At 50.1% G+C, this 50,965-nt stretch overlaps 2 protein-coding genes across 9 annotated transcripts; one reads left to right on the forward strand and one right to left on the reverse strand.

The window, feature by feature from the left end:
* Positions 1–975: 975 nt before the first annotated feature.
* PI4KB (phosphatidylinositol 4-kinase beta) lies at positions 976–28,149 on the forward strand. 4 transcript variants are annotated; one of them, XM_041755152.1, is made up of 12 exons: positions 976–1,378; positions 9,259–10,192; positions 14,637–14,681; positions 17,310–17,537; positions 19,028–19,255; positions 20,895–21,004; positions 21,564–21,668; positions 21,878–22,001; positions 22,922–23,187; positions 25,623–25,755; positions 26,004–26,124; positions 27,276–28,149. In XM_041755152.1, exons 2-12 carry the CDS (start codon positions 9,287–9,289, stop codon positions 27,455–27,457), a joined length of 2,448 nt encoding a protein of 815 aa, XP_041611086.1. In that variant the 5' UTR covers positions 976–1,378; positions 9,259–9,286; the 3' UTR covers positions 27,458–28,149. The 4 variants fall into 4 exon arrangements, with proteins under 4 accessions (XP_041611086.1, XP_041611087.1, XP_041611090.1 ...); XM_041755153.1 differs by lacking the exon at positions 14,637–14,681 and having other exon boundaries at positions 977–1,378; XM_041755156.1 differs by lacking the exon at positions 9,259–10,192 and having other exon boundaries at positions 981–1,378.
* A 242-nt stretch (positions 28,150–28,391) lies between these two features.
* Positions 28,392–37,718, reverse strand: ZNF687 (zinc finger protein 687). Of its 5 annotated transcripts, none has more exons than XM_041755149.1 (9): positions 37,446–37,718; positions 31,735–33,857; positions 31,410–31,588; positions 30,936–31,112; positions 30,685–30,847; positions 30,202–30,534; positions 29,998–30,110; positions 29,666–29,807; positions 28,392–29,534 (listed from the first exon to the last, which is right to left on the reverse strand). In XM_041755149.1, exons 2-9 carry the CDS (start codon positions 33,838–33,840, stop codon positions 29,037–29,039), a joined length of 3,711 nt encoding a protein of 1,236 aa, XP_041611083.1. In that variant the 5' UTR covers positions 33,841–33,857; positions 37,446–37,718; the 3' UTR covers positions 28,392–29,036. The 5 variants fall into 5 exon arrangements, with proteins under 5 accessions (XP_041611083.1, XP_041611082.1, XP_041611085.1 ...); XM_041755148.1 differs by lacking the exon at positions 37,446–37,718 and adding an exon at positions 36,797–36,948; XM_041755151.1 differs by lacking the exon at positions 37,446–37,718 and adding an exon at positions 36,782–36,870.
* Positions 37,719–50,965: the final 13,247 nt, after the last annotated feature.

Raw genomic sequence — 50,965 nt, forward strand, 5'->3', positions numbered from 1 at the left:
GGTGGTAATCTGTACTCTAATCTTCACAACCCTATAAGGTGTTAATATTCTTGGGTCCACTTTGCAGACATAGAAACTAAGGTTCAAAGAGGTTACTTCCGTCCTCCCAAATGAATCGGCCTCTAAACGGCAGGAAGGCAGCATCCACGATCTGGGCTAGCCTCAAAAGTCTAAGTAAGGCCGCTGAGGGTGGGGACTGAGGCTCTGAGGAAGAGCTCCCCATCAGTACCACAGACAAATACACACAGCCAAAGCCAGAGGTCCATTTGCAAGGCGTGTTTTTGTTTATTTGCACGTGGTCTGGTTTTGCTGGGAAGCAGGGGTTACCATCACTCACCTCTCCCAACCTGGCCCGTCCGCCCCTCCCTGGAGGGGTCAACGTCCGGAGGCTGGAGGCCAAGGACTACCCGGCCGGCTGTGACCTCGGAGGCAGAACCACGGCCTCCAGTCGGCCACTAACAGCGGCAGATTGACGCGGTTGGACTACGCCATTCGTGCAGCGAGAAGGGGCGTTATCGTGACAGCGTCCTTCAAGATGAATAGGAAAAGGGTGGCTAGGGTGACTGTCTTCCCCACCCGCCTCTTCTCTCTCCAGTCCCCGCTGGGCCCCCTGCGTCCATCCCACGGCCTAATTTACTGAGTCTGGTGGAGTAGGGGAGAGCCACTGATAGCAGTTCCGGTAACTCAGTTGCTCACACAAACGGACTTATTCGCATATAATTTGCATGTTCAGGTACTTCTGGAAGTACCCAATGTGTCTATACTTCTTTCCCAACAGGGCACCCGGACCCGCCAACTGGCCGGCCGCTCTCCGCTTGAGGCCAGGAACCCCGACCCTCATCCGGTAGATCCTACTACTATCCCGGTTTCCTAGCCTCCGGAAGATTGGCCCCTCCTCCCACCCGTAGGCTCCTCCCTTCATCCTCTCCTCCCTCCCCTCTTCCCAATGCGTCTTCCCCGCCCCCTTTTCTATTTCTGAACAGGCATGTTCCGGGCAGCTCACCCGATTCCTTAGATTGCTATGGGATTGGTAGGATCCTGAGCGTCGGAGAAGCAGGAAGGCATACCCTAAGAAGGACTACTGGGACTCACAAGAAGAACTGAGGCCTACTGGCACTTTTTTTTTTTTTTTTGGTCTTGCTTTTGCAAGAGGGAGGAGAGGAGGCTGTGCGGCCGGGTGGAACCTGTCCAGGCAGCGCGAAGGCCCCCTCAGGCGGCGCCGAGGGCAGCCCCTAAGCCGGGGCCTGGCTCAGCCGCCGCGGCCGCTGTCAGGGAAGCGCAGGCGGCCAATGGAACCCGGGAGCGGCCGCAGCTGCTGAGGCGGCGGTGTCGGCAGCCCGACCCCGACCGCCCGCACCCCTCCGCTGGGGTCTCGGAGGTAAGCGACTCCCGTGCCTGAGCTCCCTGCCCCTGTGAGTGGGGGGTCCCGCTCCCACCCCGTCCCGCACAGCCTCCCCCCGCCCCCACACCTGGGTTGGACTACAAAACTGCCCTCCCGGTGGCAACTGGACCCTGGGTGCCTTTTCCACCCTTTCCCCTCGAGTCTGGGGTCCTTCGCTGCTTTTTTGGCTTCCTCCTCTGTTTAGCTCCTCCCTCTGCCCCGGGGATCCCCCTTCCTCCACACACACACCCTTATCCCTGTTGCCTCCGTCCCGAATTATTTTCTCCGAAGTCATGAGCCCTTTTCCCATCAGGGTACCTCTTGTAATGGCCATCCTCGTTTGTCCTTCCTCTTCATGTGTTCCTGCCCCAAATCTTCCCCACAGCCTCCGCCTTCATCCCTTTTCCTCTTTTGCCCCTTTCGTCCGCTGTCTCCCTGCCACCGCAGCATTGGGTTCCCATTTCCCTGAGCTCTCTCTTCTCTGTGGCCCTCTATTCATCTGTTTCTGATTCCATTACCTCACCGCCACCCACCCAGCTCCTGGCTTCCAAGAATTGCCTGTTCCCCTCCCCTTAAGGAATCTCGGGCCCTCGTCGTCATTCCCAAAGTACCGTTTGCATTGTACTTTGACCTTAATCCTTACCCTTCTTTAGAATGAAGATTTATGATCCCTGCAACTTTCTTTAACGTCCCTTTACCAAGCCCTCCTCAAATACCCCAGCCGCTAGAGATTTGTTCCTATAGAAGAGATCTGACAGCGTCCCTTCCCATTCAGGAATTCCATCTCTGACACTTTCTCCCTCCAGTTTCAAGGATTTTGCTGATCCTTGTGACCCTTGGTTCTGTTTCTCCTGTGGTCTCTATGTGTTCTCTGTTACATTTTTTTTTTATCTCTACATACCATATTATTTCAGGATCAGCTAAACCTTGACCTAAGAAGAAAATGTGTTGGGAGGAGTTGGGGGGAGCCTTAGCTGTCTCACTCAGGCTTTTCTGGACAGAAGCGTGTTTTGAAGGATGCAGCAAGTTTTGAAAAAGTTCCTATTAGCTTACACTTTGTTGACTACCCAGGATCAGCCACTAGAAGGGATGAACAGGCCTGCATGGAAACTGTATGAGATTGTGAGAAATTGTTTTGGATTACTTAATATTACACTTGTCTTTAAGGAATCACAGAGTAGAGTGTCTTCCCGCTCCTGTCCAAATCCAGAAGGAGTCCATTTATTGTCTGTGGCTTACTGGAATAGTTTCGGTTAATTCCATAAGGGCTTAGGCCTAGGGTGGAGTTGGAGGTAACTGGGAAAAGGAACATGAGACATTAGAAAGAGTTTGTACATGCAGAATCAGGACTCCTGGGTTCAACATGTGAACAAGTGACTTCCTCACTTGACCTCTATAGTGAACTTTTTGGGAGAACGGCCTCCTCTGTGGGCATCAGTGCAGTAATAGGCTACTTGTAGGATGTGGGTTGGAGGCAAAATTAGACTTGGTTTATTTGTTTATGAAACATTCTGGGTTTCTCAGCAAAAGGCATTTCTTAGTGGTATAGCTGACCTGAGAGTTTATCTTCATTATGATCTCTCTATTGGGACTTTCTAGTTGACAGCTATCGCTGTACCATTTGGTACAGCTTTCCATTTCTTTTGAAAGACAAGCTCCAGGCCTGCTTCCTTTGCCTTGCTTGTTTCCCCCACTACATGTAGTTGCTGACCACTTGTGCTGTTCCTCTTGGACTTGATCCGTAACTCCAGATTCTATAGGTAGAAAGTGTGTTTGTGGGAAAGCTCTCTGAGGAAGATGGCTGGAAAAGAGTACTTGGAGTGAGGTGGGACTCAGGAAACTAGTTGCTCCCTTGTATGGTATGTCTCTCTTGGTCAATGCTAGTGAAGAGGGCATGTGAAGTTCCGTTTATCTTCCAACTCTCGGTCTTTTTGGAAGTAATCACACTTCCTCTTCCCACTTCTCCCTTGTCTCCCTCTTCGTTTGTTAGCTGGTGTGCAGTCTCCTCATCCTCCTTTTTAGGGATAGTTTTACTCCTTGGAAACACTCCCAAAGAGAAATCATATTTCCCCCAGTTTCCCTGCTTCATTCTCAGAGCTGGGTCCACGTTGCATGAGAACATGTTTGCTGATCGCCATCCAAAGCAGCAAATCGAGATTCTTTGATTTGGGGAAGAAGTTTGGGAGGATCCTTTCATTAATTGGCATGAGACAAGAGAGGGCCTAGTCCGAGCACATTTGGGGCTTGCAGCAGGGAGAAACAGTTCAGAGAGAGGTGAGTGCACAGGTTACTTTCTTTGCCATCTGTCTGTTTCAGCAGGGGCTCCCAGAGCTGGCTTGGGCTGTCTGACTGGAATCTGCTTATACCAGCTCCCATGGCCCTGCATAGAGACTTCTCAGCATGATTCAATATTGACTTAACTACCCCGAGATCACTGCCTTCCCTACCTTTCTGCTGCTGGCTTGAGAATGCCCTCCTCCCTGATGCCAGTCCCCCCACTGGGGCTTTGGAGAAACATTTACATGAATGAGCCTACTTCACTTTTGACCCTGAGTTTTTACAAGGAAAAAATAGTAATCTCTACCTTGTCCATTGAGGTCAAGGGGGGAATATGAGCTGAGCCCTACTGAAAGAAAGGTTTGAGATAGACTTTTAAGATACGCAGAACAGGCAGCTAGGGTGGATGCGGAGTTTCTCTGAAAGAGCAGTTTCTTTTTAAAAATTATTATCAAAGGTGGGGTGCCTGGCTGCCTCAGTTGGTGGAGTACACAACTCTTGATCTCTGGTTTGTAAGTTCAAGCCCCCACATTGAGTGTAGAGATTACTTAAAAAAAATCTTAAAAAAAAATTATTGGGGCACCTAGGTGGCTCAGTGGGTTAAGCGTCTACCTTCAGCTCAGGTCATGATCCTAGGGTCCTGGGATCGAGCCCCACAGAGCCCCACATCGGGCTCCCTGCTCTGCGGGGAGTCTGTTCCTACCTCTCCCCCCTCCCCCACCCCCGCTTGTGCTCTCTCGCTCACTCTCTCTCAAATAAATAAAAATTTTATTTTATCTTATTTTATTTTTAAAGATTTTATTTATTCATTCATGAGAAAGAGAGAAGCAAAGACACAGGCAGAGGGAGAAGCAGGCTCCATGCAGGGAGCCCGACGAGGATCTTGATCCCGGGTCTCCAGGATCAGGCCCTGGGCTGAAGGCAGCGCCAAACCTTTGAGCCACCGGGGCTGCCCATAAATAAAAATTTTAAAAAAATATTATCAAAGGCAAACATGCATTTGGTAATAAATCTGATGGTACTTAAGAGTTTATGATGAAATCTATAGTCCCTTTCCATTCATCCCACTCCTGCTCCTTTAGAGTTGGCATCTTAATTATCTGTGTTTATTTCTGAAGGTTATCATCATAGCACTAGATAAAATGCTTGTGCCTCTTTCTTGATTTATTAATTGTTACAAAAGAGGATTGAACTTTAGAGGGTTTACACTTTTTGTTTATATAATTGTCATTTTTATTAATTAGAAGCCTGTGTAATTGTAAATAGCATATGTGAACTTTCCTGTCTTTTTCCATGAATTTATAACAGTCTCTCTTAACGACCCACCTTGTAGGATGAAGATAGTGGCTTCACTACCCTTTTTTCCAACTCACATGATCCATCTCTGAGGGGGAAAATTGAACTTGCCTACCTGCTTGGAAATCAGATGATCTCTTAAGACAATTCTGTGAAAATACAGGAACATGTAAAAACATGAGAATTGGTCTAAATCAATCCATATTTTTCTAGTCCCCCTAAGAAGGGAATGGTCATTAACTGGGTGAGGGGATTGATTTGGGGCTTTTTCCTGTCCTGTCCTGGCTGAGACCAATCCAGGAAGTCATTTAATGGAGACCAGTACTGGATTGGAGGGTTGTTTGCATGGAATCTTTTGAGGTGATCAGAAGTGGGAAACCAGGTTAAACATCCCCTCCCCCTCGAGTTTTTACAGACATTTACTTAAATGCTAGGTCATACAGAAAACATGTATGTACACCCTCTCTGTCCTCTATAGCCCTGAACAGCCTCTTGACACTCAGAGGAGGATTCCCTACATTGTGCAGTTAGCTGTGGAGCCCAATCAGTTGTTAATGTTCCTCTACTTCCACCCCAGTGCCTAGTAGCCAGCTGGTTGGCTGTTGGCCGGGGCGGGGGGGGGGGGGGGGGGGGGGGGGGGGGGGGGGGGGGGGGCTCTTCGGTTCCCTTTGTCATCTAGTTTGAAGGCCAGTTTAGGTTCCCAGTGTGAAATACGGAGCCTCTGTTGTTTAAACGTTCTTGAGAGCGTACAAGCCATTTGATATTAAAGATTTAGATTTTCTTCCAAAGGGGAAGGATGATGAATACACCCTGTTCCTTTTTTCTCTCTTTCTTTAGAATGGTTACTTAACAAAGCTTACTTACCAATCCCATTTCCATTTCTTATTGTCTAAATTGGCAACTCAACCTGCTTCAGATGCAGGCAGTCCTTGAGGCTCAGAGAGGCAAGGGAGGTCCAGCTCCAGTTTAGTAGTTTCTAGTGGCAGAGCTACTGGAGAGGAGTCCAGTTTTCCTGCATCTCTTGACATCATCTGGTTCCCTGGGGGAATAAAGACTGTCAGATGGAAGATCTGGTCAGTGGAGAACTCCCCTGAGTACTGTGATTCGGGATTACTGGCTGAGCCCTGGGATTAAATACATACATACATACATACATACATACATCCTTTCCTCCCCTCCTGGTGCTAGTAATAATCCCAATTGTGATCACTTGGTGCATCTGCTGCATATCCTAGTGAGGACTGAGGTGCTATATGTAGGAAGGATGTCTTTATGTCTTTATATCCCTTGGAAGTTTTGAAAAGTAGATTTCAGGAGCTTTTGATAACTTAGAAGTCTCTGGAGTAGAGGAAAGGGGAAAGGTTTGTCAAGCATAGAGAGATGCAGAAATAAAAGTTGGTTGTATAAATTGATCGAGACTATCATGTGAGTTTTTCAGCAGACCTAAAAGGTGGTGGTCTTAGTTGAATTAGAATGACCCTCTGCTGCGCGGAGTGCCCTGCAAAGGTGTGGCAAGGAGTGATTAAAGCTTTCTTATTATTTCTGTGTAACATGAAGTTGCGAGTAGAGACAGATCCACATAGGCAGCTATGCTGGTTCTACTGCTCAGAGGGCGCTGCCTAATTTTAGGAGAGAGCATGATGAACGAGTTCCCAAATTTTTATTGATACCAAGTTCAAGCTGCATCAGAGAAATTCAGTGATAGGAACTTCTCGTTTGACAGAGTTGGGAGAAAGATAAACTGAAGTAGCCCTTTTTTGGTGATCTCTGAGAACCGAAGAGTTTTCCATCTGTCTTCCTGTGAGACTTTAGTGGTGACTGCTGGGAGGCAGGGAGCTAGGCTATATAGTATTGGGCAAAGCAGAGTAACTTTGATTCTTAACATTTCAGAGGTGCAAGAAGAGGCACTGAAAGGGTGGTGGTGGAAAATGAGGCTTTCCAGAGTGATTAGAGAATTTGTATCTCAAGCCTCCTACCAAAGTTACATGCACCCAGATTCACTAGCATCAAAGGCGATGTCACTAATAGTTGGAAATTACCTGCACATCAGTACTACAGTAGATTCTGCTTTCCTCAGGGATCCCTGGGTGGCACAGCAGTTTGGCGCCTGCCTTTGGCCCAGGGCGCAATCCTGGCGACCCGGGATCGAATCCCACATCGGGCTCCCGGTGCATGGAGCCTGCTTCTCCCTCTGCCTGTGTCTCTGCCTCTCTCTCTCTCTCTGTGACTATCATAAATAAATAAATTAAAAAAAAAAAAAAGATTCTGCTTTCCTCTTGCTCATGCTCTTTGAGTTTATCTTAGACTCACTTTAAAAAAAAAAAGATTTTATTTATTTATTCATGAGAGACACACACAGAGAGAGGCAGAGACATAGGCAGAGAAAGAAGCAGGCTCCATGCAGGGAGCCCGAGGTGGGACTCGATACTGGGACCCCAGGATCATGCCCTGAGCCAAAGGCAGGTGCTCAACCGCTGAGCCACCCAGGCATCCCTTAGACTCACTCTAATTTGTGTTTTTGTAGAGTGGCCTCTGAGGCCATTGTTGGCTACAGTCAGACTCTGGAGCTGGGTTGATCTGACATTAACAATGTGCCTCTCCCAGTCTTTGCTTTGAAATTTCCTTCTGCTACATACTATTCTAATCTATTCTGATTTGGTGAGGCTCTGAAGAATTGTTCTAGGAGGGCAGTGGCTTTTGTCAGCAAATATTCTCTCACTCCAGAGAGGGATTCTTGATGTGACTCCTGTTCCTCCTTGTTCTTTGGATGTTACAGTCCCATGAGTTCTAGCTGAATTCTTTTTGCCTTCTCCCAGGCTTTCCAGTTCCTGGGCTCTCTGTATGATAATGGAGAAAGTCGTGTTAGGGTAAGAGATAGCTGTCAAAAATGTTTTAGGAGATTCTCAGACAATGAATATAGCTCTAATCCACTTTACTTATAAACAATATATGTGTGTGCACACACACACTCATGCACACACACCGTTTACTAAATTGTTAGGTGATTAGGATTCAGCTAATAGTTATTGAGTACTACTGTATGCCAGGGACTGTGCTAGATTTTTTTACACTCATGAAGTTTTTCCACAGCAACAATGAGAAGTAAATATGTTTTTCCCATTTTGTGGTTGAGGAATCTGAAACTCAGAAGATATATGGTTTGTGTAAGTTCATATACCTCATAATGGCAGATCCAGGGTCTTGAATCCCAGCCTGTTTGACTCCTAAGTTCAGGAGTTTCTCCACAATACTTCAGCTGCTGTGGCACTAGAGAAAAAGGGAATGATGTCATGAAGGCACACAAGCAGAGAAATGGCACACTTCAGCAGGATTGATGATTATTTTAGAGCTGTTTTTTTCTAAGTGAAGCCTTGATGGTATTTGCTGGCCCTTATTCCTTCGGACCTCTGAGTCTGAAAGGAAGGTAAGAGAGTATCTGTGACTAGAAAAACACATCAGGACTTTGATACTAGGGGCGTTTGACCGGCTCAGTCAGAAGAGTGTGCGACTCTTGATCTCAGAGTCTTCAGTTGGAGCCCCACATTGGGTGTAGAGATTACTTAAATAAAAATAAAACTTAGGGACACCTGGATGGCTCAGAGGTTTAGTGCCTGCCTTCTGCCCAGGGTGTGATCCTGGGGTTCTGGGATCTAGTCTCACATCAGGCTCCCTGCATGGAGCCTACGTCTCCCTTTGCCTATCTCTCTCTCTCTCTCTCTCTCTCTCTCTCTCTCTCTGTGTGTCTCTCATGAATGATAAATAAAATCTTAAAAAAAAAAAACTTAAAAAAAAAAGGCTTTGATACTAAATTGAGGTGAAATGCTTAGGACCTGTGTACAGAGTGTTATATGAGTAAGGCAATACAATTTAATGAAGAAAAGAGGTTATTGGCAGGCATGTCAAGGGAGACACAAGAAGAGCACAAAGATAGAAAAGCATTTGAAGAGTTAGGGACAAGGGAATAAGACCAAAATTGCTTCCCAGTCTACCTGAAGAATTTGTAAACCTGTATAATGATAACATATAAAGCAGCATTTCGCAGATACAAGATAGGAACAGAGGCTTAGCTGAGTAGCTAAGTGCAGAAGGAAGGAAGAGTAATGGGATCAGCAGTGGAGGTAGTCAGGGAAGGCTTCCTGGGAGATGACTTTTCATCTGATTTTGAAGGAGTCCAGGAAGACAAAAGAAAGGAGAGGCTTGGGAAGATTTCATGGTGGATGAAAGAAAGACCTGAGGATGGCACCACTAACCAGTGTGTGTGTGTGTTTCCCTTTCTGTTCCTTTCTCCCTCCTTCCTCCTGTAGCTTGGAAGCTCGAAGTCTGGCTGTGGCCATGGGAGACATGGTGGTGGAACCTGCCCCCCTGAAGCCAACTTCTGAGCCCACTACTGGCCTGCCAGGGAATAATGGGGGTTCCTTGCTAGGCGTCATCACAGAGGGGGTTGGGGAACTGTCAGTGATTGACCGTGAGGTGGCCCAGAAGGCCTGCCAGGAGGTGCTGGAGCAAGTCAAGCTTTTGCATGGAGGCGTGGCCATATCTAGCACAGACACCTCCCTGGAGCTGGTCAATGGGGATGTTCCGGACAGTGCGATCCGTTGCCTGGATGATCCACCTACCCAGATAAGGGAGGAGGAAGATGAAATGGGGGCCACTGTGGCCTCGGGCACAGCCAAGGGAGCAAGGAGGCGGCGGCAGAACAACTCCGCCAAACAGTCCTGGCTGCTGAGGCTATTTGAGTCAAAACTATTTGACATCTCCATGGCTATTTCATACCTGTACAACTCCAAGGAGCCTGGAGTACAAGCCTACATCGGCAACCGGCTCTTCTGCTTTCGCAACGAGGATGTGGATTTCTATCTGCCCCAGTTGCTTAACATGTACATCCACATGGATGAGGACGTGGGTGACGCCATCAAGCCCTACATAGTCCATCGTTGCCGCCAGAGCATTAACTTTTCCCTCCAGTGCGCCCTGTTACTGGGGGCCTACTCTTCAGACATGCACATTTCCACTCAGCGACACTCCCGTGGGACCAAGCTCCGGAAGCTGATCCTCTCAGATGAGCTGAAGCCAGCTCACCGGAAGAGGGAGCTGCCCTCGAGTCCAGCCCCTGACATGGGGCTGTCTCCCTCTAAGAGGACTCACCAGCGCTCTAAGTCCGATGCCACCGCCAGCATAAGTCTCAGCAGCAACCTGAAACGAACAGCCAGCAACCCTAAAGTGGAAAATGAGGATGAGGTAAAATGCCTGGGAGGGGCAGCAGGGCAAGACAGCATGGAGACAGGATGTCTGACATACAGCTCCTCTGTCCTTTTCTCTCCTTCCCTCTGTTTCATTTCACTGATTAAAGCATGGGATGTCAGAGTGGAAAAAGACCTTAGAACTCCTGTATTCCAACTGCTTCATTTTACAAAGGAAGAACTCTAAGACCTAGAGAGATAGCAGTGCCTTGCCTTAGGTCACATAGTTAATAGCAAAGCTGACACTCCTGACTCTGTCCACTTGTTTTTAGTCAACTTCACTGCCATTCCATTAACTATTTACTTAGTAGGAACTGTGGCAGAGCCCTCCCTACCCTGACTTGAGACCTGGGGTATCTACCAGAACCTCTCAGAGTGGCAGCCGTCAGGGAGTAAAAGGAATGGTGTATGTGCTGGGAGCAGGAGTATTAAACAGAGCCTCGGCTTCATTCTCCTGATCTCTCTTCTTCATAACCCATCTGCCTCACCCCCCAAAGAGCCTGCTTTTTGTTGACTTAAGAGTCAGGTTCATTCCCCATCACTGAGGCACCTGCAGAATGCCCTTGTGCCTGTCTTTCTTCAGGGGAAGGGATGTCTTAGCATTTGGGAGAAGCACAAAGGGAAGAGGGAAGCAGTCTTGGTATAGAGTAAATCTTGAGCATGCCTAGAGTCTAGTCAGAGACCTGGAGGCTAGAAAGAAGAGAAGCCTGCAGGGGCAGTTAGGGGTTTCCAGAGCAGGGAAGAGAGAAGCACATCAGTAGGTTATGCTCACCTTCAATTCCATGTCTGGATAGATAGCTTGGGGAGTTTCCATGGACAACCAAGTGTCAGTGACCTAGCGTCCCAGCCAGACAGTTATGCCCTAGTACCCCCCCCCCCCCCCCCCACACACACACCGCTGGCCTGGCTTTCATCCTGGCCGCCAGCCCAGCCTAGAAAAGAAGGGAGAAAAGAACAAGGAATTTGCACTTGTTGGAAAATGCATATAGCCATGGTGCTGGCATCGCCCCACCCACGATTTTGATACAAATGGGACTTCTTTTTAGCTGCTTTCAATCAGAGTGCCTAGGGAAGGGAAAAGGCAGGAGGGTGGGAGACGACAGAGCCTGCTTTCTGGAAATTTGAGATTTTGTTATAATAGCGAAGCCAAAAGAGGTAACATTGGGCACTTTTCATGTGCCAAGCAGCATGCCAAGTACTTTGCGTCTCATCCTCAATAATCCTAAGAGACAGGGATTATTTTACCATTGAGGAGACAGGCTTAGAGAGAGGTGCGGTAATTTGCCCAGGGTCTCTCAGCTAGGCCTCAGATCACAGCCAGTGCTCCTAATCATCCAGCTGAGCCTTCTTGCTTAGTTCTTAGCATCTGCTTTCCCAGACCCTCAGCTGTTAGAGTCCACTTGGGGAAGAATGGCCTAGGCTCTCGCCATCTAGGTTTCTACAGTTCCATGCACAGGCAGAAGACCCCAACTGTTCTCAGAACCAGAATGGACCATTTTCTTTTCTGGTTGAGCTTGGCAGGGAAGTTAAGTTCAAAGTCATGAAGGGAGCTTGTTGCAGAATAAGAAGAATCATCCAGAGCTGGTGGGACTAAGGTCCTGGAGTGTTTGGGAGTTCTTCTCTTGGGGTCAAGCCCATAGCAGTATGTGCATGAGCAACTTGTAAGTGAGCCCCTTGGTACCTCCTGCCAGGCATGGTTTTTCTCTATTTGTATTGGGTAGTCCTGTCTTAGGACCAGAAAAGCTGAGGCCTTCAAGCTACCTTGTGCTGGTTCTTGGTCCCTCTTCTTTGGATCTAACTACTTCCCAGGATGGGACTGTGGGTGACTCTGAGACACAGGTATTCTCTGAGCGCTTAAATCCTCTGGGGTGGCTTCTCTGGCTGCCATTCTTCCCATCCTGGCTCCTTATCATGGATTTTTAGATCCAGGAAAAGAAGGAGGTATCAGATCCCTAGGTATTCCTAGGTTATCTGATGCTGGCAGAATGAGACACCTGAATCCATAGTGCATTCTTAGGAAACATGAGAACAGAAGTGAGAGAATAAATATGAATATATCTAGGGGTCTGAGCATTGGAGTCTTCGGCACAAAGGTCTCCCAGCCCCTTTGGCAGTTTGAGGATACGTCTGTCAAGGTTTTTGTTCCCCAAATACCAAGATTTTCCTCCTCTTGCTCCTCCTTTTCCCCTCATTCATTCACTCAACAAATGAGCTTATACAGTGTGCACAGCCCATGCCAGAGGCAGTGAAGGATGAAGGATAAAGTACGGCTCTTCCCTCTAGGAACTTGTAATGTGGAGACCACATTATCTAAGAGCTTATTTAGTGTGTGACTCTCAATTTTGTATACTGAAACTTAACAGAATTTATCAGTTCTAACACTTTTTGGTGGAGTTTGTGACTCTCTTAAAAAGCTGTTTCCTGCATTATAAGGAGGAAGTCTACAGCTTCCTAAACAAAGCACGTAATTATCTAAAGAGAAGCTCTGGAGGGTAAAGTGAGGGCACAGAAGAGAGGCCCTGGCTGTCTGCTTGTGCAGCTCTCTTCCTGCCTGGAGTCTCCCTGTACAGTGATCCTCTGCCCACATCTCACACAGGGTGCTGTTTACTTTTAATGACAGATCTTTCACACTCTCCACTACAAGCCAAGGTCTCCTCACCATTGCAGCCCCCAAGCCTGCCACTTCACAGCAGTTTTTGTCAGCCTAATCAGAGGACTCTGCTCAGGTAGTCTTCCTTCCCATTAGTAACTGGATGGCAAACATTTTGGCCTAGCATGGGGGCCCAGGGAGCAGAGATGGTTTAGGTACCACCCACCCTGCCTCATGTGGTGGCACTCATGGCAGATCAGCTTTTTCTTTTCAGGACTATAACCTTTGTACAGAGAAATCTGCTGCATGTCACACTAGAAGCCCCAGTGGGCCTTCCAGCCTGATGGGGTGTGATGTCAGCTTCTTGGCCTCAGCTTTTCTCTTGGAGCTGACTCAGTGTGAGTGACTCAAGGCTAGAGTAGGAGAGAGGAGCAGGTCATGATATTCCTCCCTTCCCCCAAGGCTGTTAATGAGTCAGACAGGACCTGTCTGTGGAAGAATCAGCTGGAGCATTGCTTGTGGAGCTATGCTCCCTGCTCTTCCTTCCACAACCAGCTCATGGAAAGAAATTGAACCACTAAGAATAGGCTGTGGCATCCTCATGCCTCAATTCTCCCTCCCACCTCTACCCAAAGCAGAGGAGTAGTTGCCTTGGGAGAATATTTGGCTTGCCTTCTCCCTCAAATTGCCCGTCTCCTCAGATTCTTCAAGGAATGACCTGACCATAGGACTCCAGTTAGAACAGAATGTAAACCATGAAATGGAATCAAGCAGATGCTTGAAATGATGATTGCAGAGTAGAAGCTCGGTGACCACTGCCTCCTGCCCTGGGAGCTCCCAGGACTTTGTCTCCTTGGTCTAGGCCCCTGCCCTCCTGCAGATTTATGCACACATATTACCCCTTCTCCCTGGGAGACCTTGGTGGACAGAACCCAGGATGGGCCCGTGCACAAGCTGCAGTAGAGCTGCTGAAGGCAACTTTTACCACCAGCCCTTTCCCCTGTTGTGCTCACGGACATCAGTAAGACACAGGCATGGGGCGGGGGGAGATTTAGATAAATCTAGGCTGGGACCTAGACAGCTGCTGCTTGCCTGCTCAGCTTTCTCAGGTGGATGCAACTAGGACCAGCTCCCCAACTTAAGTCCGAAAATTGTAATTTACTGAGTGTGGCATGAAATAGCCTGACAGGCAGCTTGCAGAGGTTTGGTAGGTATGAAAGTTATCCATCCTTTCCCCCAGCAGCATCTAGCCCCAGAGGTGTCATGCTCATGGCTATGGGGGTGTCCCTGTCACATGGTTCAAGGTTGGGACTGGCCTTCCCAGGATGATAATGAAGCTGATGGGAAAGGAGACACCGCTGGCACTAAGAGTTTAGCTCTTCTGCTTACTCCCTGACATTCCTAAGAAGCTGGAGGAATACAAGCTTTCCTGTATGGGGACCATGCAGCTTGTTAAATTCAGTCCCTTTGTGGTGATTTCCACGGAGAAGGATTTGGTTGGGAGCCTGTGAGTGGGTGAAGAGAAAGCAGGCAGCTTAGCTGCCCTGTGGCTCCCAGTTGTAGGGTTTGTCCTAGAGGGAGAGCTCAGTGCAGGCAGGGAGAAAAGGGGAAAAGCCAAGGCCCACTGTCTCTTCAACCCTTCTGACCTCAAGATCTGAGCCAGCGTCTCCCACAGTTGTCACGAATTTGGGCAAATGGTGTTTCTGGGTTGACTTTCTCTCAATAAAGCAGCCAGGTAGAGATACACAAGAGAAGCAGTTATGATCCAAGGTGGAGCTAAATTCTTTGCCTTTGTCTCTCTCCCCTCCCTCCCTGCCCCTCCTACTCCCCTTGCCCTCTGGCCCTTTCCCAGGAGCTCTCCTCCAGCACCGAGAGTATTGATAATTCATTCAGTTCCGTAAGTGGGGCCAGGCTGGGACTGGGTGGCAGGCTCCCCTCCCCCCCTCGGTGGCCGCATTTCCTCTCCGTCCCCAGGTCTTCTGAGTCCCCAGGCCAACGCTGGAGTTAAAAGGTGTCTTTTCTTCCTGGGAGATCAGCCCCTTCCTCCCAGACCTCCCCAGTCTGGAAGAGTCCCCCACCCTTTGTCACCAATTCCCGGAGCCCAGGCTCAGTCCGTCCTTCTCCCAGACGTAGCTGGGATGCAGTGCGACTCAGCCACCAGTTCCTGGGTCTCTAGAGCAAACAGCTGGGAGAGAGGTAGAATTTACCCTGGATTGGAACCAAGAATTGCTTGGCAGAAACCCCCATGATCCTGTTTCTTCCCACCACAACCCTTTCCTCATGGCTTCTGCCATCAGATCATGAAATATTTATTCAGTTCTAAATGCTAGGCCCTGTGCTGGGGGAGCAGACTCCAAAAGGAAACAGGGTTTGGCCTGAAGGAAAGTTTTACCTCCCCACAGCTGGTTTCCTTTTTTAGCTTCAACCACCTTTCTTCCAGGTGTGAGTTCTTCCCTTTCCCAGCTCACTGCCCAGAAGGTTCCTTAATCCACATTCTCCTTTCTTGTTCCCTCTGGACTAACCCCTGACCCTCTGGTCCCTCAGGGTCTCTCAGACCTTGTTGTTGGGCAGAGACGTGAGAGGAAATGCTGGACCCTCTGGGAGTTTTGGATGATTTTTTTACATTTTCTTTTTGATTTGTCTTCCCAGTTTTCTCCATTCTGTGCTGATCCCCTTTCAATCATGATTCCTATCTCCTCCCCTGTTGGCAGAGCCTCTCTTGAGGCCTGGGGTCACATCTCCAACATGCCTAAGAAACATAGGGGCCCGACCCGAATGCTGATTTGAGGATGGAAAGGAATTCTACCTTTTCTGATCTGAGATGACTATGAATTGGTTGGGGTGGAGGGTCAGTGACCATTTGCCACCTGAGTGGATGGATTGGGGGATCAGGATGAATGAAGGAGTGTTTCCAAATTTCCTCTTCCTTTCTTTTGTTTTCTCCATGAGGCCCCTGGGATATTTCCAGGGACCACAGAAGCCCAAGTTCTACTATCTTCCTGTCTTTGTCTCTTTTTAACCCTGTCTCCCAGAGCATCCCTGGTTGGTTCTGGTTCTGACACCCTGTTTGATTATTATGTGGGGCCCTGAGACAGCCCCCAGTAGTTTGAGAGGCTGAGACACAGGCTGTTCCTTTAAACCCTGGTTCTTGGGATCTCTGGGTGGCGCAGCGGTTTGGCGCCTGCCTTTGGCCCAGGGCACGATCCTGGAGACCCGGGGTCAAATCCCACCTCGGGCTCCCGGTGCATGGAGCCTGCTTCTCCCTCTGCCTGTGTCTCTGCCCTTCTCTCTCTCTCTCTCTCTCTCTCTCTCTATCATAAATAAATAAAAATTAAAAAAAAATAAACCCTGGTTCTTTGCACATGCAGAGATGGACCTGGTACTACCCAGCTTTCAAAAGAAGCTCTTTTTTTTTTTGCAGTGTGAGGGAGTGGGGGGTAGAAATTCTCAGTTCTCAGGAAACTAAGCAGGACCCACAGAGGGAGAGAAAGGTGTGGTCAGTGGAATACTACTTTTTCTAAGAGGAGGAAATACTGTTCTTATCTAGTTGAGGGGAGCTGGGATAGGGATGCTGAGTGGCTACCTTTGATAAAGTACCCCTTATGTTAGAAGGACTTAGGCTGGGAAAAGAGCCCTTCTTTGTGTCCCTCTTTTCCCCCACCCTCACCTCACTCCCCAGATGGACTTTGTCCTTTCTGGGCATTGTGAAGTGCCCAGCCTGAGGAGCCAAGTTCACATCAGAGAGCTATTAGGGAAGCCTAGTCCCTGAGACGTAGGGGAAGAGAACCCAAGGAAGGATCACTGAAAGAGACATACCTGCAGGGCCTGTGTCAAGGGCCAAAAGGAGCTATTGCTTTTTCTACTCACTTCCCCGTACCTGCCTCCTTCCATCTGCTTTTTCTGTCCACTTTGATTGTTCCTTCATTAATGCAAAGTCTGCTCACCCCCTTCACATTCCCTGCATGTGCACTGACCCCTTTTAAGACATTGTGGGTGGACAGGGATGCTATGAAAGGTAACAAAAGTCATTTGAATGAAATAAATCCTTCTTTGAAAGAAGAGGTAGTGACTCAGAGCACCCCTCCCTAGCTTCATGGGGCTCTCACAGAGCCCCTCAGTGGAGACTCAGCCCAAGGACCTGGAGGTAGGTGAAGCATGACATGTCCAGTATAACCATCTCTTCTCTCTGGATCTTGTGCCCCATCCATCTTAAAGCCTTGAGACAGTTTGTAAGGAACTCAGGTCCAAGAGAAGAGGGGTGCCTCCCAGTGACACCAGATTCATACCCCATTAACCCTGAAGAATCAGCCTGTGGAGGGGTATGCTGGCTTTTCTACCTATTCCCAGCTGAAGTTGTCAGGGGTAGAGTGATGAGACTCCATACCAGTGCCAAAGGGTAGCTCCTTCCCTAGGGTTCTCCAGACATTGGGATCCCTGGCCTTCATGGCCAGGAGTGACTAAGTGGGTGGTCCACTTTTTTCTATGGTTTCTTCACCGTCTTTTACTTTACTACAACTCCCTGTAGCCCGTCAGACTGGCGCCTGAACGAGAATTCATCAAGTCCCTGATGGCGATTGGCAAGCGGCTGGCCACACTCCCCACCAAGGAGCAAAAAACACAGCGGCTGATCTCAGAGCTCTCCCTGCTCAACCATAAGCTCCCTGCCCGAGTCTGGCTGCCCACTGCTGGTTTTGACCACCACGTGGTCCGTGTGCCCCACACCCAGGCTGTTGTCCTCAACTCCAAGGACAAGGTAGGTAGGCTCTGGCCCAGATCCTACCCGTCATATCTCTTCTCCCATGGTTGTCCAGGTTTGTGTATACTCCCAGGGATGCCCCACCAACATCCTGGACTCCATGACTCATGTGCATGTGTCAATCTTGACTTTACCTCAGTGCTGTTGTGATTCTGAGGGCCCTCTTGTCTCCCTTCTTGGCTCTTGTTTTTCTGGACCAAAGAGGCCTGATCTTTTCAGCTTGATTCTTCCTTCCCATGTCTCATGAGAGAGTTGCTCTCCAGTTTTCTTTCCACCCCTTTGGTAGCTCTTCCCTAGCCCTCCCATAACTCTTAGGCTTTCCAAGTAAAGTGACATGGGAATAGAAAAATCCTCATTTCGGGATCCCTGGGTGGCGCAGCGGTTTGGCGCCTGCCTTTGGCCCAGGGCGCGATCCTGGAGACCCGGGATTGAATCCCACATCAGGCTCCCGGTGCATGGAGCCTGCTTCTCCCTCTGCCTGTGTCTCTGCCTCTCCCTCTCTCTCTCTGTGACTATCATAAATAAATAAAGATTAAAAAAAAAAAAAATGTTTAAAAAAAAAAAAAAAAGAAAAATCCTCATTTCTTTTCTTTTTTTAAGATTTTATTTATTTATTCATGAGAGACACACACAGAGAGAGGCAGAGACATAGGCAGAGGGAGAAACAGGCTCCCTTTAGGGAGCCCGATGTGGGACTCGATCCCAGAACTCTAGGATCATGCCTGAGCCAAAGGCAGATGCTCAACCACTGAGCCTCTAAATGTCCTGAAAAATCCTCATTTCTAAGACCTATTCCAATCATAGAAGGAGACAAGAATGCCCGACTCATGTTGGAGAGAATCAGCTGAACTTGTCTGTTGATTGGAATGAGTACTAATGGTTCAGATTCTTCTTCAGAAGAAGCACTGAGGATTAGAACCCTGCTTATTAGAACAGGAGCTGGCTTTTCCCCAGTCTCTTGTCTGTCTTTAGGACAAGCCCCAGGTAGGCTTTTAGGCCTTTCAAAGGTAGTAATTGATAGTTTTGCCCAAGTATATCATCTACATTTTGAAGCTCAGCTGAAACTTTTTTTTAAAGATTTTATTTATTTGAGAGAGACAGAGAGAGAGACAGAGAGAGGACAAGCAGGTTGGAGAGGGAGAATCAGGCTCTCTGCTGAGCAGGGAGCCTCATGTTGGGCTTGGTCCCCAGACGCCGGGATCACGATCTGAACCCAAGGCAGACGCTTAACCAGTTGAACCACCCAGGCACCCCTCAGCCGAACCATTTTCAACACCTGTGCATTCTCTCACCCAAATTCTTGAAATGCATGTTCACAGGACAAGTTCTTACCCTGAATGTGACATTCATAGTGTCAAGGGACTGACAGGTGAGGGGGTTAGAGCTAGGAGTGGGCAGCTGGAAGGACTGGGTTAGCAGAGTTGAGATTGGGGGACAGTGGTGGAGATAAGTTGCAACTACTGTTTTCACACACACTACCCCTCCAGGCTCCCTACCTGATCTATGTGGAAGTCCTTGAATGTGAAAACTTCGACACCACCAATGTCCCTGCCCGGATACCTGAGAACCGAATTCGGAGCACACGGTCCGTGGAGAACCTGCCCGAATGTGGTATCACCCACGAGCAGCGGGCAGGCAGCTTTAGCACCGTGCCCAACTATGATAACGATGATGAGGCCTGGTCAGTGGATGACATAGGTGACCTGCAGGTGGAGGTGAGGGAGTTCCCAGGAGGTGGTACTGGGGCCCAGTATCCATTCTCTGGGAGCTTTTATTGTATTTGAGACAAGGCAACACACCCTGAGGCAGGCTGACGCAAGTGCCCACACAAGTGAGATAGGTACTAATGGGGATGAGGGGGGAAAGTTCTGAACAGTGCTAGTCTGGAATATTCAGGTGGAGTTCTTTTTCCTGCAGAAAGAATTTAGGTTAAATAAAAGGGTGAATTTCTAAGCCTAAGGGAGTAAGGGAAACTTAAAATATCTATTGAACATCTCCATAAAGTTGTCATAAGAAAGTAGAGAATAAGTCATATGTTCATTCATTCAAGAAATATAAATGTAGGGCCTTCTTTGTGCCAGCCTAGAATGCTGTGGACTAGCAAACAAGATGGCTCCTGCCCACAAGGAGTTTATGACCTAAAAAGAGAAAGAACAAGACCAGTCAGGAGGTAGCTGTAATATGTGAGATCCAGGTTGTGCTGCAGAGAGCGAGGCATTATGGTGGCACCTGAGGGGGTGGAACTTATTCCAGACTCAGGCCTGGGCACACACCATGTGATTTCCTGAGGAAGAAATATGTCAGTGGGGGCCCAAAGATGGGTAGGAATTTGCTGGACAGAACATTCCTGGCAGAGGGAGTAGCAAATGTGCAGAGACTGGAAGACGGGACAGCTTGGCTCATTTGAGTAACTGAGGGACATTGTGTGTGTCTGTGATGTGCGGTGTGGGTGATAAGTGAAAGGGAGGCTAGAGAGGTTGGCGTGAGCCAGATCGTAGGAAGGATCCTGTCAATTGTGGAAAGAAACTTGGACTCTGTGCTGGAGTTGTGAAAAGCCAGAGCCTCATTTTATGTAGGACTGTGACACAACCAGATTTGACTTTGTAAAGACAGATGCTCTGTCCTGGAGCTTACAGTCCAGTTAGGGAGATCGGACACAGACGTTTAATGGGAATCTGTTCATAGGATATACAACAAGGCTGTGTGCAGTAAGTGCCAAGTGGAGCTGAGAAGTGATCTGCTCGGAAGGAAGGAGAAGGGAAGGGCCTTGCTCTGGGCCGTGGGGTCTGGTAGAATGTTTTGTATTTGAGAGAAATGGGGAGATAAGACTGAATGGCTGAGATTGAAGAAATGGTCAGAGGGCCTACTTGGGAGAAACTGTGTCCTGGACCATGTGGGAGAATGCAGCTGTAGCCATGGAGAACTCCTAGTGGAAGGCCGCAAGTCCAGCTTTCTGTGGCAGTCATGGTGGTGGTGCGCAAACTTGAGTACACTGGGGGGTCTTCTGGGGAAAACTTGTTAAAAAACTCAGGCTTCCAGATCTCGTTCCCAGTAATTCTACTTCAGATGGACGGTGGGATATAGCAATCTGAATTTTAGCAGCATTCCAGGTGATTCTGAGGAGGTAGTTCACACTTAGAGAAGCATTGCTGTAAGGGCTGTGTAAGTGCCCAGGTCTTTGGGGTCCAATTGGTGAGGATGGTGTGCAAGTAGGGCATGCTTTCTGGAGCAGAGTCCAGAAGTGGGGAATGATCATGATGCAGAGGCAGCAAGCACGCAGAGTTACTGGAGGAGCAGATGACAGAAGTGAGGCCCATGTTTGGCACTTCTGACCTGTGGCCTCTGCTCTCCCAGCTCCCTGAAGTGCACACCAACAGCTGTGACAACATCTCCCAGTTCTCTGTGGACAGCATCACCAGCCAGGAGAGCAAGGAGCCTGTGTTCATAGCAGCAGGGGACATCCGGTATGGCTAGACCACCCTGCCCTGAGTTCCTCATCCCTCTCAGGCACTGCCTATCTCTGTCCCCTTCTTGTCTGTCAGCCTCTTTCCTTCTTCTCTCTCCTTTCTCTGTCCTTGTCCTGAGGCCACCAAATTTGAGGCAGTGAAGGTACAGGTGGAGAAATTACTGGGCTCCCACAGAAGGAAGTTACATTTTAAGAGGACTCCAAAGGGATGAAAGCACCAGAGGAAGGAATTAGAGCAACATTTCTCAGAGCAGGTCTGAGGACTACATCTGTCAGAATTAAGGGAGAGGGAGGAGAGCTTCCTGGAAATGCAGATGCCAGAGCCACACCTGATCTGAATCAGAGTCTGGGTCCGTTGAGGATGGAGGAATGGGGAGGACCTAGTAACCTGCATTGCAACATGATTACAAACCACCAGGTTAGCAAAACTCTCAGCCCAGGTTTCTATCTCTGTGTGCCCAGAATCAAGGAAAGAGTGCAGGAAATGCCAGCTTAGACAGGGACATGAGGCTCTGGGGTAACTCCTCCAAGCAAATGATATAGTTTCTTCCTGCTAGACGGCGGCTCTCCGAGCAGCTGGCTCACACCCCCACAGCCTTCAGACGAGACCCGGAAGACCCTTCTGCAGTTGCTCTAAAAGAGCCCTGGCAGGAGAAAGTAAGGTGAGTTGGGAAGGGGTGGTCCCTAGGCACCTCCCAAAGCTTAGAGGCAACCACAGGTATTCACTGTGGCATATGTTGTCCTCCAGCCTCTCCCAAGCTGTCAGGGTCCCAGGCGTCTGAGTCCTTGCCCTGTGGGGAGTTTGGTTTGGACTTTGAGCAGAAGCCTTTTGGCATTAGTCCTATGACACCTTTTGCTTCTTTCTTCACAGGCGGATCAGAGAAGGCTCCCCCTATGGCCACCTCCCCAATTGGCGGCTTCTGTCAGTTATTGTCAAGTGTGGGGATGACCTTCGGCAGGAGCTCCTGGCCTTCCAGGTGTTGAAGCAACTGCAGGTAAGAGGGAGGAAGGAAGAAAGAGAACTCAGCCCAGCTGAGGTGAGCACACAGATTGTTAAGCAGCGTGTTCCACAGGGAACTCTGCTGGAGACCAGCTTCCTGCCCAGTCCAATGAAAGCTGGTGCTCCTTCCCCAGGAAGTACAGCCACTGGAACAGCTAGCTCCACAGCGACCCCTCGTGGCCCCTTTGTGACATGCACCTGCTATGTTCTCAACTTGGGGGACTGGATTTGTCCTTTAGTCCCGGCAGTTGGTTTACAGTGTGCTGAGATGTGGATTCCTTGAACCTTTGGATTGGTCGCCTGCAAGCAACTTCACCTGTTAATCCTCTTCTTTCTATAAATATTGTCATTTTCTTAAGAGGCTTTCTCTGGACCTAAGTCCTTTCCTGTCTTCTCCCTATTATTTGAATTTGGATTAACGGCCCACATTCTCTGTGCTTGTGAGGAGTCTGTGGTTTCCTGTTCTCCCTGCCTTTTGGGGCTTTCTATTTAGTGCCTTTTTTTTTTTTTCAGATTTTATTTATTTATTCATAGAGACACACAGAGAGAGAGAGAGAGAGAGTGGCAGAGACACAGGCAGAGGGAGAAGCAGGCTCCATGCAGAGAGCCTGACGTGGGACTCAATCCAGGGTCTCCAGGATCACGCCCTGGGCTGCAGGCGGCGCCAAACCGCTGCGCCACCGGGGCTGCCCTACTTAGTGCCTTTTCTTCCATACCTCCCAGTATCCTGTTGAGCCCTGGACTTCTTTCACAACTGCCTGGTCCTCAGTGGGATCAATGGGTTTTACTCACTTGATGGCCTAGAATCCAAGGCCACAAGGATGGGAACCATCCAAGGCTGGGGACAGAGGGGATTTTAGCCCCTTCCCCTAGTTTGGAAAGATGACAGTGGCATGCATCTGTGTCTCCTCACAGTCCATTTGGGAACAGGAGCGAGTGCCCCTGTGGATCAAGCCATACAAGATCCTTGTGATTTCTGCTGACAGTGGCATGATTGAACCAGTGGTCAATGCTGTATCCATTCACCAGGTGAAGAAGCAGTCACAGCTCTCCTTGCTTGATTACTTCCTGCAGGAGCATGGCAGTTACACCACTGAGGCATTCCTCAGTGCCCAGCGCAATTTCGTACAGAGTTGTGCTGGCTATTGCTTGGTCTGCTACCTACTGCAGGTGAAGGACAGGTGGGTGAACTCCTTATCCTAACCTTGTTCCTTCGTGAGTGTTCTCACTTACTCTTCACCTCCTGTTGCCTAGATGTAAAAGTGGAATGAAAGCACATTTGTGTGCCATTAAACAGGGAGTACAGGGGCAGAGAAGTAAAGGACTTGTGAAAGGAGCAGGGTCGTCAGGGACAAAGGAGAATGAGGACTGGGAAAGCTGTGGGGGAAGGATACTTGAGGCACGGGGACAACACTGTGTACTGGGAGCTTGGGCCCCACTGCCTGGCAGAGTAGTAGGCAGTGGCATCATAGGTGAGCTGAGGTCAGGGCAGAAGAGCCTTCATTATGAGGTCAAGGGGCTTTATTTTGCAGGCAGAGGAGTGACAAGATCCAGGTTGTGTGTAGTGACCCCCCTCAGGGCGCTGAGGGTGAGGCTGGACATAACCAGGTCTTCAACAAAGCAAGAGGTACTGAGGTCCGGCCTGAGGGTAGTGGTAGAAAGAGAAAGAGAAGGTGGGTATGGGGAACATGGTGGCTGTACAGTTGCAACTCCCAGCCCTGAACTCTCTCTCTTGTTCCAATATTTGAATTTCAAAACTTTTAAGTATCTCTTGTTTTGCCCAGAGCTGTCATTTCTCCCGCTATCACACTGACCTTTGTGAGGTCCAGCTTCACATATAGGCAAGCATGTTGGACAGAGATAATTACACCGCCTAGGGTCTTGCTTTCCTAGACTGTCTTCAGTGACTCAGGGTCAGCACCGTGAATGCTCCTGTGAGTTAAACCTCTCACTGGGCAGAGGGCAGCCTCCTGAGAAGGCAAAGATGCAGTGGCTGGTGCTCCTGGGGTTCTAGTGACATGACAGCACATGAAGATCTAACAGGGCTGCTTATCAGAAATCTAACATTTATTAAGTGCCTGCCATTCTTCTATTAAAACCAGACAAAAACCCTTTCAGGCAGGCTTTTCCTTGTGAGGGAAATAAGGGTCCGGGGAGCTTGCTGAGGCTCTGCATGTGCAGGCTGATGGGAAATTTGGTTGCAAGCTTTAGACTGTCCCGGAAGAGGTAGGATTTTGAACCCAGGGCCCAGAGAGCCTAGAGCTGAGCCCCAGATTGAGTAAATGGAGGGCAAGGAGGCAGGTGCTAGTCATGCCGCTGGGCTCTCCTGTAGAAAACTAGTATGTTTGGAAGATTAGAGTCCATCCCTTTAAAGAGGCAGAGGGGGCAGGCAGCTGGATAAACCTTTTATAAGAACTCAAAAAAAAATGGATGTAGTGTAGCTGTGAATGAAATCAGCCACTGGAAAGAAGTGGCAACAGTGAATGACAGGCCCCAGACTGGAGTCAGGTGCAAGGTCTCCTTACCTGCTTCAGAACAAGCCCCGAAGGGCTTTGCAGCCAGGAGCTAACTCCAGCAGCTCAGAGAGAAGCTGCCCCTCCGTAGCTTTGAGACCTTGTGCACCAAGGAGCCTCCGTTTCCTCACCTGTGAAACGAGAGGTTGGATGAGGACATCTAGAACCTTTCTTGCTCCCCAGATGGTGCCTGTGTTGGTAAATTTGTAATCCTTTCCTCATGGGAGAAGGACTGAGATAGGGCTGCTTCTCCCTCTGTCCCCCTATTGTGGCCAGTCAGGCCAAACCTAGAGAAGGTGGCTCCAGACCCAGAGCTCTTAGCCTAACAAAGCCTCTATTGACATGGAGTAGGGAGTGGGGGCTCGGAGGGGGAGTCGGTTATGCTGAATGGGCCAGGCTCACATGCTTAGCATGTTAATTGTTCCTCGTTCTGCTGGCCATTCATGTGGGAATCACAAAGACCTGGGAATTATCTCTCTCTAAGTCTTCTTCCTGCAGCAGGCCCCTAGTAATTGCCTCCAGAGATATTTTACATAAGGGATCTTACCATATGGTTAAAGCCTAGTCCTCGGAGGCCCCACACTATTCACTTAAACCCCACTCCGCCCACTCTTCTGGCGGGGCTCTGCTCTGCAGCGGGGTGACAGGAATTACCAATAACACACAGGTAAGTAGGTTCTGACTAGAGGTCTCCCACTGATGCCTGGGGCTAGGCCTCTGAGACAATGGGCTGGAGCTACAAAGACCTTTCCTTGCTTCCTTCCAGGTTCTCTATTCAGAGGGGATCGCTTTGGGTGCTAGAAGCATGACTTTTAGAAAATGGGGATATTCTTAAGCTGTTTTAAGTTGTTAATTGCAATTTCAAAAAAAAAATCCTAATGATGGCAGTTTCAGACCCCAGATACTTAGTTTACTTCTCTGATTCCCTTCTTTCCACTGATTAGTTCTAGGTTCTAAGAGGTGGGGCCCAGAGTTGTAGGCAGCAACAAATTTGTCAGGAGGCTCCCCTAACCTGGTATCACGTGGTCAGGGCGTTGCAGCTTGAGGCTCCCGCCTCAATCAGACTTACCACTGCCTCTTTCTCTCCTCTGCCCTCTCCTCAGACACAATGGAAACATCCTTCTGGATGCAGAAGGCCACATCATCCACATCGACTTTGGCTTCATCCTGTCCAGCTCACCCCGAAACCTGGGCTTTGAGACGTCAGCCTTTAAGCTGACCACAGAGTTTGTGGACGTGAGTCAGGAAGGAGCGGTGCCTTGCTGTGTTCTTTCTCTGTCATGGAAGAGGGAGCTGTGGGCTCCCCCCAAATTAGGGACAAACAGAACAGAAATAGCAGGGAGCCAGGGCAGGGCTAGCTGTCCCAGGAAGCTTCCTGGCTGATAAGAGAGTGGGGAAGTCACAGAGTTTGGCATGTTTGTCCTGATGGAGGAAGTCCTGGCTGGCTTGTGAGCCCCTGTGCACACACAAGTCTCCCTTCGCAGGTGATGGGGGGCCTGGATGGCGACATGTTCAACTACTACAAGATGCTGATGCTGCAGGGGCTGATTGCTGCTCGGAAGCACATGGATAAAGTGGTGCAGATCGTGGAGATCATGCAGCAAGGTGGGCTGAGAAGAGGCCAGGTGTCTGGGGACAGGGCTGAGCCCATAGTGTTTGAGGTTTTCCACTTATGTTGGAGCCCCGGGGCATGGAACTTCCAAGAAGCGGATTCCACTTCGACTGGGGGTGGGGTGTCCCAGGTTTTCAGCTCTGCTGCCAGTTTGTCCTTTGGGACATTCTTCCTAACTCCTGACCAAGCTGGGTCCCAGGGATGGGGGCGGGGGGTGGGGTGGGAGCCCAGACTGCAGAAACTACCCCTTAGCCACCCTCTGGGAGAGAACAGCCCCATCTCCTGCTTCCAGGTCCCTCCCTGTCTTCCCATCCCTTGTCCCCCTAAATTTTTGTTCCCTTCTGTTCCTCTGGCTCTGTTCTTGCCAACCTTGGTGTTTCCGGTCACCATTTCCTTCCCTGTTGGCCCTTGACCACTGACTACCCTGTCCCCAGGCCCCTTTCTCTGCCCCAACACCCACTCCTCCCCATGAGCTGAAAGTATTTCCTCTCCGCTCACCTTGATCTACTCTTACTGAGCCATTTCCTCACTGCCTTGCCACCTAGAGTCTCTTGTCCAGGATCTCTCCTCTCCCAGCTCTTCTGGGCCCTAGTCTCCATCCCCCTCCTCAAGACTGCCATGCACACTTGGGCTGAGCTGCCAGTCTCCTCCTCCTCCCCATCCCCGTCCCCACCCCACAGGTTGTCGCTGTTGCTCGGGAGCATCCCTGTCTGGCCCCGTGATGACGGTGGCCCAGGTCATCTGTGAGTGTCAGACATAGCATAGGCAGAGGCCTGCAACCAGATAAGTGCCCAGCTCAGGGCCCATTCCCCAGCCCCTCTTCCCAGCCTTCCCTCTGGGTCCTGAGCCTCTGCTCCCTCCACACTCACCAGGGTCCATGTGGTGCTGGCCCTTTCCCCTCACACCCTCACCTAGAGGGACTTAGGAGTGTGGGATGAAGATGGGCTCAAGACAGCACCCTCCCACTCCCCCTTCTCTTCCCAGGCAGAACTGGATCCATGGTCAGGGAGCACTCTGATGTGGGAGGGAAGGGGCACTTAGATAGCCATGGCTCCCTCTGTATCACTTGCTGTGGCTGTTACCACTGCCCCTCCCCCCTCCACTTTCCACCCGTGACCCCATGTGCCCTCACCGCTTCCCCCAGGTTCTCAGCTTCCTTGCTTCCATGGCTCCAGCACCATCCGCAACCTCAAAGAGCGGTTCCACATGAGCATGACTGAGGAGCAGCTCCAGCTGCTGGTGGAGCAGATGGTAGATGGCAGCATGCGGTCTATCACCACCAAACTCTATGACGGCTTCCAGTACCTCACCAATGGCATCATGTGACACTCTCCTTCTCAGGCCCCGGAGTGGTGGGGGATTCAGCGGACCTTCTCTGGGAGGGCCCTTGTCCGAGAAACCCCAAACCAGGAAACCCCACCCATGGGAAATGGAAGGCAAGAAATACAGAGGATCATGTGATAACTGTAGAGCTTGCAGGGGGCGGGGTGGGAGAGCCAGCGGCAGGGCCCAGACTTGCAGGGGCTCCCCTGCCCCCAGCGGTGGTGGTGTCACCACCTGACAGACTGCAGGATTTGCTGCCCTCCAGAGAACAGAGGAGATAGACATGAGGGGCACTGGGGCCTTTCTTCTGGCTGGGGTCCATGAGGTTCTTTCTGCAGGCCATCCGACTCTGTTCTAGGTTCCGGGAGTGCGGGGAGGGGGGCAGGAGTAGGTTCTCGGTCCGGAGGCTTGATCCTATGGTTGGCCTTTGGCCATGCTGCTGCCCAACTCTGTCCCCTCCTGGCTACTGGCCCAGGCCAAGTTCCCCTTGTCAGGTGGGCTCTGGCACAGGGTCCTGCACTTGCAGAGGTTCCCCATCCCAGGGGAGGGGAAGGGAAGGATCACCGCTCCTCCAGTGGATGAGGATATCCACCTAGTTGCAGGGAGTTCCTTGGCCTGATCCCTTCCCCCACCCAGGGAAAGAGTTCTCAACTTTTTATTTTTAATTTTTGTTTGAAATAAAGTCCTTAGTTAGCCGTTTGTGTCATTTCTAGATTGTATTTGTCTCGGGTTGCGGGTAGGTGAAGTGTGAGCAGATGCCTCAGTGTCCTGGGTGCAAATACACCACAGAGAATGGGATAGAGGACGACTGCTCTTTGCCTGCCTGCTTGGGTCAATGTGTCACCTTGTCCCAGGAATGGCCTCCCCAGCTTTGACCCTCACTCCCCCTCCCTGTCAAGTCCACAATGTCCCGGTCACATAAGAAGACAAGCCCGGATGGGGATTAAACCACGAGCAGTTTTAATGGTCTGGTTTTCTCCCTCCCATTTCCCCACTGTTAGTATTATTATTACTACAAGAATAAAGGATTCCTGAGAGCCTGTCCCCTCCTCTCCCCTGGGCTTCCCCTTGACAGGACTCGTCCCTACCAACCCTCCCCCACCCCAGATTTCTGGGTTAAAAAAAAAAGTGAAAGGCACTGCGGGGGAGGGGGGCTTCAACTGCCAAGGAGGCTGAGGGGTGGTGCAGGGGCAGGGCCAGGCCCTTGAGGGTTGAGGAGAAGCATCCTGAGAGCCCCATCAGGGGCCTTACCTGGGCCCATCTAGCAGGCCTAGGAAGTCCCTCCTCCCACCTCAACCCACAAGGGGTCTGCAGCAGGAAGCTAATTAGTGTTGGGCTCAGAAAGGAGGAGTGGAGGGCCCACTCTACTAGGACCCAAGGGCCAAACCCTAAAGGGGAGGGGGTACTGCAAATCACTATAATCCTCAAAAGCGTGTGTGTGTGTGTGGGGGGGGGGTTGGGGGAGAGGAGCTGAACAAAATGTGAATTAGAATTAAATCCCTAGCCCAGGGACTAGACAGCAGCAGCGGCCCAGGCTCCTGACCCAGAGGGAAGGAGGGGGCTGGTCAGTCCAGGCCCAGGCTTAGTTGTCCCCACTGCCCCCTTGCCGAGCCCTGATGAACGCCATGCCGTGTGTGCGGAAATGGGTCTTGAGGTTGAGTGGGCTGTCACAGCTCTTGCCACAGACCTTACAGGTAAGTGGGCCTCCAGAAGCAAGCAAAGGAGACTCTCCACCCTCCGGGTCAGACCTCAGTGGAAGAGGGGCCTCTTCTTCCCCCTCACCCAGGCCCAGGGCACCCACACTCCCCACACCCCGTTTCTTCTTGTGGCTGATGAAACGGTGCCGGCTCAGAGAGCCAGGGGAGGCGAAGCACAATCCACAGTCGAGGCACTGCTGGGCACCGCCATCCACCCTCAAGCCCACCATGAGGCTCTGCTCCACTGAGCCACTGCTCCGGTAGTGTGGGGGGCCATGGCCTCCAGCTCCAGGCCCACCCCTGGGGGACTTGGCTGGAGGGGTCGTGCTGTCAGGCTCCTCACTACAAGAGTCAGAGGACTGGCGGCGTTTCCGTCCTGGCCCCTGGAGAAGAGAGGGAGGAAACTAAGCCTCCTCATCACCCCAAACTGACCCTAGCACCCCCTCCTAGATTCCTGAGGCCAGGGACTAGAACCCTACGGTTTCTCAACACAGCAGACTGGGCCTCAGCCTACCTGGGCTCTGGCACCAGGGCCCCGAGCCAGGGTACTACCCCGGCCAGGGGACTGGGCCCCAAGTGGCAGGCCATGCCGGACCTGGACGTGTTTCTCCAGGATCAGGCGGCTGCTGAAGGTGCGTTTTCCCTCTGTGCAATACCTAGAGGGGGAAAGTGGGGAGGGTGGGTGCCAGGGGTCCGTGGCCAGAGCAGAGGGAGGCCTCGACCTCTAGTCTACTCAAACGAGACACAGGTCAGAAAGTACTTAGTGGGGCTGGGGGCATGGGGTGGGCAGGTCACTTGCTGGTCAGAAAGAGGAAGGGGATGTGGGCATGAGGGAGCAAGGGTTACCTGCATGGGTAAACTCGCTTGATACCCTCATGATTGACCCTGACGTGGCGCCTCAGGCTGGGGGCGGAACAGAAGGAGCGCTCGCACAGGCGACAGGGAAACTTTTTCACTGACTGGGAGAGCAGAGCGTAGGGAGCCTCAGAGCTCGGCTCCAACACCCCACTCCCCATGGCCACAGACCGATCCCCAGGGAGCCCTGCTCACCTTGCCATGCTCCTTCTTCATGTGAGCCACATACTCGTCCCGTTCAGGAAACCAGGAGTGACAAAGGCCACAGGTCCAGCCTCCAGGGCCCCCACCGCCCCCCTTGATGCCTTTGTTCCCTAGTTCCCGCCGGGCCCGTTTGGTTGGGCGAGGAGGCTCAGGAGAGCTGGGCAGTTCTTCCTCTTCCGAGGATGAAGAGGATTCCTCAGTAGGGGCAGCTGCTCCTCCCCGAGACACAGCCAACTCCTCAGGCTCAGCCTTGGGGCTTGTAAGGGCACCCGCCGCCCCTTTCCCAGCACTGTCCTCCCCCGGGCGCCCAGCCTGATGGGTGTTCTGTGAGAGGGAGACAAGGGGGCAGCCATTGTGGGGGAGGGCCTGGCTCTGCCAGAGGCCTTGCGGCTTCCCCACCAGCACTTCCTGAGGGTTCTATTCCCCAAACCCCCCACAGTCGAGCACCCTGCCTCTGTCCCTTGTCTCCTATACCTTGAGGTGTTCCAGCATGGTCCTTTTTTGGGCAAAAAGCAGAGGACAAGATGGGCACTTAAAGACGCTGACACGTTGGGGCAGCAGGTGTTGGTCGAAGTGTGAGGAGAGGAGGGGTTTGTGAGTGAAGACCGTGTCACACATGGCGCACTTGTAGATCATCCTGTGTGGGCGGAGAGGACAGTGCAGACACCCTGCCCATCAGGACCCCGACCCCATTCCAGCCCACCCTGCTCCCTCCCAGGTCTCACTTGGCCTGCTGCGTGTGGAAGCTGGGGTGCTGGGTGTAGAGGTGGGCATGGGCGCTGGGCGCAGACTTGAAGGCCATGGGGCAGATGGGGCACTTGTGGAAAACCTCGCAGTGCGACGTCTGGATGTGGGACTTGATGGAGTTCACGCCCCCGAACACCACCGCACAGCTGGGGCACCTGGGGGGCAGGGGGCGCTGAGGTGAGGCAGGGTGTCTCCAGCCTGTCCCCCAGGCCCTGCTCCTAGCCGGAGGCCTACAGAGGCCGAACCGGAGCTCTCTCCCCTCTCCACGGGAGCAGGGCAAGAGCAGACCAATCTGAGGCTGAGGGGTTCAGCAGGAGATGGGGCTCTCCCTGACAGGCCAGCTCAAAGCCTGGTGCTGGGACACATGAGGCCATAAAGTGCCAGGGGGTAGGGGGAGGAGGTGGCAGTGGGGAAACAGTCACAAGACTCCAGGGAGGAGAGGCAGGAGGCACCTGTATCCTACACGGCGAGACAAATGTAGACAGGCCTCCCGGAGATGGGTCTGGAAATTGGCCTGTAGGAAGTTGCCCCCACACTCAGGGCAGACGTGGGGAGGCCGGTTCTTATGCATGCGCTGGTGGGCACTGAAGCTGCAGCGATTGGGAAGCATCATGGGGCAGGTTGGGCATACCTGTCAACAGGAGTGGAGACAAGGTAAGTCAGTGAGGAGAGGCCCGACCCCATGACCTCCCCTGACCGAGCCCCCAATATCTTCCCAGATCTGACTCCCAGAGCATCAGGCTCCAGCCCCGGGGAGAGCTGGGACAGGCAACTCACAGTGCTGTTGGCCCCAGGGGCCGGGGGCCCAAGCTGCTGGAAGTGGGCGGCCATGCCTGCCTTGTCCCGGCACTGCTCCTTGCACTCTAGGCAGCGAAAGCATGTGTAAGACGAGGTGGCAGGGGCAGCAGGCGGCTCAGATGACAGTGGCAGCACAGGGGCTTCGGCAGCGACGGCAGTAATAGCGCCAGTGACAGCCGCGTCACCCTTGCCCAGGGCAGGCAAGGCTGGAGGTCCGAAGGCAGGTGGGACAGCCAGCAGGGGCGTGATGTCCGGCTGTCCCACCATCTGGTCCAGGGCGACAGGCCTCATGACCAGGTGTGAGCACTGCATGACGAGCCCTTTGTCCTTGTGCTCTCGGGCATGCAGCAGCAGACTGCATTTGTTGAAAAAGACCAGGCGGCGGGCGCAGTGGTTGCAGGTGACCTCAATGCGCATGCTCCGGCGGTCATAGTGCCGTGCCAGGCTCTTCTCCAGTGAGAAGGCGTCCCCACACTCAAGGCAGCGGTAGCCCGAGGGAGGCAGGGCCAGCCCGGCCTCGGCGGGGGGACTCAGGTTGGGCCGGTAGGCAGGCAGCAGGTTCTTGCTATTGAGGATCTTGTTGAAGGCCTCCACCAGGCTGGACTGGGTCCGCGAGATCACCGTGCCACCCCCTGCACCTGGCCCGGTGGCCGGTTTGGAAGGCTGCACCATCACCACTGAGGCACCGTTCACCTTCTGCCCCCCAGTCCCCAGCCCTGGCCGCCCCTCCACCTTGGGCAGGGCCTGGGGCACCAGACCTAGCACGTTCTTAGCCATAGTCTTAGGGCTGGTGGCAGTGCCCCCTGGCAGAACCACAGCTTTGCGGGCCACACTGGCTGCCATCAGCATAGCAGTGCTTGCATTCTGGATGGTGGCCACAGGCAGCACGGTGCCCTTCAGCCTCGTGCCGTCACCCAGCTGGACGCTCACCACCTTTGGACCCTCGGGGGTCGGGGTTGCAGGGGATAGCTTTAGGAGGCCAGCCTCAGCCAGGAGGGTCCCCTCAGCCAAGGGGGCAGGAGGATCAGGGTCTGAGGGGACCCGGGTTACAGTCCTTGTGATATTTCCGCAAGATGTTTTAATGGTCTTGATCCGCACCTTGAGAGGCCTTGAGGAGCTGGAAGAAGCAGGGGAGTCATTGCTGTCCTCATCTGCAGCCTCGGCTCCACTAGAGGGGCTCTGGGGACTTTTTGGGGAAGGCTTGTCCACCGGCCCCTCCTCCTCTTCTTCCTTCAGGGGCTGACAACAGGGCACTTTGGGGGAGGCAGGAGGGCTCTGATGCCCTGGAGACTGCTTGAAGAAGGGCAACCCAGCAACCTGGGGAAGGGAGGCGCTGGCAGGAATACCCGTGGCCTCAGGGCTCAAGCTAGAGCCTAGCCCGGCCAGGCCCTGAGGATGAAGGGGGCTGCAGCTGTCTTGCTTCAAGGTCCCCCGTACTGGGGGAGAACCAGGTGGCAGCAAGGCTGGGCCATTCTCCCTGGACAGCTCAAAGGGAGAGGGGAAAGGAGGTGGGGTCATGGCCCCTTCCCGAGGTGGGGAAGGTGCTGGGGGAGGGAGGGGATCAGGGTGCTCCCCTGGCTCAGGCCCAAAATGAGCAAAGAGGTCCAAAGTAGCTTTGCCTTCCATAGCTTTTTCTTTCCAGGTACCCCCACTGAGAGGAGCTGGAGAGTGGGGTGTACTTGGAAGGGACGACTCAGGGCCCCCAAAACCATTTTGCATCAGACGAGGCCCCACAGGCCCTTCCTTAGTCACCCCCCCAGCCCGGGGCCCATCTCCTCCTGAAATCCCAGCTGGGGACTCAGGCTGCTCAGGACACACAGTGTTCTTGACGATGACACTGACTGCAGAGATGTCTGGCGGTGGCAGGCCGTGATCAGAGGCCTGGGCTGGCACCTCGGGGCTGTCCCTGGCAGCTGCTGCCGGTGCTTCTCCAGAGTCACCTCCTATACTGGGATCTGGCTTTCCTGAGCCTCCAGGCCCTTCGTTTTCTTCTGGCCCAGAGTGGATGGCTTCGTTGGCATCGATGTCAGGGATGTCAAAGGCAGCAAGGAGATCATCGAAATCAGGAGTCTTCATATCCCCCATGGCAGCAGGTCCCAGACCTGATGAAAACAGAAAAAAGAGTAAGAAATTGAGCCCTCTGAGGGCAGGAACCCTGGCCCTCCTCCCTCAGGATCTCCATATTTATTCTCTTGGGACAATGCGCAATCTCCTTGGGTACACTTTTACCACAGCACAAATCCTAGAACTGGTGGGGGCACCTGGTTTGCCAAACCCTAAAATTGAAAGGTAGGTTATGTGCACATTCCAGGGAAGACGCCGAGATCCAGAGAAAGCAGAAGAAAAGAAACTTCTCAGAGACACAGTAGAGAAACAAGGGTAACAGAGACAGAGGGAGTTCAGTGAACATCTTGATTAAAATCACCTCAGCCCCTCCTGAGCCCAGCACAGAACCAATCAATTAATCAATACCACTATTAAGGAGGAAGATATATACCATGCTCTGGGTGTAAGGGCTCATTCATGGCAGCATGGGATCCATTCATAAATCTTCATGGATCTTCTGGGGGTCTGGAGAGATCTGAAAGCCATGTGTTCAAAGGGACAATGACTTAAGCCAAGATGGAAGAAATGATTCTAGTTGCAGCTTTATCAATGGCCTCATGTCCACTGCCTTAGTTTTGAAAGGTGAGGCAAGTAATCCATACACCACAGGGTTATTCGGAGCATGATACAAATCATAACCCTGCGAGTCAAAACCCGGAGCAGGATTTATTATTACAGCTGGGACAAACAAGCTGGAAAGGAGTAAGCACTGGGAATCTACGACTGAGGTCAGGGACAAGAGTCAGGGGTCAAGTCTGGGGACCTGGGGTCATCACTGGCACCTGGGGATCTAGCTTGGTTAACAAGGAGAAGTGGACTTGGAAATCACCCAAGAGAAGAGACCAAGATGGAAAGAATAAGACACAGGAATAGAAAGAGATAAAGAGAAAAGGGGAAAACCGTGCCAGCAACCTGGTCACAAGGGCCCCAGCCTAGGCCTCTCCTGTCACAAACACCTGCTGCTAGCACACCTACCTTCCCCAGAGTGCCTCTGCCCTGCCATGGCCCTCCCGGGGCCAGCCCCTCCTCTCTCCCTCCCCATCTTGCTCTCTCAGGGCCAAAGCTCCAGGGTAACTTAGCTGCCTGGCTGCCACAAAGGGGAAAAGCCAAGCCCCCTCACCCGTGTTATTCCTGCTCTGAGTTCCTAATTCACACTCCTCACCTTTTTCATTTTCCCTTGGCAACACCAGTTCAAGAAGTCTTACCCAACCCCAACCTGTCCCAGTGCGCGCGCGCGCACACACACACACACACACACACACACACACACCCCCCACAAGACTCATGTGGCACTAAGCCAACACAACCAGCCTAGAGGCTGAGGGGAACCCGGGTCTGTTCCTCACCAGTGTCTCCCCACAAGTGTTTCTATGTCTAGGAAGAAACCAAAGAAGTCTGTCAGTACACAGTCTCTGCCCAGGATACAAGCCATTTCGCAGGGCCAGTTCTCTCACCTCCTGCCAGCCTTTAGACCGAAACTGAAGATAGTCCCTGCAGGTGGCAGCTGGCAATGCTGGGACCACGGTAAGGTGGAGGAAGAGGATACCAACAAGAGGAAGAACGGGAAGTTTCCCCTCATCAGCCCTGACTTAATTCTGGTCTCTGGCTTTAAACAAAGCCCTCCACTCCTTGCCTCTGCCCGATGCAGAGCTGGGGCTCTCTTCTTGCCTCTCTGCGCACCAGGAGACAACTGGAGCTCCCTTCCACCCGGGCCCTCAGAAAGTGGACTGCCGTTGGGCAGATCAGTGGGGACTATGAGAAAACATCTGCCCACTCGGCCTACCCAGCAACTCCCCCTTTGGCGTCCAAGTGACTTTAGAGGTCATTCGATAGCCAGGAGCTGACAGTCCACCAAGCAGCGGGAGCTCAAGGCCAGCGCGGCTTCCCCCACCCCACAGCCCAGGCCTTTCTGCGGCTGCTGTGCGCCGACTCTTGGGCTCCGGCCCTCCCCCACTGCCCTCTGTTCTTCCCCAAAAGCCAAAGGAAGGGGCTGAACAGGAAGACCGCGAACTGGCCTGGGTCGGGAGGGGGTTCCACTGCTCTTTCCCTGGCCCGGGGCCTGCAGAGGAGGGCGAGGGGCCGGCGGCCGGGGGCGATTAGGCTGCCGCCAAGCTGGGCAGCGGGCGGAATTAAGTCCCTGCCATCTGCCGAGGGCCAGCGCGGGGAACGTGTCCGGGGTTGCGGGGAGGGGACGGGGTGTACGGAGAAGTCTCCGGGGAAACTGAGGCGCAGCGCGCTTCCCTCGTCCCTACCGGCGTACGAAGGAAAAGACGGCCCGGCCCGCCCAGGCCCTCAGGGAGCTGCAGCGCTGCACCTCTCGGCCCAGGAGTTCCCCGGAGTCGGGGCGGTGCGTGGACAGACAGGAGTGGGGAGGAGACGGCTCTCTGGCCGGGGTCCGTCCCAACTCCGACCCCCTCCCCTCCGGGCCCGGCCGCACAGCCGCCGCCTCCTGCAGACCCCCGCCGCTCCCTAGAGGCTGAGGAGCGGTCCGGAGGCGCGCGGCGGCACGGGGCACGAGCCCGAGTCCGGCCCGGGCCCGGACGCTGACCCTCGCCGGGTCGGGGTGCAGGCTGCGCTCCGGCCTGGCCCGGCTCCCCCGCCCCCGCCCCCGAACACGGACACCATTTTAGGTCGCGACATCCCGCAGCCACAGTCACCGGGCCGTGCTTCGGACGCCTCTGGGGCGCGGGGCGCCAGGACTTGGGGACCGCGACCCTCCCTCCACGTTTACCCGGCTAGGGGCTGTGCTTTCAACAGGCTGGGAGTTTCACCCCTCCGCCTCACGGGATGGAGGCTGCAGCGGGGCCTTCCTAGAAGCCGCCCCGGGGGGCGGCGCGGGGACAGGGGTAGTTGGCCAAGTGGGGGAGGGGCAGGGGTATTTACCCGCCCCCCCGGGGGCGGGGCCAAGGGCGGGTATTACCCGGGGCACGCTTACTTGTTCCTCTCCGAGTGCGGCCCGGGAGCCGGCGGTCTCTCCCCCGCTCCCGCCGCCGCCGCCGCCCTCCCCGAGGCCGCCGCTACTTCCTGCTTCTCTCCCGTTCAGCCTCCCCCTCCTTCAGCTCCCTCCGCGTTCCAGGTCCGGGCTGCCCGCTTCCGCACTCGCCATTGGCCGCCGCCGCCGTCGTTCAGCACGGCGCCCCTCCCAGCCCCGAGCGGGGTTGGACTGAAGTACTGCCGCTCGGCGCTGGCCCCGCACGGCCCTCCCGGCCTCATTGGGCAAGAAGCCTAGGCCTTCAGAAGACACCTCCTCCCATTGGTGGTGCCGGGCCCACCTGCCCCGTCAGGGCGTCTCAGAAACGACTGGCTGCCGCTCCTGTCGTTCAGAGGGAAGCCAATCAGATGCCCTACTTTCCCCGGAGGCGGTGCCTCTCTCAGGTGCATCTCCACCCCCTCACTCCCCATTGGCCGCAAGCCGTGGAGCCTGCGGTTCACTTATGCAAATGAAAAGAACTCCGCTTCTATTTGGTGGGTACTTTGAGAACCTCGCCGACTGAACGAGGCTGGATTGCGGAGATACGTTTGTTTTCTCAAGTTAAAGCCCAATGTCAGTCATGCTGTGCAGAAGTCACAAAATGGGACGTTACCCAAAACATTACGTCATCTGGTTGACCAGTTCCTTGGCGTTTTCCCACTAAATCGCCACATTATCCGGATGGTCCCGGGCGATGGCGTCACCCGCACCTTCTCCTGTGCCGGAGGGTTTGCCGGGGGCCGGGGGCGAGTGAGCAGTGTGGAAGGAGCCGGCACCTGAGCCCGGGACGGCCCCGCACACCGGAAGTGGAGGAGAGGTGACGTTAGGGTGCTGGCGTGGCCTGGGCCATTGCCTCCGGGATCTTAAAGCGGCATGCCAGCGGGCTGCCTAAGCACGGAGACAGGGTTTGAGCCGCGGCGCCTCCATTTCCCATTTAATAACTCCCCTTTCCCCGCCCCCAGCACGGGGTGGGGGTGGAGCCGGAGCCGGTTTTCCCGCGCTTTGTTGCCACGCCTCCTGGAGGCGGGGATAGGGTGGGGACGCTGCGCGAAAGATACACGTGCGCTGGCCCGCCCGCCTACTAAATCTCCGCGGCTCGCCACCCCGACGGGGTTATTAGGAGCAGCGCTGGTACCCTGCCCAGGGCTCACTGCACCTCCGAACCGCTGGATCCGGGCCTCTCTGGCGCGCCCCGACAGTTTGCAGGAGTAATAACCACTGTACTGAGATGTGAGCCCGAGCCTCCGGGAAATCTCTGCTTCCATCGGGTAAGTCGCTGACCTCCCTGAACCGCTTTTATCGTGGTTAGAATGGGAATTATAATACCCACCGACATGATTGTTTTTGTGAGGATTAAACGCATTTGGAACGTCAGGGACTTTGTAAAGTGGTGGGCAAATGGAATCAGTGGTCCCGTGTGCCTGCAGTGACCCCTGTAGAGGTTTGCCTGCCGTCACCCGAGCTCACAGCGCTCGGCCCCCCTGAACTCCTGCCCAGAGGAGCTTCCTGGACGTGGCCAGCTGGCATTCCGTCCCACCTCCTCTGCGTCTTTCTGTATGGGATTAATAATTACTACTGATGCACACCACTCTGTGTGGGGCCTGTGATGAGAACTGCCTGTACATGTAACTTACATAACATTTACCACACCCGCGCGCGGGAGGTACTATTATTATCTCCATTTTATTGGGGAGGAAACTGCGCCACCGACAGGTTAGGTTATGTATTAACCAAACAAGGTCAAAGGCAGTGGAGTTGAAATTCTAAGGGTCTAGAAAGCTAAACACTTTCACAGATTCCTTTGCCAGGAGGGTTCTGAATAGAAGTTTTTTCTTGAATTAGATGCACTATTCATTCACTTAAATATTTTAATTCAATCAATACTTGAGCACCATCTGTGAGGAAAATACTGTTGTAGACTCTGAGAATACAGCAGTGAACAAAGCAGGCAAAAATCCCTGTTCTCATGAAATATACAGAGAAGACAAACTAAATATGATAAATAAGATAAATAGAAGCATGTTAGAATTGATATTGCTGGAAGAAAAATTAAGCAATGCTATTAAGTAAGCCATGAAAAGGGCAGCCCCGGTGGCGCAGCGGTTTGGCGCCGCCTGCAGCCTGGGGTGTGATCCTGGGGACCTGGGATCGAGTCCCATGTCGGGCTCCCTGCATGGAGCCTGCTTCTCCCTCTCCCTCTGCCTGTGTCTCTCTGCCTCTCAGTCTCTCTCTCTCTGAATAAAATAAATAAATCTTTAAAAAAAAAAAAAAGTAAGCCATGAGAAGAAATGCAAGAAATATAAATGCACATTGCAAAGTGAAAGGAGCCAACGGAAAAGTCTGTATACTGTATGATTCCAACTATATGACATTCTGGAAAAGGCAAAACTGTGGAAGCAGTAAAAAGATTAGTGGTTGCCAAGCGTTCGGATGGTGGGAGGGATAAATTGTGGGAGCACAGTGGATTTTTAGGCAGTGAAGTTATTCTCTGATACCCTAATAGTGGATAGATGACATTATACATTTGTCAGAAGCCCTACTGTAAACTATGGACTTAAGTTACTAATAATGTGTCAATATTGGTTCATTAATTGCAACAAATGTACCACACTAATACAAGATATTAATAATAGGGAAAACTAAGAAGGAAGTATATGGTAACTATAATGTCTGCTCAAATTTTTTTTTTAAGATTTTATTTATTTATTCATCAGAGACACGCATAGAGAGGCAGAGAGAGAAGCAGGCTCCATGCAGGGAGCCCGATGTGGGACTCGATCCTGGAACCCCAGGATTATGTCCTGAGCCGAAGGCAGACCTTCAAACACTGAGCCACCCAGGCATCCCTCAATTTTTATCTAAACCTAAAACTGCTTTAAGAAGTATCCTAATTCCCTGGGTGGCGCAGCGGTTTGGCGCCTGCCTTTGGCCCAGGGCGCGATCCTGGAGACCCGGGATCGAATCCCACGTCGGGCTCCCGGTGCTTGGAGCCTGCTTCTCCCTCCGCCTGTGTCTCTGCCTCTCTCTCTCTCTCTGTGACTATCATAAATAAATAAAAAATTTTAAAAAAAATTAAAAAAAAAAAAAAGAAGTATCCTATTAATCTTTTTTTAATGTGAAAAATAAAGCAGGGAAGGAAGTCAGGCAGTGTGGAAGGATTGCAATTTCAGATAGGACAGAGAGTAAAGGCCTTTCTGAGAGGGTGGCATTTAAGGCTGAAAGTGAGTGAGCGAGCCATGCACCTATCTGCATATCTGTGAGAACGATCCAGGAAGAGAGTAAATAGTAGATCTTGAGGTGGGAGTGTATTCCGGAGGGGTCAGGGGATAGAAGGAATGGATCTGGTCACAGGATGCTTGGGGGCTATCAGAAGGACTTTTTTTTTTTTTTTTTTTTTTTTTTTCAGAAGGACTTTTTAAACCAATCTCCAACTGTAGATATTTTGAAATGAAATTTAACAATTTGCATTTTGAAATTCATATTTTATATTTCTTTTTTTATAATAAATTTATTTTTTATTGCTGTTCAATTTACCAACATACAGAATAACACCCAGTGCTCATCCCGTCAAGGGCCCCCCTCAGTGCCCGTCACCCATTCACCCCCACCCCCCTAGCCTCCTAGAGAGAGTGTCTTAAGCAGACTCTGCTCTGAGTGCAGAGCTCTATGCCAGGCTTGATCTCACAACCCTGAGATCAGGAGCCTGCGACTCTTGATCTTGGAATTATAAATTCAAGCCCCACATTGGGTGTAGAGATTACTTAAAAATAAAATCTTAAAAAAAGATATATTCATGTGGTTCAAAAGTAAGTCAGACTTTTGGGATAGAGAGTATATTATATATACTCATTTATTTTTGCTCCTTCCTGAAATCTACTGAAATGATAAGACATTTTTAAAAAGACCTAAGGTCACAAAGAGAATGGGAAAGACAAAATAGAAAAGTGAAATTTGGGAAAGCAGGTGAGCTTGACTATACAGACAAAGGAAAACTGAATTCTAGGTCTCACTGAATTCTGGGCAAAGCTGGGAGACAAGTTGGTCAGACAGCAGGTGCAGTACTCCGTGACTTTGGGGGAGTCAGCAACAGCAGGTACTTCTGAAGGGAATGATAAAGGCACGGTGGAAAACAGGAAAACTATTTGAAAGTCTATGGAGGGTTGTATCCCAGGTCCGCTGCTGCATTCTCTATGGCTTTGTGACTCCCTCCCCCCACGGTGGTGAGAAAGTGGAGTCTTATGCTCCAAGAAAGGGCAGGAACATCCTTCTCAAAACAAAAGGACCAAAGGCAACATTTACATCCTGCATTCTGAGAACCCCAGCCCTTTCCCCAAACTCAGGACCCCAGTAATCAGACCCATACTTTCCAAACAGGAGACTGAAATATGCTTGCTTCAAAGAATCTGATCTAAAGATACGTCAGGGATTCTCTTAGGAAAAGGCCTGGTCAGATCATGCTAGAAAGAACTTTACAACTAACAGCTCCCCACCGAGGCTCAAAAATATTGTCTCCCGCACACCCCAAGAAAGTAAAACTTGGAGGAGGTAAAATCCCGCCCTGCCATTCATGAGGCTGGGATAAGAGACAGAAAGCCAGCAAGGTTAACCAAAAAACAAACCACTCTTTCTCCTGAGGTATATAGCAATAAAGTTCATAAGGACTCCCTTCTGTGACTACACTTTCTCACTGACTGGGAAACTTTGTTTTCTAAACTCATGGGCTATAAGAAACATTGCTATTTGAAAGCATATCAGTAAGAATGAGTCAAAAATCCTTTGGCCTGAAGGATCCACGTCACCTTGAGACAGAGAAGCAGTCTAGATTTATCACCCAGGTACAGAGCATCAGATAAGGGGTTTCTGGACATAATACTCCACATCTCTGTTTACTTCACAATCCAGCCCTGAGAGTAACTTCTTTACAGGGATCCCTATTTACCTTGAGCCTCTTAGAACATGGCTTCACTTAAATTTCACTTAAGCCCCACCTTTGCCCCAAGTCCTATAGAATACTTATCACTCCCTTTGTTTGGGGAGATACCTGCCAATTCCCTTGGTCTATGGCCTCCCTCACTGCCCCACAGGCCCAAAAGCCCATGCTGGCTGTTGACTGGTTGGGCTAGGACAACTCTTTCAAAGAAAACCTGAGGCGTTGGCCAACCAAAGCAAGGGAGTAAACCAAGAATGCAGTCCAGTGGAATATGGGAAACAGGATCTGACCCAGGCAAGAAGCCAGGAGAAGTGCAGGAGAGTGAAGGGATGACACAGGGGAGAGGGCAAAGAGGTAAGAGAGGATGAGCCCAGGAGCCCTCCAGGATAGGTGGGAAGGGGGGTATTGGCCCCGGGCACTTGCAGAGGAAATGCAGACAGTCAGAGGGGAGTTTAGGGTCAGCTCTTAAGGAGGAAAAGAGGGGATCCCTGGGTGGCACAGCGGTTTGGTGCCTGCCTTTGGCCCAGGGCGCGATCCTGGAGACCCCGGATCGAGTCCCACATCGGGCTCCCGGTGCATGGAGCCTGCTTCTCCCTCTGCCTATGTTTCTGGCCTCTCTCTCTCTCTCTGTATGACTATCATAAATAAATAATAAAAAAAAAAAATTTAAAAAAAAAAGAAGGAAAAGAAAAGAAAAAAGAAAAGAAAAGAAGGAAAGAAAAAAGAAAGAGAAGAAAGAAAGAAAAGAAAAGAAAGAAAGAAGTAAAAGTAAAAAGCACTCCAAGGGAGGTAAAAAGGTAAAGTATCATAGTGACATCTGTGGATAACATTTACATAGTCAAAATAATGTAAATTCTGAGTATATAATATGGAGGAAGTGGGGGAGGGACATGAGGCTGTGGGAGAGCTAAGTCCCCATCTTCTATTTTAGAAATCCATGCATAATATTACAAAGTAAAAAAAATCAAGTATTCACAATATAAGATGTTATTTAGGGATATGGAGATAGCTAATAAACTACCAGGCATGAAACTTGAAAGTGGTTGCTTTTAGGTAGGGGGAAAATCTTGAGCTTAACTGCATATTGGTTAGAAAGGGTTGATTAAAGTTATTCTAAGGTCTTAATTTTGATTGTTAAATGTTCATGTTAAAATTTTTCATTTAGGGGTGCCTGGCTAGCTTAGTTGGCAGAGCATGCGACTCTTGATTTCAGGGTTGTGAGTTCAAGCCCCACACTGGCTGTAGAGGTTACTTAAAATCTTTAACGACAACAACAAAATAACAAGAAAATTTTTAAACTTTTTTTTCATTTAAATATTCATAGACTAGAAGCAGACTATATAATTTCCAAACAGGTAGGGAGGAAAAAAGGAATGGAAGGGGACTCTAATAGCCCAAAAGTAGACAAGAAAGGAGAAATATAAAAGACTTTGAAAATTCTAGACAGATTAAAACCACCAAAAAACATTTGCTAGAAATGAATCCAGTGATATCCCAGTCACAATAAATGTAAATAAAGTGAATTCTCCAGTTAAAAGGCAATTTTTATTTATTAGACTAAATAAAAATTAATATCCAGCTATATATATTGATTACAAGAGATATACCTAAAACGTAAGAAATATAAGGTTTAGAAATAGTAGAAAATATGTATGTGCCAGGCAAATACGACCAAAAGACATTGAACAACATGAAATAACATTTATGACAAAACTTACGGGTAAAAAGAGCTATTACATTAATATAAGCTTCAATTCACGATGAAGACTTGATAATTATAAACCTATATGTTCTTAATAATACACTTTGAATTTTATCAAGAAAAAATTGACAGAACACCCAGGAGAAATGGATAAATCCACCACAGTCATGGCAAATCTTAACATATTAAAAAAAAAAAACAGAAAAAAATAATACATATATATATCTGTATGTTTTTCATTAAGAATATAAAAGATTTGGCTCAGGTCATGATCCTGGGGTCCTAGGATCGAGTCCCACATCAGGCTCCCCTCTAGGAGTCTGCTTGTCCCTTTTCCTATGTGTCTGCCTCTCTCTCTTTCTGTCTCTCATGAATAAATAAATAAAATATTTTAAAAAAGAATATAAAAGATTTGAGCAACACAATTAAAGTTTTGACTTAATGAACTTACATAAAACCCTGTAGCAATTACTAGAGAATACATATTCTTTTCTTGAACACATACATTCTAAACCAATTTATTGACATACAATAAACTGCACATATTTGAAATGTATGATTTGATAAGTTTCAACTTAGTGTACATCCATAAAACCATCACCACCATCAAGATAATGAACCTAGGGCATGCCCTGGTGGCTCAGCGGTTTAGCGCTGCCTTCAGCCCAGGGCCGGATCCTGGAGACCCGGGATTGAGTCCCACGTCGGGCTCTCTGCATGGAATGGAGCCTGCTTCTCCCTCTACCTGTGTCTTTGCCTCTCTCTCTCTTTCTCTCTCTCTCTCTCTCTGTGTGTGTGTGTCTCTCATGAATAAATAAATAAAATCTTAAAAAAAAAAAAAGATAATGAACCTATTCATCAATCCCAATAGCTTATCCCATGCCCCTGTTATCTTGGGTGGCAACATAACTGGTTTAAAGACTGCATTTTCCTCCTCTTACAGCCACTTATGACCATGTGACTACATTCTATGTATACAAACATAAAAAAGATGTAAGTGGTGTTTATTGGATGGATCTTCCAGAAATGCTCCTTAAAGTAGGGGCAGATAGCTGGCATATACTGTCTTTAATCCTTTCAATCCTTTTTCCCCTCTCCCCACTTTATATTCCCTGTTCATAACACAGACTTGATGATTGAAGGCTCTTGTGACCTGGAGGCATGTTGAGGATGGGGAAACACATGCTAAGGATGGGAAAGAGGGAATTGCCAAGAACCTGAGAAGCTGAGGAAACCCTGACACTATATCTACCCTGGACTATCTACATCCAGACTTCTTTACCTTGAGAGAAAAATTAACTTCCATCTTGTTTAAGTTTCTTCTACTTCCCGTCTCAGTTACAAACATAAATGCAGTTCCAAATTGATGGAAGTGGAGTAGCTGCAAGTATCTAAAATGTGGCATGGGGCAGCCTGGGTGGCTCAGCGGTTTAGTCAGCCCAGGGCATGACCCTGGGGACCCGGGATCAAGTCCCACGTCGGGCTCCCTGCGAGGAGCCTGCTTCTCCTTCTGCCTGTGTCTCTGCCTTTCTCTCTCTCTTGTATACACTCTCATGAATAAATAAAGTCTTTAAAAAATTAAAATAAAATAAAATAAGATGTGGCATGTGCTTAGGGGAATTATGTTGGCCAATTGTTTAGGGAAGATCCACTGCACTGCAGGCAGGAAAGCTAGCAGCCCCTGGTACTTGCAAACCACTTGATCAAATTGTTGATCATTGTACCTTAGAAAGCCACAAAGAAAGGGTTTCATGTTCTAGTGTGTTGGTGCTGCTTTTAGCAAAATTCTGCATGAGACATGCAGTTGCGCTTGAACCAATCTGTAAGCATAAAAAAAAAAAGCCAACAGAAATAACACTGCTAAGGAAAGCACTCTACGCACACACACAACAATCAGGAATATAAAGTTGATGGAGAGTCTCATTATATGGAGGCTGCTGGATTGAAAAAGCCAATTGCTTCTCTATCCCATACTGAAGCAGTTCAGAATGGCAGCTGCTCAACAAGCACCCACTAGGAGAGAACACTGTGACCACAAAACTTTTTCAGGCACCTTTGGCTAAGAGTTCTGGGCCTTACTATGGTGCAAGACTCCCAGCAAAGATGAGACTAACAGCGTCATCTTCCCCTCACTTCCCTTCAAGCCTCGAACAATTGACAGGGTTGGGGGATGCACAGAGGGATGACATAGAGGCCAATATGCAAAATATTAATTTCTACCCTCAGTATGATATCTTTGGCCACAGTAACTTATGTTTGGGAATTGACTAGAAGGAATGCCTCTGTGCCTCAGTCAATTAGTGTCTGCCTTCGGCTCAGGTCATAATTCTGGGGTCCTGGGATTGAACCCTACTTCAGACTCCTTGCTCAGTGGGGAGCCTTCTCCCTCTGCCCTTCCCCCCAACTCATGCAAGTGCTCTCTCTCACTCTTTCAAATAAATAAACAAATTCTTTTGAAAAATGACTGGAAGCCTACTAATTATTTCATGAAACTGTTAACAAACACAAAAACAAATCCATATCTGGCCTGCAACAGCCTATGGCTACAAACTAAAACATCTCGGATCCACAACACAGAAGTGGCTCCCTCTACAAGCAGCTGCCAAAGCTGTGTAGCCCTTCAGAAGAGTATCCTCCCCAGAGGCCTCTTCAGATGAGCCATGAGGGATGATGGACAAAGAACAACCTCCCTGAGGGCAGAGCAAGAGGCCATGGAGAACAGTGGAGATTTTCCCCAGGGACAGAATGAAGGTAAGCCAGACAGACCAACTGAGGAACTTACTCTGCTGTTAGGGCAGGTGGTCCTGGCCCCTCCACATTTGATATACCCTGTGGTTCTGTGTGTATATTGCTGTGTAACACAGCACTCCAAAACTTAAAAATAACAATCATTTATTATACCTGCAGCTCTGTGGCCCCAAAGTGTTTGGCTGGGCACCCTGGTTCAGGGTGTCTCTCATGGTAGTCCTCACTCCGCTGGAGCTGGAACAGCTAGGGGCTGACTGAGCACCTCACTCTCTTTGTGTATTCTCAGGGCTTCTGTGTAGGCAACTTTGGGCTTCCTCACAAGATGGTGGCCTCAAGGCAGTTGGAATGCTAACGTAGGGGTCCTTGGATCAGTGTTCCAGCCAACCAGGCAAAAGCTGCAGTGCCTTTCAGGGCATCACTCTGCTCTCCTCTGTTGCTCAGCCAGACACTGGTACATCCAGATTCAAAGGATGAGGACACAGGCAAGCCCCTCAGTGGTCTATAAACCAGTGACTAGTGACTCCTGAGTGTTTCCTATGTTCTCCTGAAAAAAGAGAGAGCTTTGCTTGTGGTTGACATTTCCTATTCCACCGGTGTAAGATGCATTGGCAGTTAATAAGTTGTCTTGTCTTTGGTTTATAGGTTACTAGGGGCACCTGGCTCACTTTAATAGAGTATGTGACTCTAGATCTTGGAACCATGAATTCAAGCCCCACATTGGGTGCAGAGATTACTTAAATAAGTATAGGTTGGGATGCCTGGGTGGCTCAACAGTTGAGCGTCTGCCTTCAGCTCAGGATGTGATCCCGGAGTTCCAGGATCGAGTCTTGCATCAGGCTCCTGCATGGAGCCTGCTTCTCCTTCCTCTGCCTATGTCTCTGCCTCTCTCTGTGTCTCTCACGAATAAATAAAATCTTTTTTTAAGATTTATTTATTTATTCATTCATGAGAGACAGACAGAGGCAGAGACACAGGCTCCATCCAGGGAGCCCAATGTGGGACTCGATCCCGAGACTCCAGGATCACGCCTGGGGCCAAAAGCAGATGCTCAACCCCTGAGCCACCCAGGCATCCCGAATAAATAAAATCTTAAAAAAATAATAAGTATAGCTGCAGGACCATGAATAGTCACATGAAAGATACTGAGTAGCTGAAGGGATGTTCTGCTGCAGAGTCTAGTAGTTACTTATCTAAACTCCATTCTCTGCACTAATGGGTATTTACCCAAAGAATACAAAAAACACTAATTAAAAGGGATACATGCACCCCTATGTTTATGGCAGCAATATTTACAATAGCCAAGATACAGAAGCAGCCCAAGGGCCCCATCAGTTGATGAATGGATAAAAAAAGATGTGAGATAGATATAGATACAATGGAATATTATTCAGCTATAAAAAAGAATGAAATCTTGCCAATTGTAATGACATAGATGGAGTTAGAGACTGATGCTAAGTGAAATGGGTCAGTCAGAGAAAGACAAATAGGATACGAATATGATTTCACTCATATGTGGAATTTAAGAAATAAATGAGCAAAAGGGCGGGGGGGGGGCAGTGAGAGAGACAAACTAAGAAACAGACTCTTAACTATAAAGAAAAAACTGATGGTTACCAGAGGGGAGGTGGATGGGGGGATGTGTGAAATAGGTGAAGGGAATTAAGGACTGCACTTGTCATGATGAGCATTGGGTGATTAAAATAAAAACTTAAGAGGCACCTGGGTGGCTCAGTCAGTTGGGCGTCTGACTCTTGATCTTGGCACAGGTCTTGATCTCAGAGTCTTTATCTCAGGGTTGTGAGTTCGAGCCTGATGTTGGCCTCTGCACTGGCCATGGAACCTCCTTTAAAAAAATAAATAAAAACTTAAAAAAAAAAAAAAAACCTCCATTCTCCTCTTCTTTAATAAAATAACTTTTAAATGGCCATGTGACAAAACTCTGGTCAGTGAGATATAAGCCAGGGACACCTGGGTGGCTCAGCAGTTGAGCGTCTGCCTTTGGCCCAGGGCGTGATCTGGAGTCCAGGGATCAGAGTCCCACATTGGGCTCCCTGCATGGAGCCTGCTTCTCTCTTTGCCTGTGTCTCTGCCTCTCTCTGTCTCTCATGAATAAATAAATAAATATTTTTAAAAAATGAAATATAAGCCAAAGTTGTTGGATGAGAAATATAAGAAAGTGGGGTTTTTTTGTTTTGTTTTGTTTTGTTTTGAAGAAAGCTTTTTAAAAGAAGCAAAACGGGGGCACCTGGATGGGTTGGTTGGTGGAACGTGGGATTCTTGATCTTAGCATAAGCTTGAGCCCTACATTGAGAACAGAAATTACTTGAGTAAATAAATAAATGGGGCAAAGAGTTTATATTAATCTTTTTGCACCCTTTCCCCATCCTCCTGATTTCTGGCTGGAATGCAGATACAGTAGCTTGGAGCTTCATCAGTCACCTTGGACCATGAGTTAACCTTAAGAATCAAAAACCATAGTCTGAGGATGGTGACCCAGAGAGAAGGAGCCTGGACCCTGTTGATGATCGGGGTTCTGTGAACTACCTACCTATGGACTTCTTATACAAGAGAAAAGTAAAACTTGAATCTAATGTAGATCACTGTTACTTCTGGTCTCCATTTTTTGCAGCCAAATGCAGTTTCCACCTTAGCATATCTTTGTCAATTGATTATCCATACAGGCAGGGACTCCTTTGGTTTTGCTCATCATTTTTATCCCCTAAAATTCACATAGAATCTGGCACAGAAGAGGCACTCAGTAAAAACTTGTAGAATTAGGGATGCCTGGGTGGCTCAGTGGTTGAGTGTCTGCCTTCAGCCCAGGGTGTGATCCTGGAGTCCCAGGATCGAGTTCCACATCGGGCCCCCTACATGGAGTCTGCTTCTCTCTCCGTCTCTGTCTCTGTCTCTCTCTCTCTATGTGTGTGTCTTTCATGAATAAATAAATAAAATCTTTAAAAAGAAAACTTGCAGAATTAATGCCTGGCACTTTAAGTTATAACTGGTCTATTGAATTGTCTGGATTCCAAGAATCTCCACCCCACCCCATGCCATCAACCACTGCTGTCATCCTGGCTCTGTCAGCAACCTTCCCTATCCTTGGAACACATTTCTTAAGTAGACTTCATGGCTTTTTGGTCATTTTCATAAACTTCAAGTCTTGAACAGCCCATTTTTAAAACTTCGATCTTATATTCATTATCTCCCCCTTCCCTCACTCAGGCCAGACCCACAGTGCAAGACCTGCAATGGCTTGGCTCTTTTCCACCTTCCTTCACCTCCTGACTCTGCCTCTCCAAGGTTGGAACAGTGGAAGAAAGCAGGGGTGCCTGTTTGGCTTAGTGAGTAAAGCCTGAGACCCTTGAACTCAGAGCTGTGATTTTAAGGCCCATGTTGGGTGTAGATATCACTGAGATATATATAGAGAGCACAAGCAAAGGGGGAGGGGCAGGGGGAGAGGGAGAAGTGGGCTCCCTACTGGGCAGGAAGCCCTACCCTGTGGACTAGGATGGTGTGGAGCTCCATCACAGGACCCTGAGATCATGACCTGAGCTGAGGGCAGATGCTTAACCAACTGAGCCATCCAGGTACCCTTAAAATCTTTTCTTTTTTTTTTTTTTTTTTTTTAAGATTTTGTTTATTCAGGGGATCCCTGGATGGCTCAGCGGTTTGGTGCCTGCCTTCCGCCCAGGGCATGGCCCTGGAGTCTCGGGATCCAGTGCCACGTCAGGCTCACTGCGTGGAGCCTGCTTCTCCCTCTGCCTGTGTCTCTGCCTTTCTCTCTCTCTCTGAATGAATGAATAAATAAATAAAAATCTAAAAAAAAATTTTTTTATTTATTCATGAGAGACACAAGTAGAGACACAGGCAGAGGGAGAAGCAGGCTCCATGCAGGGAGCCCAATGTTGGACTTGATACCAGGACTCCAGGATCATGCCCTGAGTGGAAGGCAGACACCCAACCGCTGAGACACCAGGCGTTCCTAAAATATTTTCTTTTTATTTTATTTTCTTTTATTTTCTTTTATTTATTTATTTATTTATTTTATTTTTTTATTTATTTATTTTAAAGATTGTATTTATTTATTCATGAGAGACAGAGAAAGAGAGAGACAGAGAGGCAGAGACACAGAGGGATAAGCAGGCTCCATGCAGGGAGCCTGACGTGGGACTCAATCCCGGGTCTCCAGGATCAGGCCCTGGGCTGAAGCGGGCGCTAAACCGCTGAGCCACCCAGGCTGCCCAAATCTTTTCTTTTTAAAGAGAAAGAAGTTGGGGTCCCTTGGTGGCTCAGTCCAATAAGTGTCCAACTCTTGATCTCAGCTCAGGTCTTAATCTCAGGGTCATGAGTTTAAGTCCCGTGTTGGGCTCAATGCTGGGTATGGAGCCTACTTGAAATTTATTTATTTATTTATTTATTTATTTATTTATTATTTTTTTAATACACTACAAGAGAACAGTGAGCAGTACAGCAAAGGAGAGGCTGTCCACAGTAAATAAATAAATATATGAAATCCTTTAAAAAAAAATAGTGGAAGAAAAGGGGTGACAGTTTATATGACCAGACTGTTAGAATGTTTGAATAACAGATGCCTAAGTGCTAGCTTTCAATTGGTGGGGAGGTGATGTTTGAGGAGACGCATGGAGCATTCCACACTGCACAACCCCACCATGTTTGCAGCACACACTCCAGCTGACCTCTTGCATAGTACCCTGAATTTCTCGCCCACAGTGCTATCAGGGTCTTCTTGCCC

This window comes from Vulpes lagopus, chromosome 5, assembly GCF_018345385.1.
Source record: "Vulpes lagopus strain Blue_001 chromosome 5, ASM1834538v1, whole genome shotgun sequence".
Lineage (NCBI taxonomy): Eukaryota > Metazoa > Chordata > Mammalia > Carnivora > Canidae > Vulpes > Vulpes lagopus.

Bases quoted from the DNA above. Each gene is read 5' to 3' on its own strand.
- PI4KB (XM_041755152.1), top strand. From the start codon at position 9,287: ATGGGAGACATGGTGGTGGAACCTGCCCCCCTGAAGCCAACTTCTGAG. The intron at 22,002-22,921 runs GTAAGAGGGAGG...GTCTCCTCACAG, and splicing joins AGGTGTTGAAGCAACTGCAG to TCCATTTGGGAACAGGAGCG. The intron at 23,188-25,622 runs GTGGGTGAACTC...CCCTCTCCTCAG, and splicing joins CTACTGCAGGTGAAGGACAG to ACACAATGGAAACATCCTTC.
- ZNF687 (XM_041755147.1), bottom strand. From the start codon at position 34,301: ATGAATGGATCCCATGCTGCCATGAATGAGCCCTTACACCCAGAGCAT. The intron at 33,858-34,252 runs GTATATATCTTC...TGTTTTCATCAG, and splicing joins GCCCTTACACCCAGAGCATG to GTCTGGGACCTGCTGCCATG. The intron at 31,113-31,409 runs GTGCCTCCTGCC...CCTGCCCCCCAG, and splicing joins TCTCGCCGTGTAGGATACAG to GTGCCCCAGCTGTGCGGTGG.